General features: G+C 47.3%; 1 protein-coding gene across 1 annotated transcript; it reads right to left on the reverse strand.

The window, feature by feature from the left end:
- Nucleotides 1-22934: 22934 nt before the first annotated feature.
- On the reverse strand, nucleotides 22935-57170 carry EIF4E3 (eukaryotic translation initiation factor 4E family member 3). Its single transcript, XM_087824544.1, has 7 exons — nucleotides 57076-57170; nucleotides 44936-45008; nucleotides 35700-35794; nucleotides 34125-34185; nucleotides 31595-31661; nucleotides 28903-29058; nucleotides 22935-24874 (listed from the first exon to the last, which is right to left on the reverse strand). The coding sequence occupies exons 1-7, from the start codon at nucleotides 57168-57170 to the stop codon at nucleotides 24828-24830; spliced, it is 594 nt and encodes a 197-aa protein (XP_087680670.1). The 3' UTR covers nucleotides 22935-24827.
- Between the last annotated feature and the right edge of the window lie 14731 nt (nucleotides 57171-71901).

Below are 71901 nucleotides of genomic sequence, written 5' to 3' on the forward strand. Positions count from 1 at the left end.
GCCCCTGACCCCTGCATCCCTTCCCCGCGCCACCCGGCACGCTCTTCACCAGGCCGAAGGCCGTGGCAGAAGATCCGGGAAGACCCTCGGAGGGAGAGTCTGGTCCCAGGAAGTCGCTGGAGGCCTGGAATTTCCAGCTCTGCCTTCTCATGGGGCATCGTTCCTCCCTCTTCATCTCCAGAAAACCCAGGGCACACTCCGGGTCCTCGCCGCGACACAAGGAGACTCCATGCCACATCTAAGCCCATCATTTGCGAACATACTTCAGTCCCAGGTTGCATTCCAGGGGAAGATCCCTCGGAGCAGCCTCCTTCGGGGAGTCTGCCTGCCCAGTTCTGGAGGCTTGTTTCCTCTCTCTTCTCCAGGTTTATTTCCACCCGCAGAGTTGAAGCACATCGCGAACGGGCCTGGGTGTAATTCCCTACCCAGGACTCGGCCCGCCTGCGGCTGCTCTGCAGGCCCTCGGACGGCACAGGGCACAGGGCTTCCATTCCCGGCGTGCGGGGCAACGGCGAAGGGAGCCGAGCTCACGAGGCGGAGCTCCTGGTGGTCTGGAAGTGGCAGGGTCGCCTCAGCCCACCTGTCCCCGCCCAGGACAGCGATCTACCTGCAGCTCCCACACCTGGGAAGTCCTTGTTCGCAGCCATCTCCCTTCCAGGCTGCCCACGCTTCCCCCACCCCTCCTGCGGCATCAAGATGGAAAGTTTGAGTTCTTGGTGCAAGGCAGGGAGGGCACCATTCGTTGTCCATCTACGGATAGTTTCTCTCCATAAAGAAGATACAGAAGACACAGCGCTTCGTGAGAAAGGAAGAAAAATTAATATGCATTTGGCCAGATGCAAAATAAGAAATTTGGAACAAAGGCAATTTTTAAAAAGGCATTTGAATGTCAAATATTCCTTGGGTTCTTTCTGCCCTGTCACAACTGAACTGATTTCCTTTTTAACTGCTTCATTTTCAGTAATCGTAGGGATCACAGTGTCAACATTCATGAAATTTGGGACTTAAACGTCCCAGCTCGTCGCGATCGGTTCCGTGTGCCTGGTGTCCGCTTCCCCACTCTCTCCTCAGGCCCGTTTCCGTCCCCCCTCCCTCCCCAGGCTCGGTTGCTATAAACTTACCTTTGCTGTCCCCTCCCTCCCTCGTCCAGGGCTGTTCTTGCTTCAGCCCCTGCCCTTGGAATGTTCTCTCTTCAACTACCATCCTTGAATCCGCAGGACGAGCCCAGTGCCCACATTTCCCCATCTTTTGTTGAGTGTGTTTGTGTGTCTGTTACTGTTTTTCCCCCTCCATCAGGGCTCCAACGCGCTCGGCTCAGAGTCTGAACCGACTGTACCCATTAGGAAATCTCAAAGTGCAGACTGGCCCTACAACAGGTTCTGCAGACGGGCGGCCTCACCCCACCCACCTCCCAGCAGGAATGGTTTGTCATCGCTGCTCCAATTTAAATTTCTCAGTTTAATGTTCAAAAGAGATGATTTTTCTAATATCCATCCTGCAAACTCCATCTGCGACCCCCCAAACAAGCTGTAGTCTCTGCCTCTCGCAGGCATGAATTATAAAAAGTCCGTACTAGGAGCCGGGAGGAGGTCGGGCCTCCTTGACCCTGAACCGTGAGGGCCTGGGTGCCTGGGGACGCGCAGCACGTGGAGAGGCAGTGACACCTTCTTACAGCTGGCTGGTCCCCACCCAGCCTGCTGCTCCTCGGGGAGGCCAGGGCGCGGCCCTCAGAGCCGGGCGCGAGGAGCCGCCGCTGCACTCGAGGCCACCGGTGGCGGTGGTGGCGGCAGGGTCACTGTTCCAAGCTGGTGGCCTAGCGTTGTGTGAACAGAGAAACAGGTGGGAGTTTCGGTCGCTAAAATGGTGGCATCGGTTATTTATAGATTCGGACTAAAACTCAGGGGAACTGCCTTCTGCGGAGTCCCGTCCTCCAGGACAGGCTGGAGTCAGGGCTGTGAGTCTCAGTCTCTCATGACGCCGCAAAGGATGCTGCAGGCGGGACTGTGGAGTCCAGCCCAAGGGCTCTGGAAGCCCTTTGATAAAGAGGACGTAGCTTTCGAACAGGCTTTTGGAAGCGTCTAGAACGGGGCTGGGGCTCAGCTTCTGCGGGTGCAGCACCGCCCAGCTCGTCTTCCTGCTGCAAGGTTAGACGCGAGGCTTGCGCAGCCTGGTGTCACCGTCTCTGGAGCAGAAACTGTCCCTGGCGCCTTGCACGTGGCCGTCACTTAATCGATATTTACTGAAGGGGTGAAAGAATAAACACAGAACCTCTTTTGTTGGTACTAAGTATACAGCTATGTATTATCGGAGAAAATTCCCTTAAGTTCTTCACTTTAATTATTTCTTAATCGTCACCCAAGGACGTGTTTATAGACCTTAGAGAGGGAGAGAAACAGTGACGTGGGAGACACACTGATCAGCTGTCTCCCACACACGCCCGCCAGGGCCGGGGACCGAACCCCGAAACCTAGGTATGTGCCCTGGACTGGGAACCAAACCCACCTTTTTGCTGTGCGGGATGACACGCCAACCGAGCCACCCTGGCTCCATTTTATTTTATAATTTTGACATTTACGTAGGTTATTATTTTTCTTTTTGCGGGGAGGGGGAGATGGGAAGGGCACCATTTCTTGAAAGATCTCTTTGGGCTACGTACTGAACTAAATGCTCCGCCTGTGTTGCTTTGCTTTAAGCTCACAGGAACCTACGGCCTTTCACATCCCGCAGCGGCTGACTTGGCTGGGGCCGCGCAGCCCGTCAGGGTCGCGCCCCCAGCCACCCTCGGCGCCCAGGCCCAGCTGCGCCTGAACGCGCCTGCTCTGCTGGGCTCAGACGGAAACCTTGCTTTCTGTTCTTGGTGATAAATCTAAAAATCAAGATGGAAGAAATCTTTAGAGAATGGCCGAGCCCATTAACATTTTTTAGGAATGCTTACATTTTCATGACCAAGAAACCATTTCAGGAAACCAGTGAAAGCTTTTGCTTGTTTATTTTTTTATTTCTTTACTAAAGAGCCTCCTGGAAGACGTGCACAGGGACACGCCCAGCTCCAGACTGCTCTCTCCAGGCTCTCCTACTCATTTAGTCCACAACCTACCTAAAAATCTTAAAATGAAAGGAAAACATAGAACTGAACTTATATCTGGTGGCATCAATGCTTGAATTATGGTGTTAATTCTAAAATAAGCTATTGTATTGATTTAATTTTTATTAATATCCATTTGAACATATATAACAGCACTGAACATGTGAAAATTTAATAACTTTAATTACCATTTACTTCGAAAAGGTCCTCATTCATCCAAAAGTGAAGATTCTACCACTCTATCAAACTTGCTTGGAATCAAAACAAACTTTTCCATTTTCCTGTAATTCTCAGGGGAAGAGCATGCAGCTGGCTTCTCTATTCCGATTCATCCCGCCCCAACCCACACACAGGTGTTACCTGAGCCATAGACAGCGTCTTGAGAAATAGTATAATTTCAGGCCCTCTGTGCCACGTGGCTTAAATAATATCAGTTGGAAGAAATAAATTTTATAAAAATTTTAATAATGCATGCATTGAGCTATCGATACTCAGTTTGTATGGGAGACATTTCCAAGTCAATCACCTAAAATTAAAGAAGCCCCCGTGTTTATGATGCTTGGAAAGTTGCAAATGTGGAAATGTACCTTCCCCTCAGCTTTAAATCCCCACATTCCACAAATCGTTTTCCAGGGTCACAGACGGCTCAGGCTCTATTGCCTTGACAAGAGAGTCAGGTTATCATTAGCATGTTGAACAATGGATGGCGTCCACTGTATTTTCTTGTTTAGAAAAATAAATCATCCTGAAGACTTTTTTATGTTCTATGTAAAATGGAAGCACATCAGCACTTGTGTGTTTTCTTCCCCTGAGTCGGTCTGGCAGGGTGCCCGCGGCGGGAACAGCCAGGGGCTGCCAAGCAAGGGCTGGCCTGGGTCCGTGCCCATCCCTCCAGGGGATGTAAACATCCTGCCCTGGAAACTCACCAACCTGTAGCTAGAAGACTCCCGTGTGCACAGTGTGCAGCTGGGAGAACTGGAAACCGTGAGTCACTGCACCAGCCCCGCCCTGCTGGGTAATGAGGTCAAAGGTTGAGCTTTATCCACCCTGCCCCAGCCCCCAATACCAGGGCGGCACTGAATCTAGTGGAGAAACATACAGGAGCCAGAGGGCAAAGAAGACAGATTTCCTGAGCCCCTCCAAGCCCATGCCTGCTCCTCACCGGCACTTCCACGTGTGTCCTCTCTGGCCATAGTGAGCAGGGCCGCTCAGTGGGTAAGGCCAGGGAATCTAGAGTCAGACACCCCTGGGCTACTCACTAGCTGTGCAGTTTTGGGCAATTTGTGTAATCTCTCTAATTCTCAATGTTTTCATCAGCCAAGTGGGGACATACCAGTTAAAATACTGAAATCCTTTCCTACTTCTGGCTGAGCCAGCCCGTCCCTGGGTATCACCCCGCCCATCACGGCCCCCTTGCAATCCAGGAACCAAAGGCAAACGAGGGCACAGCCCAGCCTCCAGGACCTGTCCGGTGGCAAGAGCCGCCTTGCTCATGGCTGGTGCTCGTGGCATACCAGTGGTTAGGTAGCTTTACAGGGCTGTCCTAGGGACAGGGGGGGAGAGTCTACAAAGCCTATCACATGATAAGCCCCAAATAAAGGATGGTAGCTATGCCCATTATACAGATGGGGAAAGCTAGGCCAAACAAGGTTCAGGACCATGGTGAAAAGCATGTTATGGAGCCAGGATATGAATCTAGTTGACGTAGATTCTTGGCTCCATGTCAACCAACCATGATGTATCAGGTGAGAATTAGAAGATCCCATTTAATGATGGCAGAAAAGATGGGCCCATTGCTTCAGCTAGATTTCAGAAGGCCATGCTCATCCTGAATGTCACCCTTGAGGACTAAAAGGCAAGCATGAACCCAGTTCTAATGACAATGTTTTAATTCTGTCACCAGACTTATTACATGGAAATTGCTTTTCTCAAGACTGACTGGAACCCGCTGGTCTGAGCTGAGGAGTGAGTCTGACAGGTACAGGGTTCTGAGCGAGTGCTGGGTTGTACCTCTGTGGTCTGTGTTCTTTGGGTGGGGGAAGAATACGTGCAAAGAGATTCAATCCCTAATTTCATTTTGTCAATAAAATCACTCTTTTAAAACTTTTATCAAGGTAGGATATTGTCAGGATATATTAAAAGCAATAATGGCTCTTCAACTGGAAATGTGATTCCCTGTTCTCTAAGATGCAGTCTTCTGATTCTGTATCCTGCTCCTCTCCCAGCTCTTAGCACTTGAGTATGAAATGGTCACCTGGGGGCAGGAGGGTGCTTCTAGGGGAGTAGGACATAAGGCAGTTAAGTTTTAAGAGAAAGGGGAAGAGATAGGAGCATTATAGGGGAAGGTCAGAGTGGAGATGATCCCAGACTCAACCTAAGACTTTGCTGCTCGACTTGTGGCTCCCGGGCCAACAGCATCGGCCTCTTCTGGGAGCACAGCAGCAGTAAAAAATGAGGCCACACTGCCCAATACATCACAATCTGACTTTAATCAGATGCCCAGTTGATGCCTCTGCTCTGCTCTAGGGGGTTCCGTCTCTGCTCAGAATGGGCAGACAGAAACTGGTAAGGGGTGGCCTACAGCCGACAATGAAGCTGTGAGAGATGGGCAGATGCCCCAGTGTTCGCTCCAAGGTTATGCCGTCTGAATCGGCTGGAGGGAAGTCTGTTCTCAGCTGACGAGCAGGCCGTGGGTGCAGCTGCACACAGCGTGGTGGCCATCTGTGTATCACAGCGACGCAACACTGTGCAGGGGCGCGGAGCCGCGGCAGAGGCTAAGCCGGCCAGGTGTGTAAGCGGGAAAGGAGTCTTGAAGATCAAAGGCAAGTCGATGTAAAAGAGAACATCTTGCCCACCAAACACAGGCCCTCTGAATGGAGAGAGGGCGACATCTGAACAGACCAGATGTTAGCAGCCGAGGGATCCTGAGTCAACTCTCTGAAACAGCCGTGTGGCATCAAAACCTCAGTATCGGCCAGGCCCACCACTAAACACAAACACACGTCCTATAGAAGACGGGAAGTCCTGCAAGGCTCCCAGCTGAGGCGGTAGGAACTCTCCGCCCCTGTGGTAATGGGCAGTCATTAATTATAGGACAGATGATGAAGCCCCAAAGTGAGTTCTCTTGTGGATAACAGGGGAGTGCAGTTCTTGGAAAGAGCTGTGTGGGCACTTTGCACTCGCAATCTGAGGCCAGGACAGGTGCCCTCTCCTGCAGGCCTGAACTGGGTGGCAAGTTATTTCTGTTCACAAGAAGGGGTGGCTCTGTCCTGGAAGCACCCACCCCTTGTGGTCACGCTTCAGATCTGGTGCCAGGGCTCAGTCCCTCCACCAGCAACCCAGAAGGGTTGTGGGGGACGGGCAGGGAATGGATGTGTCGGCAACTTGTGAATTTTCCACAAGTACCAGCTGGTCTCCTTTTAATTGCCCCCACAGAGATTTTCATAAATACATTTAAATATAATAATTATTATTGTTATTTTACTTTGTACTTCTAGATGGCACCTTTCCTTCAAGCAGCTCAAAGAACTGTTCTGAAATTATCCAATTAATCTTTGCAAAATTCCTGTGAAGGTGGTTGGCAGTTTCTCTGCATTTCTGGAGGAGACGAAAGAAACAGGGAGGTCGGGCCCGGAGTGACACGGGGATGGTGGAGAAATGGAAACCAGACCCCCAGACATCCTCCCGAGTTCAGAGTCCTCCACGGTGCACAGCTGTGGAGGCAGGGCCTTGAGTACAAACACTTGTCTTCATTCCCTGGATCCACCCTTGGGAAGACATGGCTTTGGGCTGGCCACTTGGCCTCCCTGGGCTGCCGCTCCCCCAGCTTTCAAATGTCTCAGTGATACAGCTGATGGCTGGGTGTAGAAAGGTTGTTGGGCTGCTTGGGCAGGGCTCTGAGCAGCTGCAGGGACTCTGTCCTGGGCACAGCCTCGGGCGCGCAGCCCCATGGGCTCTTCAGCCGGTCCGTGCACTGCAGTGCAGGTGGCACACTTAGGCTGGAGTGGAGCAGAGGGTCCAAGATCCAGCTTGGGAGGCAGACGGCCTGACTCGGGTCTTGACTCCAATGCTCCCTAAGTCTTAGGGCTTTGGCAGGTCACCTAACCACACTGAACTTCTGCTTCCTCACCTGTAAAATGGGAGTGGTGGTGACTAAGTGACATAGTGCACGTAAAAGGTCTGGCATTGTAGACAGTCGCTAAGGACACCGAGTGGCTGTGGGACGAGGCTGCTGTCGGGCGGCCTGCACTGGAGCCCTGGCCCACCACCTCCAGCTCCGTGGCCTCGGGCAGGTCACCTCACCTCAGCGGACACGGTAGGCTCCTGAGAGGAGTAAGCAAGTTCATATACGTAGTTTGTAACAGAATCGGACAGAGTCCCTGCTTGATGAATGTAATTACTACTCATGTTATGACTGTTGCTTCATTTCTTGTTTCTGTTTTATCTGTGGAGCCATGAACACTGGCCTCCACCCCCAAGGAAAGAGACGGCTGCACAGTTTGATGGCAGTGGAGGGAAAAGAGCCCAGAATCAGGCTACTTTCCCTTCGACTGGAAGTGTCTCTTAGCTGGAAAACACGCCCCTGTAGCGAGGCTACATCTGCAGCTACATCTGCCACTCACTCGCTGAGCACACTGGGCGAGTCCTCTCACCTTTCTCTCGGTCAACACATCCGCGAAAGCGTGGCAACAAGCTAGTCACCTTGAATTGTTAGAAAGGTGACTTGAGCTAATGTATACAAATGCACTTTGTAAGCTCTAATACTATATATATTTAAATGGTTATGAGTTCAGAAACATAAAGATCTGAATTTTCATTTGAACCCAGGGAAACTAAACACTTGTATGTATGCTTCTATTTTTTGCTTCTTTCAATAAAGTAAAAAATGTAAAAGCTGTTGTCTCACGTAAGTGAAGAACAAAGATGCGTTAGTTTCTGGTGGTCCCAGCACCTTGGGTTTGCCCTTCAGCCCCAGCTGCAATAAACAAACCAAACAGTGTATCTACCCACCCGGGAAACTCACAGTAACTTGGATTCCTCTTTGCCGAGTTTCCTGTGGGGACTTCAAAGCCTGCAGACTTTGCAGATGTCTTGCTGGTGATACCCCTTTAGCTAACACATGGGAAATACTCCAATAAGAGAGACACCAGCTCCACGAGAGGAAATTTGGGGCAGAAACAGAGGGAGGACAGTGTGCAGGCCGAGCCGGATGAGCATGGCGGCCTGACAGTCATTTGCGAGATGGACAGCAGGAATCTCAGAGGGGATCTGCGACGTCAGCTCACCTCCAGCATTTACAGCAAAGAAGCACCTCGTGGGCTCTAGGTGGTAAATGGTAAAAACTGCCTTGAAAGAGTTACATTAAATGCCTCACTTGTGCCAAGAGTCTCCCTGCAGTGGTTCGCCCCCTCCGAAGATCAGGACAGTGCACCCTCCCACCTGGGCAGGAGGGGGGCAGACAGAGGGTAGGTCAGTGGCTGTGTTGTTTTCAAACTTGTGCTTCTTTTACTGTTTTGTTCTGTTGCTAACCCTCACCCGAGGATGTTTTCTCCATTGCTTTTGAGAGAGAGTGGAAGGGAGGGTGGAGAGAATCATCGATGTGAGGGAGACATGGACTGGCTGCCTCCCACACTCGCCCTGACTGGGGCCGGGCACTGAATCTGCAATCCAGGTACATACGCTTGACAGGGAATCAAGCCCGAGGCCCTCAGGTGCTCGTGGGGGAAGGGGGGGGGGGGGCTCTAGCCACTGAGCATGCCAGCCAGTGCTCTCTTCTGGTTTTGATTGTCCTTCCAAAGTAGGTTTCCATGGGACAGTTTTACCTTGAGCAGCTCTAAACTCTAACACAGAAAGTAAATCTTTACTTTCAGGAAAGTTTTTTATGGATTAAAATCTGCTTTTTGAATCAAGAAGCAACTCATCCTTTCAAAAGAATTTATTTAAAAACTACAGTATTGTCTACAAACCTAGACAAGGAGCATTAAGAATCTGTGCATCTGGCAGAACCATTGGTGGGGCTGGGCTGGGTTAGGGGTGCCCACTCCGGGCCCAGCATATTCTCCCCGGGACATCAGGAGAATGCTTTGCAAGGGAGTGGCCTAGATCTGGGGGGGGGGTGTGTGTGTGACTGCAGTCACAGATCAGAGTGGAGCCCCCCATCCACTGGGGAACCAAACCCACAGGGCCAAACAGACCTTCAGCTGGGAGATGCCCTACCTGCCTGCTGCTCAAACCTGGTTGTTTTATACCCTGAAGATCCTTTGAACACCTGCTGTGAGCCAGGCACGGTGGCCTCCTTGCTCACAGTAGCCCTAAAGCAATGGTGCGTATGGTGACCCTCTTACTGTATGCCTAATGTTGTAAGTACCTAAAATTGATTTGATGTGCTCTTAAATTCTTACATTTAAAAAGTAGTGAAATTTTCAAGCATAAAATAAACTGAGACAGAATTAATCAAATAAAGGCATGGGAGGCACTATTCAAACCATCCCAGAACCCTGGCTGCGGAGGAAACGGGAAAAGATGTGGGCAATGGGGACTCAGACACAGCCCCTGCCCCCGGGCTCACTAGCTTGTAACCTTGGGGAAGGGACCCTTCCTCTCTAAGCCTTGAGACCCTCAGCTATGGAGGAGGGAGTGTCATGAGATGCCTTGGCTCAGGCTGGGGACTGAACCACTAAAAGTTGAGTAATACAGACTTAGTAGGCCCATGAATATCCAAAGGTAAATGGAGGTTTATCTTCCTTCCAGGAAGGTCCACACCTGTTTGTCTCTGGCAGGTGCAGCTGAGAGAGGCCCTTCATTGGGCTTGTGCCCAGCGGGTGTAATCATGTAAATGACAAGCCCTCAAAGACCTAACTTGTGCTGGATCTTGGGAATCTCAAACCACAGTCCTAGGAGAGGGCCTCCAGCCTAGCTTGAGCCCTACTGTGCTCAGGAGACTAAACTCCACCACCCAGCTGACCCGGAGAGAGGCCCTGTCCAGTCCACTCCTGCAGCCACAGGATCTCTCTGTGCAAAGCCTTCCGAGCTCTTGAGGCGCAGCTGGTTCTGGTTGTCCCTCGACACCACAGTGACTTTGAAAGGCTCTGGTGGACTGAATGCCTTATTTATCTATTCTGCTAAAAATTAACCTTAGAATTTCTACAACTTCTAAAACTACATACTTTTCCCTGTATTTTGAACTTCATACCATGAGGGAAGCATCTGTAAGAACTGGAGGGAAGCCTGTCACTGTAAGACCTGACTGCAGCCTGCTTTAACCTGGGCTGTCATGTAAGCACATCTTGTTCTCAAAGAGACTCATCTATGAACAAATTTGATGGTTTGTCTGCAACATAAGAATTTAAATTTTGTTTTGTAAAAAAAGAAATATGCAAATGGACGTGTGAAATGGCTGCTGAGATTGGTTAGAACGGGCTGTGTTATAATCCGAAGTCACTGACCCTTTCACAGGCCGAGTCAGTGGTCTCGGCTCAGAGAACACCAGGCCCTGCTCGCTCTGGGCCCGGGGAGTCCTCCCAGGACTCTGCCCTCGGCCCTCTCACTGGAGTGACACTCTGGGGCTGCTGTGTCTGGGGCTCCACGTGGGCAGAGACCACTTAGCAGAACAGAAAGAACGTCTAAGTAACTGCCCTGTTTTTCCTCTTGGAATCTGACACACATTCAAATTCTAGCAGAGTGTCCCGTAGACACTATGAACATTAGGTGACATGAACACAAAAGGCAAAGCCATTCCTGAGGACAAGACACACGCTGACAGGAAAAATAATTAGATTTAAAATCATGAAATTCCTTCAGGGCCAATAACTTCTGCTTCTTAGTGTGAGAATAGTGCGTATTTGTTAATCAAGGTGAGGGTGACTCAATTACCTAAAGGAGGGTTTCTGGCCTCTAGAAAGTCAGAGGGACCCACACAAATGAAGCTTAATGGCTACAGATCCTTTAAAGAATTTCTTAAACGGGGAGGAGACACAGGTGTCGGTAACTTACCACCTGCGGCCCCGCAGTGCCTCTTTGCAGGACTCACAGCATTTCTTTGGTCCTTCCTTTTTCCTGTTTGTTTTCCTAGTTATTGTTTGCATTTGTTAAAATTAGCATGTATTACTTTTATCCTAAATGTTTTTTGGTAAGAATAAAGGTTTCTGGACTCTCAAATGCGCTTTTAAAACAACTGGTCAAGTTTCTACACACACAGGCCTCCCTGACCAGCAGGCTGCAGCGACAGGCACCGTCAGACCAGCCCCGCGAGGGCAGCCCCTGCGGCTGCTGCAGGGGCCTCGCGGGTTTTCTCCTCTGATGGCCCCGGTGGTGACGCGTTCATTCTTCCTGTTGCCCGGATGAGCAAACCGGGGCTCAGGGACGTCAGCTCATGGACGGCCATAGAGCTAGCAGGTGGGTGCAGAGAGGCAGGACTTGGTCTTCTCACTCCAGCCGGGGGCTCTTTTCAGCACACACGGGCCCAGCAGCGGAGGCTGGGTTTCTGAAGGCGGGGATCTCTGCCGGCTCCAGGCTACGTTCCTCCTCCACCCAACAAAGAGCAGAGCCTCCCGATTCTCCGATTCTCCCGGAGAGAGGGTGTGAAGAGGCCTGGGAGCTCTCAAGCTAGCGAGCCAGGGCCACAGGGGGCTACCAGGACATTCAGTGTCTCCTAGATGGCAAGAAAGGATGGCTCCTCGAAAGCTTGAAAGCTCAGAACAAACTTTGAGGTGGAGGAGGGGACCCTGCTCACCCTCGGTGCACCGGCAAGGGTGAGCCAGGAGGGACGGAGGTGGAGGGCTGGAGACACCAGGGGCTGGGTTGCCAGCAGTGTGGAGCCCACGTGTCACAGGCAGAGAGAGCCCTGGAGCCAGCTCACGGAGACATTTTGCTCATTGATGGGAGCTAAATACAGCTTTGAATTATTGAAGGTCCTGGAATGCCACAAACATTTTGAAAACTGCCTGTCAGGATGAGAAAGACTTGGGGGAAGGACTTTCCCACCAAGTGTGGGAAGTGGGGGGCCAGGTGGCTCCACTTCGCCTGCGGGTGTTGGTCAAGTATCTGCTGCCCGTGGTGGGTGTGGCCGGTGGCAGCAGAGCCCACAGACTTACAAAGTAGGAAGCCACCGTGTGGAGAGCGGTGTCGCTTACCTATTCAAGGGGACACTGTCTGGCCCTTCCTGAGACTGTGGGATAAAGGTACAAACCCTGCCTTTTTTGAAGTCTTTCTGGCAAAGGCGTGAGGCACACCCAAGGCCAGTCAGGGACCATATTTTGTGCAACAGCAATTCTTCTAAATATAGGCCGCCGAGCGATCCCAAGCAGCATGGAAGCAGTGTCCTTGGATGCTCCACAGAACAGGCGGCGGCCAAGCTGCTGGAGGCCTTCGCCGCCATCCTGGGCTCGCTCCCGGCCCGCGGGACGGTGCGGAGCAGGCGCCTTCTGCACCGGTCCTTCACCTTGTCCTCCCTGGGCCACCCTGACGGCACACAGCCCCTGCACCAGGGCCTTTCTTTTTCCACCAGGTAGAAGTAAATTTCCTCACCCACGCTGGGCTATCGCTAACGTTTGCCAGATATCACAGGCCAATTTCTTTTCTTTTTTAAGCTTCATCTTCACAGCAGAAACATAAAAGGGGGATCTATAAACATTTCAGATTCATAATATACTACTTCCTTTAGGTTCTTCTAAGCGGAAACTCTGCTTTTGAGCAAAGGTGAGCATCCACTAAAAAGTAATCTTCTCTGTCAGGAGGGCTCGCCGTGCACTCGGCCGCAGCTGAAACGTGTTTTAATAAGGCCTTTCTCCTTTACAAGCCCGGCTGGTGCTCAGCTCCATCCTTGGCCTGTGAGCAGGAGGGGAAGATGGCTCTGAGGTATCCTTTTGTTACCCTAATCAGAGCCAGAAGGGCTCTATTGACTTTTGGGCCTTGGGGAGTTGTAGTTTTTGCATCCATCTCATCCAAGAAAATCAAGTTTGATTAATTTGTCATCAAGGAAAATGTGTGACCCTCTCAGAGCCAGGCCTTTGAAGTGGAGGGTTAGCCGGGGGTGCAAAAGCTGGGGTCAGTGGGGAAACAGCAGAGCTGCCTGCTTTCATTTACAACTTAAAAAAACCCTTTTTCCACACATGTGCAGCGCTGCAGTACCCCGTCCAGGGTCTCCTTTTGTTTACTTTAATTGTGAAAATAGAGTTATCAGGGCTACAAAGCAAGACCCAGAAAACACTCAGCCACGACACCACGCACGGGGGAGGAGAGATTTGACCTCCTGCCAATCTCAGAGGACACCGGGAGCGGGAGTGGGGGGCAGAATGTGGTGTCAGCACGCGCCTCTGGAACGGATAAGAGAAGGGGTCCCCGCCTGGGTCAGAGGACAGATGCTCGTTTATGATGTTCTGGTCTTGTTAACCTGCACTTAGAGGAGTTCCCAAACTGCTGAAAAGGCATAAGGTAGTGGCCCCAAGATATTATTTAATCCTAGACTCAGTGTCATATTTCTTGTTCAGATGCTATATATACTTTATAGAGAATTACAGGGCTTTTAAAAATTACAGAGTAAGCAATCTTTAGACATTCCACAGTAAAAGAATCCCCACATTTAACATGTTGGTGCACAGGCCTTCTTATGATGGTTACCCCTCAGGTATATACACACAGACAGTGAATTACTGAGCGAAAGTCAAGGGCTCGCTTGGCTTTTAAAGATGTTTGAAAAACACCAATAAATTACAAACAGCCTTTGTGGTCACTGAGTTCAGTGTCAAAACTATTATTAGAGACGTTTATAACAATGAGATTAATGACACTCTGTTTAGAAATCTAATGCTATTTTTACTTTAAAAAAACAAACTTCTGTTTATGACAACATTTAAACATTCCTTCAGTCAAACATGCATTGAGCTCACAGTATGTGGAACTCAAAGATGTTTGATGTATACTTCCTGCCTTTTTTATGGTCTAGTAGTTAAGAAGTTTTAGTGCTATTTACGAATCTACTAAACTGTAAACTCCATGAAAAAGGATCGTGTCCTGCCTTGGTTATTTTTGTATCCCAGCACTTCACAGTTGCTCAATAAATTCTGAGTAAGTCAATGCCCAGCTTCCTCATCTCAGCTATACGAACGCCTGTCTACTTTCCCGCCAGATGCCAGGATTAAAAATATGCATGAAATACAGGGAACTTGCGGGAGGCTCTTCCAATCCTCCTCTATTGATGAGTTTGAATACTTACAGCCCACCGAGGGCAAGATGGTACTTATGCTTCAACGTGAATTTGTTCAGTTTGGAAAACATTTTCATTAAGTGAATTTCCTTCTTATATTCCTGAGTAATGATGTCAAGAATATCCTTCGAAAACAATGGAGTAGAATGTTCATTTGTGTTTTAAGCTCGCTCATGTAAGCTGGCTCAGAAGTCAGATACACAAGTGAAGAGGCAGGTTTGTTCTCCCCTATATGGTGTGATGAGGCAGAAAGACCAGGACACAAGCAGCAAAGTAGTTAAGTTTGGATAGTGTTACCACCACCAACTTGCAGGACCTCAGACAACTTAAACAAGAGGAGAGGGTCAAAGTTGGATCACCTCCTTCTCTTTACCGCATGGACGAAAGGGTATATCCACCAGTGGAAGCACATTACTAACTACGTGAGCGAAGTGCTGAGCTGGGGGCCTACAGAAGTTACCTCCTGTGAAGAGAGCTGGAGCTCAGACATGAGTAACTTACTCAAGGCACAAGCTAATGGGGTTTCAATCCAATAAAAAAAACTCCAAACTAAGCTTTTTGTATCACTGCACTTTGCTTTCCTTTTTTTTTTTTTTTTAAATATATCTTTATTGACTTCAGAGAGAGGAAAGGAGAGGGAGAGATAGAAACATCAATGATGAGTCACTGATCGGCCGCCTCCTGCACGGCCCCCACTGGAGATCAAGCCCGCAACCCGGGCATGTGCCCTGACCGGGAACTGAACCGATTGCCTGAATCCTAGGTCGACGCTCAACCGCTGAGCCACGCCCGGCCGGGCTGCTTTCCGTCTGATTGTTAACATCCAAGGCTAAGATGGGCATCACATGGGTTCAACTCAGGGAGAATCCCACAGTCTCCCATCAAAACCTCCAAACCTTTTATGTAACACTCTGCTCAAGAAATCAAATTCCATCTTCTCTGCTCTTCTCCTTTCCAATCTCTGGTAGAAGCATTTGCAAACACAAATAGTTAAAGGTCACCAGTAAGAAGCAAAAGGGATTTTGCACGATCCATCTGTGCTGGAATAATCCAGAATTGGCCGTGAATATGTTGAAGGGCCTACACTACAGCAGTAATTCTTTTTCACCTGCCATCCACACCAGTCAAATGTGTTATTTTTGTACATTCTCTAGAAGAGTGTTAGGCATGTGCATCTACAGATTGGGCACTCAATGAGTGAGACAGAAAAGCAAATTTCAAATATAAGTTTTTAAATTCCCAGTTAAAACCTTGAGGAAGTAAGCAAGTGGATGGTGTGTCCTAGTTATAAACTGATATCAAGTCAAATCTGTTTTTGTGGAACTGATACAAAGAATCAGATTAGAAAATGTGTATTTTTTCCATATAAGATATGGAAGGAAGAAAAGATGATTGATTTTAACAGCCAGAAGATTTGGGGATCTGGCTGCAACTTTGCCACCAACTGCTTAAACAAATTCTTCATACTTTCTGGGTCATTTCTTCATTTTTTTAAAATGAAAAAGGTTAAACTAGACCAGAGATTTTCCCCTTTTTTTCTTAAAGCTGTAGATCCTTTCTTTTAGAAATAAGCTCTTCTAAGACAAGTGAATCTTTCCTTTCCATTCGTCAGCCCAGCATTGGGAGAACAGGCTGGAGCTACCCTTCCTTGGAGGTATCTGTGTCTGTGACACGCTGTGTGACCTCCTCGGGCCAGTTATTTCACCTCTTTCAACTTGGGTTTCCCACATACAGAAAACGGGGGCAACAATAATAGGATCTATCCGGGGGTTTTAGGGAGAAGTATACTAATTGATCTAGAGGGTGTGGAACTCCGAGTGTCAGCTCTTACTCTGGATACGACAGCCATGAGCGAGCCCGCGCCACCCCAGAGCAGGTCGGACTCCACGACTGACTCGGCGCAGGACCTGCTGACAGTGGTTCTCCTCTCACGTTTACAGGGCTCATACGTCACTTTTGTGAACCCAACTTTCTTTAGCAGAGGAGCTTCTACATAAAGAGGTAAAAGTAATGTTTATTACTTGAGTGATAAAACCAGAAATAAGTGCAAAAAAGTGCTTGCTGGAAGTCAGGGTGCTAGTTATTCCAGTGGGAAGGTGGGGGCTGTGGCTGGGTGGGGACTCGAGCAGAGGCTCCTGGGTGGTTTGGTGAAGTTCTATTTCTTGACCTGGGTGCTGTCACAAGAATGTCCTCCTTATAACAAGTTGCTCAGTTACACATTTGTTTTAGGCACTTTTCAGCACCTTTGTTTTATTTTACAGTAAGAAGTTCTAAGAAGTGATATTTCATAAACAGAATCAATGAGCACATGAATTATGCTTACTGGCTTCCAAAGTATTAACATCTCGCCACACAATACACATCAGCATGAATATGTTATTGTTTTACTAAACTTTCAAAATATATATTTTACAATAAGAGCTTTGTTTGCAGTATCTGAAAGTATTTCTGTAGAGCCAACCACCTGGGGAAGACTCTTTGAAAGCCAAAGACTTCTGCTAAAATTTTATTTATGATTTTGTGATTTTTGTTGCAGTTGTTAATACTCACCCGAGGATATTTTTCCATTGATTTTTAGAGAGACTGGGAGGCAGGGAGGAGGGGGGAGAGGGAGAGAGAGAGAGAGAGAGAGAGAGAGAGAGAGAGAGAGAGAGAGAGAAAGATCACACCGTGTGAGAGAGACGCATCTATTTATTGCCTCCTGCACGTGCCCCCACCGGGGCTGGGGATCAAACCTGCAGCCCAGGTACGTGCCCCTGACCAGGAATCAAGCCCACAACCCTTCTGAGCAAGTGCCGATGCTCTAACCACTGAGCACACCAGCCAGGGCGTGACTCCATGCTTGTTAAAGACACATTCTGAATATCAAGTCTTCTCCCTCCTAACTTGCTGTCTTCATGAAACCCCGTTACTGCTGCCTGGAAGAGGGAACATTGCTTCAGTGTTTAATGTTCATGCCCGTCATTCTCCAGTAAGAGAGGGCACAGAACTCACAGCTCACCCGGCCGGCGTGGCGCAGCGGTTGAGCTTCCACCTAGAACCCAGGAGATGGAGGTTTGATTCCCGGTCAGGGCACATGCCGGGGTTTCAGGCTCGATCCCCAGCGGGGGGGTGTGGGAGGCAGCCGATCAATGACTCTCATCACTGATGTTTCCATTTCTCTCTCCCTCTCCCTTCCTCATAAAAAAATATTTTTTTAAAAAAACAACTCAAAACTTTCCTAAGACCTGAAACCTTCTTCTAGGTCCCTGGTTTCTAGAATTCTCTAGGTGTGAAAGCAAATGATTTAAGTTTCCTGAGTGGAAGGGGAAATTGGGGAGGAAGGGCTTGCCCACATCTTTGAGGCTGACAGGAGCACACACATAACCAGACCATCTGTACACATGGTCCAGAGGTCAGCGTGCTTGTGATTAGAAGAGCTTATGATTTACACTTGTTAGTTAATGTGCTTGTGATTTAAACTGATTTTCTCTGGCAAGAAATAAGTTAGCACCATAGCCTAGCCATATGATGGGAAATAGAGAAATATTTCCAGGATATACATTTAACTTGTTAAGCTTTGTAAACACTACTGTTTTCTTCCTATAACAAAAGACCTATCTTCCAATACGATTCCAGAGATTTTAAAAAAATATGATCATTAGTGAAAGCAGTTACAAGTTCTTTAACAGCAGTTACAACACTAGAAGAATCACTGGCGTTGGCCTTTAAAAAGCTGCATCTCGGTAAGAAGGCAGGGCCCACGCTTACAAATCCACCAAGAACAAATTCCAACACGGACATCGCTAGACCTGAGGCCCGCACGGGACACACGGCAGCAGCAACCAGACTCACACCCGAGAGGAGACACGAGGAACCTGAAGGTCTCGGAGTGGCAGGCCCCCATCAGCGTTGCCACCACATGCCCCGCGTCCAAATGAACAGAGCGCCACACACACAGCCCGGGGCTGCTTGTTTCCATGGCGAGGAACAGGAAAGCCTCCAGATGAGCGGGAGAAATCAGAGTTCGCTGGTACTTTTGTTTGTTTTTAAAGGGACATCTTAGCCAGAAAGGAAGAGCAAATTCACTTTACTTGGCTAAATGAGGACAAGTGAATCTTCTGGGCAAATTGTAGGGCAAAAGAGAAATAAGGATAATTAACTTATTCTAAATGAAACCACTCTTAGTAAAGGGTAAAGAAAAAGAATTAAAGTAAGTGAAGTGTGTTTCCTACTAGACTAAGTGAGCCCCATCACCAAGTGTGTTCAGGAGGGCGCGCGCCGGAACGCTGGGAGCCCGCACACCGGGCCTGGGCAGAGGTTTCCGTGCGTGCTGGGTGCACGGCTGTGACCTCCGCCACACGTACGCCTGGAGCCGCCCTGAGATGAGGCAATGCGCTGGGTAAAACTGCATGAAATGTTAAACTCGAGGGAGGAGAATGACATGTCTACACTACGGAACCCAGTTACAGAGAATTACGGGCAACACATTAGGAAAGATTAAATTCTACAAACTAGTGAACACTTAAACCCCACAAAGTTATAACTTGAAAAAGAAAGGAGCACAAATTCATAGCAATATAGTCCCAAATTAGAAAAGTGCAAGAACCTTTGCATGAAAAGTCTAAACATTTGCATGAAACACATAAATCACCACACTTTCAAGCAGGAAAAGTGCAGCCTAGTCTTACCTTATTGCTGCAAAAGGCTGGAATAAAACCGACTTATAGAAGCAACTTTCACATGTATTTGAACATCAAACACAACACACAATATAAAATAAAAAATAACTAGAACAGAAAAGTTTTCATTCTGACCTTAAAAATCCTGAGCAAATCACTGGATGAAGCCAGATCAAAGGAAGGGCATTCCACCAGCTTGGAGCCATATGTGAAAGGGCCCCAACCACACAGGCCACAGATGGTACACGGCTGGGGGGGCCACGAGCAGATCCCAAACATACGGCAAATAAACTCGCTTCAACTTACGCAGGTAGGACAGTTTGAAAGAATGAATAACTTTGAATACAACTGATGAGATTTTAAATTTGGGACAAATGGTGCAAACTAAAGTGTGCTCACAAGTTTAAGTGCTGAAACCCTTTGGTGTAATAATTTAAATGAAACTAAAATCTCAGTGAGGATACATGCAAAGAAGATAGTTACAACTTTTTATAAAACCATGCAGTGGTTATAAACCAAATTACCTGATTAAGGTCTGAGATATTCGGAAGGAATTTAATCTAGGCTCACAGAATTAATGGCTGTATTTGAAAACATAAACCCTGTAAGTTTATTAAAATGCTCGAAGTCCCTTAATATTCTCCGTTCATCATATAATGAAAGTGCTAAAATTAAATTTTTCACTTTCCTAAACCTTTACTGAAACTTGCCTTTTCATGCGTACAAAGGTGAGGCGGCGTTAAGTTTCCGTAGAAAACGCAGCAGCACTCACGTCTGTAACGCACAGCTGCCAGTTCAGTAATTCCCAAACAAACACTTGTTCCAAAATAAAAGTTTAAAGAAGTTCTCGGGCTTGAACATTAGAAGTCGAAAGCTTCATAATGAAATCCGGCATTTCATTAAATGCACTGATAACTTTTTTCAGGCAGCAACCGAAACAAACATTTAACACAGACGCCTTCAACCTCATGACTTTTGAAGGACACAAGAGCACAGAATATCCAAAAGGCGCTTTTATTGGATATTCTAGTCGGGGACATTCATCACACACAGACACAATGGGATTAAGTGTCAGGAGCAATGGCGAACAAGGAAACGGTGACTCACGGCGACTGCTCACCACTCTCGGTTTAGGGAATACTTCTTTGATTTTTTGACACTTCCAGTTTAGTATCAGCTGTGCTAAGCTACATCTAGGAGTGACAATTAATTTTAGTGGAAATTCACTCCCAGGCTACTTGGAGAGTCATTTGAACAGTTTTGCGTTATTTTACAGGCAATTTTATAGCTCTGTAACGTTCACTTAATCTTGTTCAATGATGCTGAACCCAGATGCCATCAGACATTATAGAAAAGCAGTTACTGCACATATGGAGTAACTACTTTTTCTGAACATTAATTTCTTTTTTCTTAACAGGCTGAAATGGTGTTTAGAAAAGAGAAAAGGCACCACTCTGTAGTAAAGGTTTTATGTTCTGGACTTGCAGAGCTGGGCTACCTGCTAGTGCTGCAGTCCTGGCACAGGCTCTGTCTATCGGTCTTAGCAACAGAGGCTCCTCTAGCCAGTCAGTCTGAGGCATCCTAATCGGGCACCTGAGAGAGCGGGGCGTGGGAGGCTTTCCTTGTCTGCGGGGTTGGGTGTAACCAGGGACGCTCAAAGTGAGGGCCGAGGACTGTCCACACGGCATCCCTGGGGAGCTGCTCAAAAGGCAGAGCCAGGCCCACCTGCTGCCGCCTCTGAGGCTAGGCCGTCTAGGGCTGGGGGGGAGCTGGCACCAATGATCCTCCCCCGCCAAGGGCTGGGCGGGTGGCACTGAGAGATGATCTCGAAGGTCCCTTCCACTCTAAAATTCTAAGTCTGCGTTTGTTTTAAAAGTGGTGTCCTGTCAGCTGGTGAGTGAACCTGTACAGCGCAGAGGGAGACTTGCAGCCTAAGTCAGAGTGTTCTAAGGCTGTCCTGCACACAGACGCAGTAAGCACTGAGGCAGGACGGTGCTGGTGCGGTCGCTGTGTCAGGAGCCTGCTTGGGGTTTTCCCCCAGGGGCAGCGGAAGAGCCCCTCGGGTCGCTACGGGCGCCGAGGTCCCCAAGGCCTTTCCTGCACAGCACCTCCTGGGGCTTCCTCTTCACCTCTGGCCTCTCTCAGTTGTTGAGAAAATTACCCAGGCTTTTCCACAATCTCGATTCACCAAACTCTTACGTAATTTTTACAATATATTCTTTTGATAAACTACTACAGGCAGTCCTCTACTTTCACTTGTAGTAAGTGAAATCTTACAGAAACAGATTTAGGAACAAACAGTAGACATACTTTAAAAGGGGAGTTCCATACTCACAAAGCTAAAAATCAAACTGCAATTTTACTTCTCCCTTTGGCACAATATTTGAAGAAATAATTCCTACATGTTACTTTATTTCATTCTCTCTCTAGAACTGCTTAAAAGCTCAATGAGAGCCTACGATTTGAGATTTTAAGCACATCTGGAGAATTCTATCTTTGACGCATTTTATTAGGTGTAGAAGAGCTAAACCTCTGTGGGTAGTATCAAATTTTTATAAAACTGTAAGAGCAAAGTGCAGCAGGCTCTCAAAATAATTACACAAACAGCTGAATAAATTATGCTGCTCAGCCAGGCCGCGGCAGGCACGCAGCGCCCCCATGCGGCGGCTTGAGGTCATCAGCTTGGCAAGTGCACAGGCAGGGCTCGCCCAGCAACGCCCCCTCCCGTCCCAATCAGGTCACTTCCAGGCACCGACCTGCCACGGTGCTGCGGTCAGAGGGAGGGACTTGTGGGGACTGTTCATGACAAGGATGTCTCATTACACAGACAGTCTCAGCAGCGGTCAGACTGGACCAGAGACAGTGCTCAGCGGGCGAGATGCTGGGGTGAGGCCGGCAGGCTTCGCACGCTCTTGCTCTAAGGAGGCCTGATGGACGTGGCCTGCAGACGCCAATGTCCAGCTGTCTCGTTAGCCCCATGCCCTTCAACAAAGGACAGGTTTGGTGGGTAGATTGTATATTGTGTCTATGGGCCCAATTTTATTCAAAACTTCTTTCAACTATAAAGCCTTGTGACTGAGTACATGAGCTAAATTCAAGAAGAAGGTTAGAGTGAGGCTAAACTCCTTTCAAGTTTATTGGAGTTGTGTTTTTCTTTTCATTTTTTTCTCCATCAACTGTACCATAAATTTAACAGCCACATTATAGTAAATATGCATGTTCCCTGTAAACGTTCCCCACGTATCAAAAGTGCGGGAAAGTAGAGGATGCGGGGAAAGACAACCTGCAATGAGAGTCAGCATGTCAGCAGTGCTCCTGAGAGACACTGAAATACAATTTATTTAAATGAGTAGTGTTCGTCCTTATTTCACAGTGACCTTCCTTGCTGTGAACAGCTGAGCCCTAAGCGCTAGCAGCCTAGGGAATACTGGGAGGTGACAAAACACGCTGGTTTCAGAGCCCCTGGCTCTGCCCCAGGCCCTGAGGAAAGACAAAGACAGAGTGAGCTCCTCGGCCTGTGTGTGTCTGTGTGGACAGTCTAGACGGCACCTGCTAGGACGTGGCCGAGAAAGGCCCAGAATTCATCTGAAAGGCCTCGCTGGCACTCCCCAGCATTGGTCGAGACGGGCATACTGTCCAACACAGAAGTCACAGGCCTCACAGGACACTTCCTTGTAGCTCAGAAGAGATACCTTCTTTAACCCGAGAAGGCAAGGAGAGGCTTTTAAATTGATTAAATCAGCTTAGCTCATACATCTCTTATGAACTAAATATTCAATTAAAACATTTTCAAAAGCAAAATCTGACAAAGTCCTCTCTTAAAGTAATTTAGATGATAGGTTCTTAACCCAGAGGAATTAAACCCTCCTCGCAGCTGGTATTTTCCAGAGCTTCAGGAATAGCTGCACGCGCCTGGACAAAGCTCTACTTGTGTGTTAAGCCGTGATTCATGGTCAATGACAATATAAACTAGAAAACACTGGTGTGAGCCTAACATTCCTATTTATTTTATTTTTTTTACTTCAAAAGCTACATACATGCAGAAGTTGAACATGTCATCACAATGCTTTCAGATAAAGTTCAAAAATAAAAATACTTCAAAACCCATTTACTCATGGAAGCTATGACAATTATAATGAAGATAACTCAATTATAGCCTTTTCTAATCTATCAGAAAAATACTTATGTTATAAAAAAAGAATTTTAACTCATGTGTATAGTAATTTTTAAAATTCTTGATGAATAATAAAACGAGCTGGATGTTAGTACAATATTTAAAGAAACAAGTTCCAGGCTTGTGAAAACGGGTCTGATATCCTTGGTACCTCATTTAAAAATTGCTGAAGAAACTCAAGTTTAGAAACAAAGCATTTTTTTAAAAACTATGATCATTGTTATTATGGTTGATGTGGTTAGTAATGCAAATGAAGGGTACAACTTTTATAAACAGATGTTGTTGAAAGTCCTTTTAAATGTTTGAATGAAGAATTTTATTTACAAACACAGGTTGGAGGCTTGAGGTACCTCTATGGCTCTCTGCTGGTCAACACTGCAAGAGGAATTAAAAATCCTGGTTACAATGAAGCTCTGAGCGCTCGGCCTTTCTCTATAATGTGTAAGCACCTGAGAGCAACCCTGACCCCAAAAAAGCCCCAGCAGGAGGCGGCGCCTTCGAAGGAGCCCACCTCTTTCAGGTAGAGCGGGGGAGCGTGCAGAGGCAAGGCGGCCAACAGGCCGCTGAGCGAGTCAGCGCCAAAGCGTGGTGTTTCCTTCCACCAACACCAGAGTTGCTTCGGTAACAGAATACAATATATATTAACAATTCCAAAAATTAATATGAACAGATACACACTCAAAGTTCAACTTTGTGAATGTTCACATTCATCCGGGAAACGAGCTCTAACTTCCTGCCCCTCAATGAAAACGCAAAGGAAAGCTGTCCGTGTGGGAGGACTGCTGATGGCTGGAAATGACACCCGATGTGGGCAGCAAAGGGGGTCACTTACCAAAAGGTGTGACACTGATGTGGAAAGCCCTAAGTGGGTACATACACCCAAAATTTGGAAGAAGCTTAATTCAAACAATTAAAATGTTCCCTCCTCTTTAAATCAGAAGTATAAGGTTTCTTATCTGGAGAAACCCCTTGTTACCATCTAAACCCTCCCATGAGAGGGCCAAACTGAAATTCTGGTCAGAAATATGTTCAGAGTCCAAACCTGGAGTTCGATTTGTATCCTGATACTCAACTGTCATTATAGTTTTCACGTTGGGCAACTGAACTATTTTTTTCCTCTCATACTAAAAAAAGTTTTAAAAAGGAAAAATAAAAGATGTGTATGCTGTCAGTGCAACATCTGATAAAGTGGTTTTTCTTTTCCCCAGGACAGAAAAAACAATGCCAGTGCCTAGTACGTACGAGTGTGTCGCAACAAATAACACTCAAGACAGGTTTCACCCCGGGTATTCCTGCCAGCGCAGCGTGGTCTGCAAAAGCAGTCCTGTCACGATTAAGCATATTCTCATCGACTAGGTGCAACATAGCTACTGGAAGGGAAACTGGTTTCTTGGGCCTCAGTGAAAGGAGAGTGTACAAAACAGTAATTAGACCAAATAAGGAATTTAAAAGGGCAAAAAAATTGAGTGAAAAGAACACAGAATTTAAAAAGGAAAAAAAAAAGCAAGCAATGTGACGGCAGAAACCCACAGTGTCCCCCACCCCACCTGCCGCTGTGAGTCCTAGGTGCCAATCTGCAAACACAGAGCCCACTCTAAATTGACCAGCATCGGACTTCGGCAAGTCTCCTCTTCACTCTCCCTCCTGTTAAGACCGTTTCCAAAACCAATCAGCAAAGGACAAAGAATTCTTTACAGAGTGCAATTAGTGTTTTCCACGTCCACCTTCAAAAGCATGATGCTCTTCATGGGCTAAAGGACAGAAAAAAACAAAAAGAAAGAAAGGAAAGAAAACTTTAAGCAAAGGATGGGGCAACCCTTCTCTAAGGCATCTGTCTCATTCCATTTCCCCAAATGCTGGCAAGAACACAAATACCTTTTTGTGCCAGTAACTGTTAGCTAAGGCGTGCATTTCCTGAGAAATGTAATAATGAAAATTAAAACAAGGAATAAACAAGCCACGGGCATGCTGCCTGCTTCTCTCGCTGTGCCGGGGAGGATGCGTAACCAACAGAGAGTATGTGGGGCTCCGAGCAGATGCTGCAGGGAAAACGCGCCCCACCAATGCACGAGCAGGGAGGGACCTCATCTTACCCAAGACAGGGCCATTCACAAGCCTATCTTTAAAAATAAAATAGAACAAAAATAAAACAAAACAAAGAACAACACCAGGGTGGTAACGATTATGTCTCCCACCCCTGACCGCCCTCTCTGGGATATGAAGTTTCATGAAATTAATGGGTCTTTTATTTTTCCTGTGCATTTCTTCTCCCCAGCTATACTGCCTGGCTTGCAAATTACTATTTACAATTTTAATACTCTAAATAATAAATTATCAAAACTATTTTTCAAAGGCTTAAAACTTTGAAAAGTGGAAGTGGGAAATGGGAGACTTGTGAAATACATAACATGTCCTCCACGGCGAAGGGCCAGGATTGACTCTACTCACTGGTTCTGGTTAACCACCATCCTGAAGCAAGGCCAGGTTCTCTTTCAGGGAAAAGTCTCTGTGGCTTGAGTCTGATAAAACCAAGGGCAACTCAGGATCCCCTGAGCTTCCTCTCCCCTCCCCACCCTCACCTCAGTGAAGCTGTCCTAGAAAGGCAATGGCGCTGGCCCATTTCCCCTCTGAAGCCCCCCCCAGTTCTCTGGTTTCAATATGCACCGAATTCTTCGGGTGAGTGGGGGTGGGGATGGGACCATCTTCCACTCAGGATCACCTATATGCTCTCCCTGTCTTCTCTTCACTTGCACAAAACACTGGGAGAAGCACACCTAGGCTTTCCCAAGGGTGGCCTGCAATCCAAACTGATTTAATTGAACATTTCTCACAAGGAGAACTACAAATATTTCATTTTGTATAGTTTTCATTCTTTTTAAGGAAGATTTTCAGGGCAGACACGGAAAAAAAAAACCTGCTCTGCCCTGCTCTGCAATAAAATATACAGTGCTGTAGGTCACATAGGGGAGCCACGACCTCACAGCAACGCTGGGCTCCAAGGATAAAACTCGAGATCGGAACTATCAAAAGGTTTCACGACTTGTGAGTGTGAGGGACACTGCAGTGCTGTGACTGGGACAGGCCATGGAGATAGCAGGATGGGCATTCAGAGCTGGGAGAGCTCTGTTCACCCAAGGCTGGCAGAGAGGGAATATGGAAATGCCTGAACCCAGGACTCAGCAAACTTCCTGGAAAGGGACACAGAATAAATATTTTGGGCTTTGCAGGCCATAGGCCTCTATGCCAATCACTGACTCTGCCACCGTAACATGATGCAGCCACAGATGAATGTGCACAAACAGGCACTGCTAGGTGCCAGCAGCCTTACACACACGTGGACACTGAGATATGCATTTCATACAGTTTTCATGCACTGTAGTTCTTCTGATTTTTTCCAACCACTTAAAAATGTGAAAACCATTCTTAGCTGCAGCCCATATGAAAACAGGTGACAAGGGGCCAGATTTGGCTTGAGGCTCATAGTTTGCCAACCTCTGCTCTAAACAATTCTCACATCAGAAAAGACACCTGTCCTTCAGCTGCTCTGAATTTGGGGAGGGGGCTTTCTGTCCACTGGGAGTTTCTCAGTCAAATAAACTATCTTTATCCAAATCATATATAACTTATCAGCAGCCCAATTCTCATCCACCCTGCAGGGAACTCTGCCGTGTCACCTGGCTCCACGCCCTGTGAATGCTCACAGCAGAGTGCTAGGAACAAGACCCAGTGAGCCCACAGGTGGCCATTCTAACTCAGCTCCCTCTCCAGCTGTCCCTCAGCAGGCTGGGCATAAGGTTTCTGCCCATGCCTTAGCTTTCCAGATCAGTTCTGCAGCACCTGATTTAGAACCCTACTGAGTAAAGGACTGCCTGCTGCATGTAAATTAAAGAGAATTGCTTCTTGTTTTCCAATTCAAATTTTTGAGTAATCTTTGAGGTTTTAAATGTTAATTTATGCCATTAAAATATGAATTTCCACTGAGACCTGTAGCCAGTTCTGTGTTACCCACAAACTTCCCTTGGCCTCTGTCTTTAGGGTGTCTATTCAGCTTGATTTAACTGGCCAAGCTGCAGCTTCCTCCCTTTGGCTCCCCGCAAGCCCCTGCCCATCACAAAGCTAAGCAGGGACTCAGTCTTGCTCAGTCTTACCTGATGGGACTGCCACTGCCCTAAAAAGCAGCCTAACCACTCTGTGGCCCAATTATCTACTGAAACCTCTCATAGCATGCTGAACCTGCTGCTAACCAACATGTTACCTGGAAATTTAATAATACAATTTTGAAGTAGAAGGGACCTTGGAGATCATTTAAGACTAACCTCCTTGCTACTTAGATGAGAAAGGGAAGGCTGAGGAGTGACTTGCTCAGGTCACAGTGTTGAAGTGGGACAGAACCCAGAGTGCCTGACAGGAGTCCCAACTGCTTTCCTTCCCTTCTGAGTGAAGTGCAGAGCTGGCTGGAGGGCAGTAAAGAGAGTTTAGCCGGTTCATAGAGGGCCGTGTGGCATCCTTCCTTCGTCTCTGCTGTGGCTGGCCTTGCAGAGTGCGAGAAGAGAGACCTCGGGGACCTTTCGGCTAACATTTGTTTGAAAATGCAATTAATGTTCCCTGAGGAATGAAAATTGTACCTACAAATGTGCTACTTCCACACGCACCACCAGTAAGCGACCCCACAGTGCCTCTTGGCCCTTCTATTTAAATTGTCATCTCAAATGAGGAGCTAAGCACCTCCTGAGGCTCTACAGCCCAGCCCAGGCTCACTGCTGAACTTCAATCACCTGGCCTGGCTGTGGGATTTCTTAGAGGAAACAAAATTTCACTTTTCCCCTCCTTTTTGCCAAGGAGCTGAGAAAAGTGAAACAATAAATGAAGTGTATTTCAGCGACTCTAAGATGCATTTTCCCCACTGGCGCCCCTGGGATCAATGCTATGTCACAATTTCACTGGGGGCCTTTTACTTTTCTTTCTTAGTGATATGAAAACAATCCTACCACCAGGGCATCTTAGAGTCAATGAAATACAGTAGTTAAAAAAGCTGGGTTACTGACTCTCGGAACAGTTTGGGAAACAAGAAATTTATCACACACATGTGTAAGGCTGCCAATGCTTCGCTCTATCTCACTGACGAAAGTGTAGCCTGAGGTCCGAGCTACCAGACATTGGTTAAATAGCACTAAGCTATTTTCATTACGACAAAAATGACTTTTTCAAAAGAGCACACAAAAGCAATGAACATGAATCATGATGGAAACAATGGGTCCACACACCTATTCATACTTTTTCATTCCATCACTGTGCGTGAAGTCTGCTCAGCTGTCAGTCATCCACACTGAGGAAGCACCAGCGCTCCAGAACATTCACTCATCCTGTGCTCAGAAGAGCTCCTCCACAAACACAGATGCTATATGTTGTAAAGTCCTGTTTGTGAGGGATGACTGAGTATCTACCTGCCAGCTCATATAGGAACAGTTTCGTTATTGTTGCTTCAAATAAAAGATAATTTTTTCTGAGAATGACAAATTTAAGATCAGGTTAAAATTTTTGAAATGATACATACAACATGTATCTCCTCTCTGATCCATGCATTTAGGCAAGAATTAAATCTCATTCTAATTTCTGAGACTAAACTTTTTTTAAAACACTTAAATTTATTTTATTGAAATATTTTCTGGATTATAGAATTTCAAGTGATTCTGCCTTCACCTCATTTGCAACGCACTTTCTATTTTTAAAAGTATGACAGAATTATCTAGAAAGTAGTAACTGGAAACAAAGCACTTACGTTTATAAAATACTGCTTTAAAAGCTATGTGGGGCAGAAGTTCATGGATCTTTTCTAAAACGGTCGCTTCGCCCACTGAAGAGGCATTTACATTCCAGACTTGGACCACGTCGTCTCGGTCCCGGACACTCACGCTGACTCCTATGACTTCGTCATCTAGGGGGAAGACAGGGAAAAAGAGATGAGTGACAATTTCAAGTCTGCCAACATTGTTTTCTAAGCACTTATTACTTTACCTGTAAGTTATAAAGTGATAAAAAGGTGACACAAGAGAACCCACAATAAATACTTGTTTCTAAGAAGAAATACTGGACAAAAAGCAAGTTATTGGGCAAAAGCTGTAGCAATCACATCACATTTAACCGGGAACTTAGATAAACAAAGCGTTCAAGCCAAACACATTTTCCAGATAAGTAATTTACTCTTTTAACATGTTACCAAAGTTTTTTGACTATTTCTTACTGTTTTGATGAGACTTTTTCTAAAATGAGTTGCATAACTCTGCCCTCTGAAAGCCAAGTGAACTCAGATGAACTCTTCCTCGATGCTTGACTGTCTTTGTTGAGAAGAGCAAGTATTTCTCCTGACTTCCTGCCAAGCGCTCAGATATCCTGGGGTGGTTAGTACTATTTGCCCCAACACTAACTGGACGTGGACTGTGCATTCCGAGTTGCTCCCTCTGCTTTCTGTGGTTTGTCTCCTTTCCTATGAACTCTTCCTGTTCCCCAGGGCTTTGCTCGAGGCATCCCTGTCCTGTGTCTGGGCTTTTTAACTGTGGGCTAGAGAATCAGTGACCATTATAGTATCGCAGTGGCTGGACATTAAAGCATTTACCCACATTAATTAATGGAGGTCTTTTTAAAAAAACTGAATTCTGGGTTTAGGGCTACCTTGTAGATACTTGAGAATGGTGGCTGGTACGTACTATACTCTCATATGCTCCCTTGCAGACCCTCTGTGGATGTTAATTTGAAGTGAAATGATAGGAGTAAAGACTCATGGCTCCTGGTTTTCACATGTTCGTGACACATTAATGAAACAGAGTTGGCTCTCTGCACCTGCACATTCAGCACCAATAGGTAAAAGAAAAAGGTAAGCATCAAAATTAGAAAATGTTGCTTTAGTAGACATGCTTTGCCCAATTTGCTGTAAACCTGTAAATCTAAACAACTTCTTCAGTACAGTGGTCATGAAGTCTTTAGGAAAATATCAGTGTTCTCCAGTCTTTTGATATTGCACATTCCTACACTTCTGGCCAGAGGGAGCTGAGGATGCTGAGCTGTCGATTCCTGCCTGGAGTGGCTTCTGGTAACGAGCGAGGCACAGCCCACAGACCTAGCACAGCACTCGCGGAAATGGCAGGTAAGAAGGCTGTGACTCTCAGGCAAAGGCACATCCATCGGCAAACGTGGAAGAGTCTTACGTAGAGTCAATCAGCAAAACCCTGATTAGTTTAGGGCACTGGCAGCATGAGCAGTCAGGACCAGGGCAGGCCGCTGATTAAAGATGGGGAGTGGGGCCCAGAGGGATGAGCCACTTCAAGTGGCAGAGCCAGTTTTTAATGGTTAATAGTTAATGGAGTTCCTGAGCCAACCACAGAACAATAGGTCTCCTTTATTCAATCCTGGCTATTTATTATTACTTAGATAATTTTCCCTGGTTCTGGAAACAGGAATAATTCACACACAAACTTTCTCTCCCAGGGATTTCTATATTTACAATTATACCTAGGGTGCATTTTGGCTACATATTGTGAAGTTGCTAACCACTCCCTATTAAAATAAAAGGAATCTTATTTTTAAGACAATTTCGTCTAACCCAGGTTTTGTCTTCAGTAAATAAAAAGAGCGGTGTAAGAAGAAAGTAAAACAAAAGCAGAATTACCCAAACTGCTGGCAATGAGTTGGAAGCTGGCCACGGGACTGGGAGGCCGCCGGCTCTGAGGATCACACTAGCCAGCACATCTGCCGGCAAATTAGTCAACACCGTTTCGTTAAAAAAATCGCAACTGAATGCTAAACAGGAAAAACGTTACTCTAAATGTTACCTCAGAAGCATCCAGAAGGAGCCAACCAAGAAAAACAAAACTTTAAGTGAACAATTCAGTTCCCCTCTTTGAGTGGTTTCATGATAAAAACAAAGAAAAATTAAAATGTACTCAGAAAATTCACTCAGTATTTGAAAGTGGTCTCCAGAGTCACGTCCTGAAGACATTATACTTTAGCTTCAATAGTGGGGGGGTCATAGCTGAAAGGCTGAGTGCATCCTGCCTACTCTTTACTGCTCCCTTTGAGCAGGAATGAAGAGAGGAGCTGGAGGAAGGGGAACGGGGCTGAGGGGGACAGAAAGAATTGTGCCTACCTAGCTATAAACTTCCAGAGCCCGACTGATACCAAATTTTCTTTTCTTTCTGCCTATTTTGAACAGATGATCACAGATACGGTTAAGATGAGTTATGAGGGAACATACATACGCATATACACAGACATATACTTAGTACACACACATGTAAATATGTATGTGTACATATACATAGAACACTAAGTGCCACAATCACGTGAAAAAAAAATCTCAGTAACTTCACAGTTACAAAATAAACAACTTCAAAACATGTAAAAAGTCAAACACATACAAACTTCTGCAAGTAACAAGCACAAGGCAAGCACAGGGAGAGGCCGCGCTCGCTCTTTACCTGCTGCGGCGCAGTCTGTGAACTGCTCCCCGATAGTCGCTAACAACAACTCTTTCCAAACTGTGGACTGGTGTGAAAAAATAAAAAAAAACAAAACCAAAAAAACACAATGTATATATATTTTTAGACAATTATACTCAGGAGCTAAACAAGTCCCATTTTCTGCAACTTCACGTGCTTTCCATGCCCATGCTTAGAGCCCACAGACGCCTCCAACTACAGGCGGGACACCCACAGGGTGTCGTTCCACAAATAACGTTACAGACAGATGCAGTGACCCAGAGGCACTAACTTCGTGTCCAAAAGCCTTGGTGTCCTAAGTCACAAGGCTAATTTCTAGTGAACCCCAGATAAAATTCAAACAAGGGGGGAAAACGCATTAAAATGATTTAATTTCTGATTTCTTTACCTCTCTCTGATTCAGAATGTATCGACTGGTTACACTTGAATACTATTAGCAAAATCCTTCTCTTCCAAACCCTTTCCTCTGTTTTCCTTGCAGTTTGTAAGGTACTTCAAAGGTTACACAGCAAAGAGCACTTAGGAAATGTCTGGGTTACTGAATACTAGACTTGCCAACGCCCACTCCCGGAGGCAGGCTGTCTGCCCTAGTGACAGCCCTGTGAGTGTCCGTGTGCACTTCCCCAGAGGAAACAGCGCGCGGTCTGCTCCACCTCCTGCCAGTGGGAACATGGAGTCCTCTCTACTCAAGATCTGCTAGAGCCACCCAGCAAACAGGCCCCTGAAGGCCTGCAGTTCTGCCGGTTATTCCCCCTTGAGAAGTTCTTGGTCCCATTTATCTTCCTTGCCCCGGTCCACAGTCTCTGAACTCTCCCAGAACTGGGTCTGAATCCTGGCAGGCTGCTTAGCATTTGTGAACCTGGCTGGGCAGGCTATCAACCTTTCTGAGCACGTTTCCAGAGGCGAACAGGGAAAAACAGTAGGGCCTGACCTCCCAGGGTTGTCGTGACCATGCCTCAGTCAGCAGTGCTTTCAAAGGGCTTAGCTCTGATGCAGCCGACTCAGCCATTCCATAAAGAGCTGTATGTCTGCTTTATGCCAGGGGCTCAGTGCATATTAACCACAATACCAGTGTTTACATTACGTTCCAACGAGCGGAAAGCAGCCTCGCTGAACCATTGTGGCCTCTTACTCTCAAGAGGGGTTTTCTTTTCTCCTCCCTAGACCCTCCCTCTGGTCTACTTGTCTCCCATCTAGAAATCACCCTGTCTACTTTCTACCTGCCCAACTGTGTTCTCTTATGGTCAGTGATGCAGCTCAGGGGGAGGGTGGAGTTAGGGGAGGGAAAGTTCCCTGTCCTGCTCTGGGTGCAGACAAGGGTGGCCACCAGACCCACTGGCTGCCAACTAAGCGTGCACTGAACTGCTCAGGATGACAACACTGTACAGACGTGAAGTGTTACTTGGGACTGAATGTGGCCGAGTGGACTAACAGGGAAAAGGCAGACATGCCTTTCAGCCTCTTCACAGAAAGTTGGCATCCTGATTGTTTCTACTAGAATTCAAAGTCTAGTGTCAGAAAATAATGTGAAAAGGAAAACTTGTTGAAATTTTTAAAAACATGCATTCTCTCCTCTTACACTATCTGCTTTTTCTCCTTTTTAAGGGGCACAGAGTGCATTCACAGGCCCTACTTACCTGGTTGTCATTTGCTCCCGACATCGTGATATACGCCAACTAACAGACAAATCTTGGAGCTACACATCCTGACAATAGCCTACATCTTTAACAAACAGATCTGGCTACATCTTAGGTGTGTGCTTATAGGGAAATGACTCCAGCTCAAGCCCATGGGTCTCTGGGGACATTTCAATTCTTTGAGCTTATCCACATGAAAGAAACCACGGAGAGGTGAGAATGGGTAGCACTTGCCCTTTCATCTATTTTCAAAGCCGCTCTCTGGTTTCCCAGGGCTTAAGAACATTTGAACGTTCACTTTCAGTCAGTGTGGTGCACTAGAGTCCACCCACCCCTGGGAAGCTGAGGTTTCTGAGGCTTGGCCACAGCAAACCAGCATCTCACCAGGCCATTCTTCCAAACCAGGTTCTCATGGGCCTCATGTGAAACCCCACAGAATGGTGAGACCCAGGCCTCCCCAGCACCCCCACTCTCCACACCATGGTCATACTCAGTACCACTTGCCCCCAGTGGAGGAGAGACAGGCTGTTGGAGGGAAGGACCCTGCTTCTTGCTTTGTAAAACTAACATCCACATGTTACTTATGGCTTGGTGAGAAAACGACCGCCTCAGAGATAATAAGCTTTCTGTAAAAGTTACAGGCATTCAGCTCTTCAGACCACATGGCACAGACCATGACACCTCTTCTAGAGACGCACAGCGGTGTAACGGAAGGGGACGGTGCAAGGCAGGAAGCCGCAGGACAGGGCAGTTTCTCAGCCCCATCCTGTCCCGAGGTGACCGGGCACGCTGTCTGAAAGCACAGGACGGCCTCGTCTGCAACCAGCGACTCAGGCCCAGGCAGTTCCAGGACAGGGTCCGAGCACACCCACCGTGCTGTCCTTGGGCACTCTCATCTTCCACGCACCGCCCTTCGCATTACTCTCTTCTTCCCTGGGTCAAACAACGTCTGAAGTTACAACAAGGACTTACTTTAACAACAGATGACAATGAGAACAAAAAACAACCAGAACTCCTCAATAAACTCCCCCAGTCCTTTTATTGGGAACAGAAGTAGATGAAAGAAAAAGGAAGGGGGTGGGATGAAGAGGGAAGAAAATGAAATTCAGTGACCACAAGGGCAGGGAAGGGGATGGGAAGCCAGGCTCTCAGCCCCAAGGAGGTGGTCCTGAGAGGTCCCCTAGGTTGCCTGGGATCGGTATATTAGCACAAGTATTTCACCTATGTAAAGGCCTTTATTGTTTGGTATCAGGGTGATGGCATTGTCTCTTAGGTCCATCAGGTGACCCAGCCCCTTTGGTGGAAATTTTCTGTGTCTCCCTCTTCTGGTAAGAGCATCCCAGTTTCCCTTTAAGGAGCCACGTGTCCCCTACTCTGTGTCAGACCCATTCAGATAGGGGTGACTGCACTCCCTAGCTTCAAAGATGGGCTTATGACTCTGGCTCGCCCATGAGATATTGCCTCTTCCCGTGCCTGTGATCGGCCAGGGCTGGGTGACCCATGTGAGCCAATGAGAGCCAGCCCTGGTATCTTCCGGGCTGGTCAGTGCTGACACAGATAACCTCGTAGGGTGCGAGCCTGGGGGCACTGTGAGCCCTTTTGCCACCACCAACGGGAGGGCCTGAAAATTAAACCAGTCCTGAGACAAGCAGAGCACATCTGTTAGAGCGCTCTGCTCCTAGAGCACCTGAGCACGCACCTGTCAGCAATCAGCGCCACCGCTGGACTTCTCAGGTACAGGGCCCCAAATTCCATTTTTTGGCTCAGATTTAGTTCCTGTCATTTGCTACCAAAGGAGATGACATACATTCCCATTTTATTAATGACTATGTAACTTATAACAGTTGAGGGACATGCTTTAACGATGTATTACTAGCTGGGACCTCAGCCCAGGCAAGCTGGCTTCCTGTCCACCTCCCTCATCACTGCACCAAGCTATTAAAGGGAGTCCCTGCCCAGACCCCAGGCCACGGGCAGTCCCACACCTTCTGTGGTCTGTGTAAGAGAGGTGTCTTTGGTGACATGATCTTGTTCAACCATACAACAGGTATGGATCCCACATCTGTCCCCCTCAGCTCCCCACAAGTCTAGAAGCTTTTCCACTCAACTGCCCAGGTCATCACTGAACAAATGAAAGAAGACACCCAGGTGATGGACACCCTGTGCAAAGGGTGGCACCACCTCAAAAGCATGAGTGATGGCCTATTGGTGGCGAGACTGAATGGGGCCCTTGGGGGGAGACCAAGAGCTCTTCCTACCATCCTGAGCCCACGGTGAGTGGGGGAGAGGGGCCGGAGGGCAGGGGCTTACTTCATAATTAATAGCTGAAACGGCTGCCAGCATCACCTGAAGAAAAGTGCTCTGCATTCCAACTCAGCATGAAGTGTTTAATGAGGTTACAATCATTCCCCTCCCACCATGACCTCAGGTTAACGCTAGACACTTACCAAAGCGGTCGCCTCTCTCCTCTCATTAAATGATAACTACATCTCAGAGGCAGGCTAGTCACCGGAGGGATGTTATTGTACACACTCCAGAATATCTTCAAAAGAAAAACACTTTGTTTAATATACCCAGTATTGATTTGTATCATGCCACTAGATTATAAAATTAATGAATTAAAGAAAAAAATCAGATCCTCATTAAGTCCTATCCATCCAAAATAGATTTTTCTCAGTGTTCTAATTTTCTGCTAGAAAACATTAGCATAACATTAAAAAATGTTCCTTGCTGAAGTAGGGCCAAGTGCTGTGCTTCACAGTGCCGTGGTCACTAAGCAAACACTCCTGTGCAATGTACCTCCACATACACCAGGAAAGGGCCTTGCTAATGGTTTTCCTGACAAGTAGATGGCACCTGATAAAGCCCTTGGTGCTGAACACACACACGACCCACGTTTCCTGTAACACAGGCTTCTCTCCAAGCCTACGAGGCTGCGCCCTGGACTGCGGGGTGGGGGGAAGGGAGACGCTGGGCAGAGTGGCCTGAGTGCTCCTCCGCCTCGCGGGGACGGTGGCAGCTCAGCTGCCCAAGGTGCGGGGCGGTCTGGGCCGCGTGCCTGTGTCCTCCTCACTCACAGTGCTGCTCGGAGGCGGCGGAGCCTGGCGCGGCGACAGGCTGTGAGGGCTTCGTCCAAGAGGACGAGAGCGGGCCCCTCTGCGGCCCGGAGGACACGAGGAGGAACCGGCCTCGCTGGAACGCGGCCACGCCGGCACCCTGCTCTTGGACGTCCAGCCTCCAGAGCTGTGAGACATCCGTTTTTGTAGCTTAAGCTGCCAGGCTACGGCATTCTGTGAGAGCAGCCAGAACTAATGAAGACAGAGCGGCTGGTAGACAGAAACATTATATAATAATAGTGTAATAGTAACAGCAATACTACCTGTAGTAATGATGCCAGGCTTTGGTCTATTAAATTTTACATGTTTGTGTAATCTGTCCCAATGACAACCTCATTAGGAGGCACTATTTTTAAGCTGTTTCATAGATAAGAAAGTTGAGGCAGACACTAACCTGCTCGAGCGCCCCTGTTCGGTGTAAACATTAGGGTTTGGATGAGAATTGTTTATGAAGAACAAAGCCTTCCCCAGTTTGTTTGGAGTGGGCTACAGGATTACTCGGCTACGAATTCATTTATGCACAGAATCACACCACCAGTGAGAACTAGGCTCCTGTGTGGGGAGGCGAGTGAGGTGACCGTCTGTGTCTCCTCACGGGTCTAAAGGGAAGAGCACAGCAGCAGAACTGGAAGGAGGAGCCCCAGAGCCTTGTGGAGAAAAGTGGTGCTGGGACGAGGCCACATCTGTGCTGAAGGAGGGCCCCTCCTGCGTGTCTGAGCCTGTCTTGTAAAAAATTAACGCTGAACTAACTTCAAGGGCAGCAACAAACTGTAAGGTAAAACTGACGGCAAAAATCTGCCTGCAGGGAGATTAATTAGGGATCCCAGGATCCCTGTACTAATGCAGTGCTAATGTGGGGAGTAGCTGAAAATGGATTTGTAGGAACTGTGGGTCCTCAAGCAGTTTCCACTTTTTCAGGGAAGTACTGAAGGAGACCAGACTTTGCCAACCCAAGATATGCCTTTTGGCATATTATTTTAAGCTGGTTATTTTTAAGAATCAAAAGACTCAGAAAGAATCTTTGACCCTTCCCTTTTCCTGCCTAGGGGAATTCAGGTAGAAAACCCTGCTTCAGGAAGGTGGCCTCTGCTCATTCCCCTCAGCAAGGCTGAGCTGTGTGTGATAGATGGAGGCTCCTGCCAAATCTGTCTGTTGAACTCCCCTCTCTGCCCCACTGTTTGGGGTCCCCCAGCGTGAATTTGTTTACCACGTTTGCTTTCCCATCTCCCTGAGAACTGCCTGCTTTCCCTTTGAAGTCCCAGAGCCCAGCTCCCCCTGCTCAGTCCAGAATGGCACATAAGCCTCAACTGCCCAATACGCCCTGGGGTCCCATATTCTTCTGGACACCCCATATGTACATACATAATAAATTAGGTTATTTTTCTCCTGTTACTCAGTCTCATATCAATTTATTTCTCCTGTTAACCAGTCTCATGTCAATTTGATTATTAGAAAGGTGGAAGGAAAATTATTTTTCCACCCCTAAAGTTCCTACCCTATAAATGGTTTGCTCTTAGTGCAAAGAATAGGGTAGCTCCAATTCTTTGGTTTCTGTCTGTCTGTGCACATGAATAGGTAGAGCCAAATTTGGTGCCAGGCAATTTGATTCCAAAACCTGTGTTCTTAACCACTAAGCTATTTCTTTTGAAAACGTTACCATGTTTTTTGGAACATCTTTCTTCCATCTCGGAAGCCACAGACCAGTCACAGAAGGAGGGAATGTTTAGAGACGTTTTCTCGCCAGTAAGCCCTTGGTGGCGTCCAGCACAGCGGTGCTGTGACTCCAGCCTGGGACTCTCACTGTGAGGTGCTGATGACCTGTGCAGAACTTATAGGCGAGACTATGCTAAATGAGAAATCCCTGCCTTAGGTGAAACCAAAAGGACTTTGGTGCAGGAAACTTCAAGTCCCCTAAAAGGCATTCCCGTACCACAGCACCTGCCCGCACTGCTCTGCCAAAGTCCTGGAGTCCTGACTTCTACCTACTGTTTGAAGCACCTTGAACAAAATGCTCTCCTGTTCCAAAGGTGAGAAAACACCCTAAGGACTGTACTAAGGTTTACAGCTTCTTCCTAAGGTTTATAGCTTGACCCTCAGGTTTACAGCTTCTCTTGAAAAAACCAGAAACACACACTCATTTTGTTAGTCTTGGCAAACCTGACAGATGACAACCTGAGGAGACAGCAACAGACTCAGCTCTGACTCAGCCTGCCGATTAGAGCACAGGGCTGTCCACCTGCGCACGAGAGCCGACGAGCGAAACACCTGGGGACGCACCGAGGGGAGCCCAGTCTAAAAGGCGGCACTGAACGGGCCTGTTCCCTGCTGCAAAGCACACGCAGTACCCGTTAGGTCTGCGTGAGGGTGAGACAGCTGAGGGAGGGGCCCGCGTCACGCAGCGCCTCAGACCCTCCCTCCTGCAAGCGAGAGGCCCCGCACGGAAGCTTTGTTATTCATGGCCGTTTCCTTGTAACGCTTTTTCTTTTTAGTTGAAACACCTACATTTCACTAGAGATAGAACCCAGCAAATAGACTACAAAGCAATTAGGCTTATAATTCTATTTGGGCCTGCAAACAATAGATTGCAGTAAAGCTAAAACCAAGCACAATGTTTACCAATGATGGTCAAATGGTTTTTTCAAAAGCCTAAAGAAAACCCAGGTCAAGGAGAAGAGCAAGAGCTGGGCGTCCTTCACTGAGCCAGCAGTGGGCACCGTGGGCAGTCCTGGGGAGCGGAGCTGGGTGCCCGCGGGCAGCCTGTGCAGAGGCCACTCCTCGGCGGGAAGTTCTTGAGCATCACTGCGGCACCTCTTCTGCTTAACAAGCAGGCCAGATGGCTGCCCAGTGCAGACTTAACTCTAACGGAGTTAGGAGCAGAGTTCCCAGGATAGTCCCCCCAGGACACACAGCCCTGGAAGCCTCCTTCCTCCCGGGCAGCAGGGCGAACGCAGCCATTTCACTGGCTAACTCAGCTCCAGGTGGCAAGTGAGTGCGTGGACGGCCTGAAATGGGGAAGCAGGTGTGGCCAGACTCAGCAGATAAAGATGACGTCTTGATAAACCCGTTTGCTAGTTCTGACTGGAGCTACTATGCCACACCTGACAGTCCTCTGCCAAAGAGAGAATCATCCATTGCCAGGGAAACTGGCAAATTTTCTTCAGGGGTGTTCTGAAGAAAAAATACGAGAATATACTTGAGAAAAAAAGATGCCACGTGGTGACAGATAGCAAAGTGTAACACAAACACCCAGCAATGCACCTCCAGAAACCCAACCCTGCCCAGTCCAGCATTTCTTGTGAGGGCTGCCGCATATGAAGCAGGAGAGTATTTTTCAAATGCTAATGAACATTTTCTTTCATCAGGTGTTTCTAGCTGTCTGGGGCTTGCTTCTCACCAACTGAATCTGAGCAGATGCCCATAACAAACGTGGACCTTAACGGGTGTTTTCAGCTCAGAGCAGACAGGATGGGAGGAAAGCAAAGTGCTCGAGGTGTGCAGGAGCTGGTCACTTGGAGAGAAATGGGTTTGCTTGGAATTCCAAAAGGGCTTGACTTAAAGTGAGAGCCCAAGTTTTGAGGACTGATGGCCAAGCAGATCAGATGGAGGCTGTCAGGGCCATTTCCCACCCCGCAGGAAGTCGACAGAGAAAAAACAAAGTCTGAGTTGGGGACCTAAGCAGGGTTTAAACTTTGAGAGAAGTTCCTGAAAAGTCTGGGGAACAGCAGAGCAGTGTGCAGCCTGCTACTAGGTGCAGCCGACTGGTAGATGATTCCTTATTGAGGTTGATATTTTTAAGTTCAGAGGGGCTCCATACAAAACCCAAGAACTTGTTCATCTCAGGAGCTTAGATACTACTGAAAAAAGGGTGATACTTTGTGAAGAGGTGACTAGACAAAAAAAATCAGGATTTGGGCCCCTAAAGGTGTAAATTGTGGGAAGGTGACTAGGAAATACAAGGTAGATTAGAATTGTTTAGTAAGGTTTGTTATGTAGACTAGGGATGAAAAAGGGGGGCACCTTCACAAAGGGAAACTTAGGCCCCAATGTGAGGCAGAGAGCAACTCCTGCGTGCTGTTTCTTAGCTGCCTTCAGCTCAAACTAATCCTTCTGTTAAGAGGCACATTCTGATCACCTTCAGAAGAGACCAAGTTTTACCTCCAAAGTGACTAAATTACTTTTACTTGGCAAGATTTAGTCTGTCCCCTGCACCCCCACCCCATCCTCGGAAGGGCCTGCAGGCCAGCTGACTGGAGGGTCTCAGGTAATTCAACTTCGGTTCTATTTCTGCACAACTAGGTTGTGACTATATGTTGATCCCATAAACACGTAATGAATAAATTCAATGATAATAAAGAATCCTGTTACACTTATTAGCCTGTGCTGGCCAGAGCTATGAAGTAGAACTTGCTTCAGGTCTCTCTCTCTCTCTCTCTCTCTCTCTGGTGTGCAGTTTCTTTTGCTCCTCCCCTTCCCCCCTGGTTCCCTCCAGGCCACTCTACTGCAGGACACCGCCTGCCCTGGGCTGCCCTTCTGCAGGGAGTACTTGGAACCAATGGTCTCATCATCTTCCATTATCAACACTGACTTATAAACCTCTCCTTCTGAAATGGCAGCCTCACTTCCAGGGGTTGGAAAGCCACCTGTTGTCCCCACTTCATGGCCTAACTTCATGTGCAGAGCTGCACGCTTCTGAGGGTGACATCTCGATGTCATGGGCACATTTTCTTCATTTTAATAGAATACATATATTTTAAGAAGCCCTTTTGTTTATGGTAAATGATTCTGGATATTCATTTACAGAAGAAATGTCATTTTCTATATAAGTAAAAATCAGTCAACTTGTGGGAAATACTGGGTAGAACCCAGTACCAGTGGGACACAATGTGGCAGAACTTGAAGTGACAACACAGACGGCTGAGGGGGTAGAGATGCTGCATGGCAATGAGCTTTTGGGTGCAGTTTTTGGTCTCGAGAAGCAAGGCTGGAAGACACTGGGAGTGAGGAGCCCTCCCTTACAACTCACACCTGGTAGGTAGCTCTTGGTTCTCCCAGGGGTGAGACCAGGCTTGTTCAGAGCTGGGTTCCATTCTGCAGAGCATCCATTTAGTACTTAAAACACAGGAGAAATGCAGAACATTTAGAAATGTTTGCAAAAGAGTAAAAGAAATCAAGCGTCTTGAAAAAATCTCCACGAAAAATGGAATTTTCCAAGAAAGGCAGGACAGTAGGAACTAAATTTAAGTCCGAACAGAGAGAATTACTGCTGGCCCCACAAGATTGTCCACAGCAGGTCTCTGGGCCATCTAGGGGCACTCAGGGAAGAGTTAAAGAGAATGCGAGTAGGAAGAAGCGGGATGAAGGCCCCATCCCAGAGACACGACATGACTGGGTCACTTACCTCTTAGCATCAGTCCCCCCACTAATAAAGGGGATATCTCCCCTCCTCATCAAGGTCTCTGATATGCTGAAGGACCTCAAAGTATAAAAGATGCATGGTCTTTATGTGAAAGTAATCACTAACAATACACGGTTCTTACAGCTCAGCCAAAAGCAAGTGGGGAAACACAGGCATGCGTAGGGATGCTGTTTTTAGTGCTAACAAAAAGTTCAAGAATCAACCTACAATCACAGGCTAAAAAGACAGTGGGACAAAAGCAAGTCCTCAACTGACTTTAAGATAGAAACCTAGGCTAGTCCTTCAACACTAAGGATTATTCACAGATATTAAGGACACTCAAGGGCTGAAATCCCAAAAGTTATTGACGGGCAGATATGTCTTCATAAGTAGGGGTGTTAGCTATGGTGTAACTGCTTGAAAAAAATAATCTAGTGATCGTAGCACACAGTTTGCTGATATAAAACATGGCTGAGAAGACAAAGAGCAGTTCCTGAAGGAGGCAGACAATGGCAGAGGAGCGATTACTATTACCATTGAGCCTCACCACTGCTCTCTACTTCCTGTGCCATCTCATTCTCACAAGCTCACGAGACACCTGGGTCCCAAGGATTCCGTCTTAAAGATGAGCAGGCAGACACAGAGCTCGAGCAACTTGCCCCAGCCGGAGTGCAGCAGGAATGGGGCATAAACCCAGGCGGTGTGACCCCCGCCACAGCCCACGTCCTCTCCAAGCAACTGGCGGAGCTGCGGGTGGGATTCAACACCACCTCAGTGAAAGCTGCTGACATCCGAGGGCTTACTAACTGTTAAACACTCCTAAGAACTAGGTGCAACCTCAACTAACGCTCAGTCAACCAGGGGAAGCAGACACTTACTCTCTCTGTTTTACAGGTGAGGGAACTGAGGGGACAGAGACACTGGAGAGACGACAGGACGTCCTGTGCACTTAGAGTACCTGCAGGAGCCCCTTTTCCTAATCACTCCCTTGTAAAAAATATTTTAATGTTTTCATTGATTTTTTTTTTCGAGAGGGGGAGAGAGAGAGAGAAACATCGATGAGAAACATCATGTATCGGCTGCCTCCTGCACGCCCCCTACTGGGGATCGAGCCCCCAACCCAGGAATGTACCCTGACCGGGAATCGGACCAATGACCTCTTGGTTCATGGGTCAATGCTCAACCACTGAGCAACACTGGCTGGGCTCCCTTATAAAATTTTAAAGCTACAGAGAGACTGTATATCTGTTTATGTACTGTATGTACATCTGTGCTTTACATATTAAAAAAGTAAGATTTTTTTCACCCACCAAGAATCAGTTTTTGCGCCCTCTGAGAATAGACGGCCTATAGCTTACTGGACCCTTCTAGGAGTAGTCTACTGAGACTCAGGAACACCACTCACTTGTTAATTTCTCATTCATTCATTCAACCCTGCAACATTTATTGAGTAAAAGGAACCAGACAAAATAAGTAGGGTGCGATCCATCATATGAGGTTCAATAAAAACAAAGTGAGTACGTGGTGGCAGGAGTGTGAGCAGCAGTGGCTGCTAGGGGAAGGACTGGCTGGACCGGGCTGAAGGAACTCTCTGACGATGGACTTTTTTTATTCTGATCTGGATAATGATTACAAGTTTGCATGCCTTTGCCAGTATTTATCAAACTGCACACTTAAGAAATCTGCATTTACTGAATATAAATTACATCCCAATGTGGCTTTCAAGGAAGTTTTAAAGAAAGTACTTCCTAGTACATACCAACCTGGGTACCTGAAGTGGTCCCTGAAGACCCGGCTAACTTGCTCTGGACACCAAAGCTCAGCCGTGCACGTGTGTGGTCACACAGGGACAGGACAGCAACTGCCCCTTCATCTGACTGTATAGGCCGGCCGGCCCGGACTCCGGGCAGAGCTCTGATGGCCAGTGTCGTAAAGGAGAGGAAAGCCCGCCGAGTCCTCACAAACCAAGGGACCTAAGGACGTCCATATGAGGACAGGCTTTGAAGTCGAATGCTCAGGGCTCCAAACGATGGGCGAGGGAAGCCTGCTCTGGACTCTGAGACCACTGACCCCCGGGCCAGCTACTCCCACACTGCCTGTGACGAGGTGCGTGCTGGCTCTGAGGCTTGTCACGCAGCACCACATGCCTATGCCATTTCCCAACTAGATAAAAAGCAGCCTACGGTCGGGACTGTGTCTTTACTCCCACTCACTGCCCTCCCTGGGACCACAGAATAAACCATATTTCCAGCCAGATATTGGGAAAGGTGTCAGAAAAAATGCTCTCCATGATGCTATGCATGTGAGAGACTGCCTAAGAGGTGCAATCTAGGTGCCCAACTCTTTGAGTTTCTAAGACATTAGAAGGTTTAGGGGTACCCCAGGGAAACTATTTAAATTGGCCTTGTAGAAAACTTAGGACTTGGTCAATGAAATTACGAAGCAGACTTAAAAGCTTCTTTCTCTCTGTAACAGTGTATTAAACCAGAAAAGGGAGAGAAACTTGATGGAATCTGCTTTTGAAGAAAATAGAAATGTGATCAACTAAATAAATCATTTTAAAGAAATGTTCCTCCTAAGAGTTGGAGACAGAGAGAACTAATAGAACTAAGCTTACCTTTGTTGAGAACCTACTATGTGCTCTGTTGTTCAATCCTCATAACCATGAAGGGGGTGCTGCCAGTGTACTAGTTTTACAGAAGGTAAAAGGGTGGAGACTTGCCCAATGGAGGGCAATGGAGTTTGCACACGAAGTAGGAAACTGATCTTAGACCTTCCACGCCCATGCTCAATGCTCCCTGCTCCCCCTGGGTGGCTGCAGCCGCAGTGCCTGGGCCTTGCCCAGGTGGGAAATAGCTCGCGCAGGGAGCTGGTGTTTGAATGGGGGACACAGGCCTGTGTCTTCCCAACCACAGCAGCCTGCTGCTCCCAAGGCTTTGTGCAAGGTTTAGGGAGTAGGTAAGTTCTGGCAGTTTACCAAGATAAGGGCGGGCCACGTGGGCGCATGCCCAGGCAGCCTCGGGTCCACGAGTCCGGGGCCGCTGCAACAGAGTGGGCTGAGAGCCCTCCGGGGGCAGAGCCATGGCGGGGCTCCAGCACAAGGGCAGTTTCAGGGGGGTGACCCAGCCCAGCACGTACCATGTCATGGGCTGTGCTCCTTTTTCAATCTTACCTGTACTGTTTGTACCGTGTAGATTTTCTTCAGATTTGAGGCACACTCAGCCGCTGTGGCTCCAGGCAGGGATCTAAGTAAACATAAGCGAAAGGGCAAAGACACAGCAGGACAGGCAGTCAGTGCCCACGGGCTCCTCCGCAGTCTGCAGGCACACATGCAGGGCAGGTACAGCCACAGGCCTGGGCATTCCTGGGACCTGTTTACAATTTAAGATGTGAAAGTCCTACTTTCTGAAGTCATGGGTTTGCTTTTCCTAAAAATAAACTTATTCTGTGGAAATATAGTAGGAAAAACAGAAATGTTTGTAAGAAAGGTCCTGGAAACCTTAAAATCACATTTTTAAAAATACTAAAATAACCTTGTAATGACCAAGCCTTTTGCCTAGGAATTTGGGTGGGAAACTGTGACTATGGCACAGGTGACAATGGAAATACAGGGTCCTGACCTGGTTATATGTTTGAAAAGCTTGTAAGCTCCCCTGTGGTAAATATTCATGAACTCCTGAGAAACAGAGTGACTTCTGCCAACGCTAGGAAAACATGACTACGAAAAGTCAACTTCAGCTTCCCTGGGCTTGCCTGCATTTACTTTCAGCTGTTTCCCTGGCTGACGTAATTAGCTCTGCTGGACTCACGGTCAGCATACATTAATTCTTAGTTTGCCTATGTTCCACTAGATGGCAACATACTACAGGTTTACACACTAGAAAAACCAGGCATGATTTCCTGGGAGGGGTAACACGACGGGGTCTCGTCCATCCTCAGGAGACCCTCAGCTGTGGACACCTCTCCTTCCTCCCTGTACTGAACAAGCAGTTCTTGCTAAAAAAACGGTGTCCGGCTACATCAGGCCTAAGATGAAAGTGCACCACTCAAAATAATGCTCCAAAACGCCACGTCTGTTTGTTAGAGACATAAGAGACTTGCTGAGAGGAGAGCGTGCTGGCTCGAGGCTGACCCACTGGGGTCTGGAACCTATAAAAGGGATGCTCTTTACAGCCGCTGACCCTCAGTCACAGTCCTGGACTTGACTTCCGGATGGTGAACTCCCTGGGTGGTCGTTAAGCTGCTGAACGCTGGAGATGTGCATAAAACCCACACAGCTCAGGCAGAGGGGATGGCAAAGCAAGGGCCCTGCCCAGCTGTGTGTGTATTTGGGGGGAGGGGGGGGCTGAACATGAGGCATAAGTGGCAGGCTCTACAGATGATATTCCTGGAACTAGGGACCCATGGATGCTCCTTGGGCATTGAACCTGAACACCAAAAACACATCTCTGAAATCAGCTCTGAGCCTGGAGGTTACTAAGAGACCCCTGTTGAGCAGATGAAGTCTGATAAATAAATCTCCCTAAAGTACTGGGTTTACAACTCCTTTCTAGTTGTTTATAAATAATCTGGACACTGGTTTTTTGAAAAGCAAATCGACAATAACCACCACGATTGCGTTTTGTTGCCCAACTTGAAGCCTCAGGTAAGTATGCTGCGGAGTGCGGGGAGGGGAGACTCATCCAGCGCCTGCTACGACTGTGCCTGCCTGAGCCTCGGCCATCAGGGTATCCCAACCGCCGGGGCTTGGCTGGAATACTGGCTGGATCAACACTGATTTGCTGTTTAATGCAGGCCTTTAAGCTGTTCTTAGCTAAAATTATGAAAATATTGGGGGGGGGGTTAAAAACCTTGAACTTTTTCTGAAGAGAGAGTCATATGAAAAATCTATTGCTTTTATATGAAAATCTGCTGCATTTATTCCAATACTGACTTTTCTTCCTTTGAAAAGCTCAGCTGACTTCCCAAATGAGTATGCCCAGCACAGACGCCCCGGCTCACCTAAAGCACAGAGGAAGATGTACACAGGGCTCCACGACAGGTGGAGGGTGGGGTGCTGGGCTCCAAAGGGAGTACATGGACTTTGTACTTTTTCATTTTAAAATATTGTATATTTCAAATTTTTACTAATTTTTGAAGTTACACTTCAATTTATGATGGTTTAGCATGAGAATAACCTGAATGCTCACCTCGCTCACACCAGCGTAAACAAACACAAGGTGAGGATCCCACCACCTAACCCAGAAGGAAGTTCACTGGGGACTTTTTAATGCCTCACATTCTTGAGCCCGAGACCAGTATACAAAGTCCTCTCAGTTTTCCATTTTTGAAGAAGTTTAGTTTCCAGAGTCCATAAAGGGCTCTCGAATAAAATAAGGACTAGGCAGTGCCTATCAGCAAGCGTTCATGACAACACCAGTAGCTCCTATGTATGGAAGTAAATTCTTGCATTTACCTTCATTACAGCGCCGAGTCCCCGCAGGCCTTCCTACGTAGCTGTCAATATTCTCTTACTACTGCACAGGTGAGCAAGCCAGAATTTAGAGAGGTCCGGTAACTTGCCCAAGGCCACAAAAGCCTGACCAGAATACAGGCGACCTGCCTGACATTCCCTGCTCTTTACCCCTGACAGCTGGACTGTCCGGTCAAGCCGTACGTACACTCTTAATGGGATTCTGCAATTGACCTTGGTTGTTCTCATCCAGGCCACAGGCTGCTGGGTCCCATTTTTAATACTAGATTGTGTCCGTATAACTCCCTTAGAACAGTCTTTCTGATGGAGCACTGCAAGGAAGGGCCTCACTAAAGCTGCCAGGCTCATGTTCAACAGCTCGACTCTGATGAACATCTCACGACGCCGATGTCCCGGTGTTTGAGAGGAAGCATCAGGTTCCACGGAAGCTCCTTCTAATTTCTCACTGGAGGAGGCGGGATTCTGTGAGCTGAAAGGCTCCTTCCAGCTGCTGCCCATTTTATAAATATCCAGGTTTCAAAGTAACAAAACAGAGTTGTCAGAACTTCTGAAGGTAGTAAATATTTGGCTTGACCCGTGCAAGGCATGGCATTACTCTGTGAGCCAAATCTGATTCTGACAGTCACTGAAAAATGCCAAGATGCTTAAATCCATTATCTGAACCTCAGATATCAACAAGCAATGCTCGTCAACGCTGAAAGGGGCAAACAAGCTGAGCTTTTTAAATGATCTGCCTTGTAAACAGACCAGCATGTGCTGGACTTCTGGTTCAGCGTAGACCCTGTTTCTTAAAGCAGCAGTGCAGGGGGCTAAGGGCCCAGCTGCAGCCCTGGCAGCCAACACCCACACCTCTTCCCAGCTCTGCTAACAGGTGCAGCCCCTGGAAGGTAAATGTCCGTAGTGGGTTTCCATGAAACAAACATTTGTACTGTGTCACTTACACTATATTCTCCTACCTTTTAAAAGTCTTTTTACTTCATTCATGTTACAAACCTAAACCTCCCAAGAGAACCCTAACTAAACCCTCTCTCCGCAGGCCACAGATGCTCCTCTCTGGGTGACGTGGCCCCCCAGGGAACATTCAGCAATAGCCGGAGGAAACATTTTTGGTTTTCACAAGGGAATGGGATGCTGTTGGCATCTAGCGGCTGGAAGCCAGGGCTGCTGCTGAGCCCCCTGCAATGCACACAACAGCCCTCAACAAAGAATTATCTAGTCCAACCACCAACGGAGTCAATGCTGAGAAACCTCGCGTGGGCAGGGCACAAATAGTTTCAGAGGTTTACAATTCACTTAATCAACAGACTCATCGCACACCTCTTCTAGCCGCTGGGAACAAAGACAAAGCCCTTGGCCCCGCGGAGCTCGGAACTGGCAGCCTGCTCTCTGAATGCCCCAGACTCCCGAGGGCAAAGAAACAATGTTTCCATCCTTGTATCTGCCTGGGAGAGAGGAAGTGCGGGAGCAGGCTGAGGGAAGGTACACACTGACCCTGAGCCCTCCCAAAAGGAGATAGAGCCGGAGCTGCGGAAAATCACAGAGCCAGGAGTGAGGACCCATTCTGACGTTCTCTGAATTCCGTGCCACCCTCCCACAGGACACGGCTGGAGCTCAGGACACAGCAATGGAACAAAAATGCCCCTGGATGGACCAGGGTAAGGAGTCTGAACTGTCCCTCTGGGAGTTTTCTCTCTGACTTAGTGACTTTACTGTAATAACGGCTTCCTTCTATTGAGCACACATATGAAAGGGTTTTACATCTATTATTTCAAACCCTTACAGTAATCCTGCCATGTTGGTATTATTAACCCCACTTTATAGATTAGGAACCCAAGGCTCAGTGAGCCTGTCTCTCAGCAGATCTGGGTTCTTTCTCTGGTCTGTCTGGCTCTGATGCCCACAACCTTCTCATGGAGAGGAAGCCTCTCAGTGAAAGCCAGCCGTCCTCTCAGCATGGGTAGTCACAGGCAGGACGTCTTATGTCAAAGACCGCTCCTGCCCACCTCAGGTTGTCTGCTTCCCCTTCCTGGGCCCACCCACTGCTCTTGCCTGTCATTCTCTCCTCTACCACCAGCCATCTAGTCACCAATGGGGCAGAAGCAGAGATGCAGGACAGGGTTAGATGCCACCAGAGTCCCTGGCAATAACGATATCCCAAAATGTGATACAAGGAATACTTTAGGAAGAAGACATCTTTAGGTCGTTTTCTGGGGCTGGATGTGAGAAGAAAATAATTGACCAAACAAAAGCCACAGACGGGCTATAGCAGAAAGACAGGGAAACAGAGGGCTGAAGAGGATGGTCGCTGGAAACAAAGATCTGAGTTCCAGTCCCATCTCTGCCACCTACAGCCGTGGGACAAGCCTGAGCGTCCTGGCCCTCGCTCCCCTCCTCCGGGCACGCCCCGCTGCTGCCTCGGCTGCGTGGCCGACTGCTACAGAAAGTACCTGGCATCGACTAAGCAACTGTTGCTGACATCACCACCATCACCACCATGGACAGGACAGGGACAGATGAGAAAGGAATCAGAACTAAGACACCAAGCACATTCTCTCATCTGTGGGGCAAAGAGTAGAAGTCCCAAGAAGTCAGAGCGGAGAACCACCTCTACCCAGCCCCGGAGAAGCCAGCCCATCAAGTGCCAGTCTCTCTGGGCGTAAGGCCGTAGCTAGGCGAGGGCTGCCCCCCGCAGATGGCGCTAATCCAGAAGCTGCGACTGTTAAGGCAGAAGCGGGAAGGGATCCTTCCAGGTCTCCAAGTAGATGATCAGTAGAAAGATATCAGCGGAGCGCTAATGTTACTTCAGACCAACTTCCAACGCCAGCTTTCTGTTACTTAGTAACGGAATAAAAGGAAATGCATCTTAAGAGTCTCCAGGGAAAACTGGTTAAAATTCCATTTTATCTGTGTAGTTAGGAGAAGGCAGGAAGTCCAGTAAGGTTGAACCAACTGTTCCACTTGAATAGTTTTGAGCCACCTAAGCACCACTTACTTGCTGAAATTCATGTGTCGTTCATAAATCACCTTTATCTACTCATTAAAGCAGGTTCCTGAGAATCTCCACAAGACAAAACTCTTAGCTCAAGTCTGAAATGCTTCAAAGCATCGGATCCTCCCTCTTTTCAAGTACTTACTGAGCCCCAATAACTGGAAGGAGTAGATAGCATGTGCTGCATGCATGCCTTGTCTCATTTCACCCTCCTTAAGCCCACTCTGCAGAGAAGCAAACTGAGGGCAGAACTTGCCTAACGATACACAGCTGGCCAGCGGCAGAGCTGGGACTTGAACAAGGGCCGCGTGGCAAGGGCGCTCCTGGTCACGAGCCTAAGCTGATCGCTTACTGCATGACCCACACTCTGCTTGGTACAATGAACACAACTCCGGACCAAACAGTCTCAACTGCCCTACAGCCTGCAGTCCTCAGCCCGGACTGCCGCAGTGCCAACGCGCCTTCCCCGCCACACCCCTCCACAGCTGTGCCGCTGCGCTGCGCCCGAGAGGAGTCACTGGGACAGAGGCCTTGGTAAACGCCTAAAGAGGTTACCCCACCCACAACCAGGCTAGCTCTTGGGGGGCCACAGCACCCCTTAACCAGTCATCTGAATATGTGGAGATGCGTCTCACAGAGAAAAACCGAAAAGGTTTCCCCAAACCCTGCCTGCACTCGTGCCGCTCACAGCGTGGTCCCTGGGCTGCAGCTTCCCCGGGGAGCAGGGGGGAGGCCAAGGCACAGCGCCCCTTGGCACCCGCCGAGCCCGGTGACGCACACACACGAGAGCCTAAGGGGTGCTGCCTGTCCTCCAGACCACAAGAGATGCCAACATCGCAGGAGGCAAAAGCTAACGAGCTGCTGACGGCGCAACAGGAGAAAGGTGAACATCACCATTTCACACACGCACGTCCCATCGCTCAGGACTACGGGGACAGTGTGGGCGCTGAAGTGCAGGGCAATTCCATACAGGCACTTGAATACGGGTTTGGGCAGGGCTCTCCTCTCTCTCTGCGAATTCCGAAGCAGGACGCCCTGGCCTGACTGATCTCGGACGACACTGGCCCTTGGTTTCCTTCTTTGTGAATTAAGCGGTAGGCCTGGATTACCTCCCAGGTCCTGTCCAGCTCGTTTCAGATACGAGACGTGTGAGAACTGTGTCCCATTCATTGCCCATATTCAAAGGAATGCAGTGTTCAGCACGGTTAGGGACCCCGAGCTGGGGGTCGCACACTTAATTCAGATCCTGTTTCTGTTCCACATGAGCTGCGTGGCTCAGAGCGGCTCCTCCGGCCTCGGCGCTCTCATTCGCGCCGCCGACACCGCCTCCTGCAGTCTCAAGGGTTGGGTGGGTCATCAGGCACAGCACCCACTGCCCACCCAAACACTGAGGCACATGGTAGTTAATATTAACTGGTTAAAGCGGAAAAAGAGGTTTGAAACTTTATATGCGGTACCGCATATCCAAATAATGGAGACCTGTCCAGCGCATGTGCGCAGAAAATGGCAGATGAAGCATGAATGGGGACAACACCCCCCCTAATCTGAGGTCCTCTCATTCCAGCGACGGGAAACGGCAAGGGGAAGCTATAAAGCCAGGGGTATGGCTCCTAAAAGCCAGTCTTCTTGTTGACTTTGCTAACGTCGGGCTCAGCTATGGAGGGAAAATCAGCTCAGGCTCAGTAACGTGATGAACACGTCCCTTCGAGATCACTCCTTTAAATCACTGTTTGACAGATTTCATTTCAATCACGTTTAGATAGATCTGTGGCTTGTGGTTACGGCTTGCTGCTTGAGAAGGAGTCACATACAAAAATGATTCAGGGACACTATTAACATTTAACAACACATCCATTAAAACTACACAGTCTGAATGCTTTATTTTTGCATTTTTATTGGATTTTGATTTTTCCCTGCTATTGTCACACCTAGCCTACAAGCTCCTTAACAGTAGCAACTGGGAGTCTTTTGATCTTGATACATAATTACTCCTTCAGCACTGGAAGATGGGTGAGAGAGAGGTATGACTGTGTTAGAGCCAACAGAACTAGCAAGGCCAGGTTTCGATCTGTCATAATGCCAGATCACTCAAATTTTGCCAGCTGTCTTAGGTTTGGAAATAAGGACATGGCATCTCTACTATTAAAAAGAGAAAAAATATTTTTGGAACAGTTAGTACTGGTAGGAACTAGGAACTTTTCTGAGAGAGGATGTTTAGAGACCACCGGCCTATCTGCAAAAGCCAACCGTTGACCCTGTTGAACAGGCTGTGAGCCCCTAATCAGAGCCTTTCTCTGCCTATCTGCCCAGAGGCCCTTTGCCCCTTACATGCTCCTGTGCCTTTAAAAGAGCCTGGAGCTTCAGGAAGGCAAGAACAGGGAAAAGAGAACAGGAGTAGCTGACATGCCAGCCACCCTCTACCTGTCAGCTGTGGCCTTCTATGCAGCCTCCTGACTGCACCTAGTCCCTATGGGTCATTCTGTGAACAAGGATAATTTGGGGATCCTCTTTGCCAAGCTGGACCCCACCTCCATGCATCACATTTGTTATTATGGAGCACACAATTGGAATGCATTTGAAAGCATTATGCCCCAAACGGTGGGTCCCTCTAGAACCCAGCACCTCACTGAACTCATCACTGGTGCTGTGGAAGCAAAGGGCATGTGAGGGAGCTCCCCCAGGAGGCCCAGGTCCAATGCTGTGGGCATCTTTACCTTCTCAGCACCTTCTCAGAACAGTGACCAGCAACAAACATGCTCAATTAACCTGGTTAATAAACAGAGCAGTAATTCTCAAGTTTTGATGCCTAAGGCATTTGTTATAAATGCACACTGCATCCCAGAGGTCTCACTGAGTAAGTCCGGGCAGGGTGGGGAGCCTGAATTTTAACAAGTATAGCTGGGTGATTTCAAAGGTAAGTGGTCAGGAGCTACACTTGAAGAAACAAGGCTGGGTGGAGCTCAACCCTGATGGGGTGGGGTTGGTGGGAGATGCCTGTAACAGGCCACCTCTATGATTAAAAACACAAAAACACAGATACTCACTAAGCACCTACTATGTGCACTGGAATGTGCACTTCCAGGAGACACACAAGAGGCAGTTAAAGCCTCACAATCAAGCAGGCGGGACAGAAGAGAAATCAGTGACCCTTAAATCAAATACTGGCCTGTAAAAAATGCTGGGGAAACAAAGGTGGTGGGCTTAATCCTGCCTGGGCCTAGGGCTATGGAAGGACAATTATAGAGTCAGCATCTTAGTAAGGTCTTGAGGGATGCATGGCAGCTTTTCAGGTAAATAAAGGGAGAAGGGCATGCCAAGCAGAAGGAACATGGTGAAACCAGTCTCAGAAGCTGGCTGTGCAGGGTCACCCTGAGACGGGCCAGGATTCTGCTGTTACCAGAGAGAACGGACAGACTGAGTGGAACTCTGGAGTTGGGAGAGATAGGCAATGAGGCTAAAAAGGAAGTGAGTTTCAAATTAAACATAGCAATACAAAAGTCTGTAGCATAGCATGTAAGTCTACAGTCTTCCCTTTTTATTTAAGCTGGGGAATGCTGCTTTCAAGTTAAAGCCGCCCATTTCTAAAAGCAAAACACAATAACAAAACCAGTCAGAGGTGCTCTGGTAAAAGCAGGGGTGGAGATCCAGGATCCCACCGGTCCGGTACACGCAACCCCACTGCAGAGACACCCTTAGGTGGTGAGCGACAGTCAAACCCGCCACTAAGGCAGAGAGGGATGGGGGAGTTTGGGGATGACAAGATCAGAGAGGATTCAAAGGACAAATGGAAACTTCAACTCTGAAAGACTTATAGGATGGTGGCATTGTTACACAGTACATGGCAGGTAGCACATGTCGAGTCCTGAACTCAGGAGAGAGCTCAGGGCTAGAGGTGCAGCTTTGCAAGTGATAATGAAAGCAGTACGAACAACACTGGAGAAGGGGAGTCAGTGAGGGCAGAATCAGTAGCGTCCTCCATGCTGAGTGCGGGCCAGCCTATGCTGGCTCCCACCTGGGAGCTGCAGACACGGCAGAGGGGAAAGAACCCTGCGGAGCTCACATTCTAACGAGAGAAGACGGGCAGAGGGCTGATCCCAGCGAGAAAAGCAAGCAGGGTGTCTGGGTGTGCGCACACCTTGTATCAGTGCTCAGGATGGTCGCCCTGACATGGTGACATTTGAGCAGAAACCAGGAAAGAAAGGGAGCACAAGCGCCCAGAGATGACGGACGGAGGGACGAGCTTCCAGGCAGAGAACCACGCCCAGGATACCGGGGAAGGAATAAGGGGCCAGTGAGCTCAAAAGGTGTGGGCAGGAGGGACAGGGACAGGGACACAGAGGGGTAAAGGGGGCCTAGGTGGGGGCAGGAAATGTTGCAGAGTCCCGCGGGCTGTTATAAGCATCTTGGCTTCTGCTCTGAGTGAAACAGCATGAAAGTAACAAGTCTTAAGTTGGGTATTAAAGGCACCACTTTGCTGCGGTGATGGGAACGGGCTCTAGGGTAGAAGCAGGGAGAGCAGTTAGGATGCTCCTGCATTCCAGGGTCTAGGATGCAGGTGGTGACAGTGAATTGGATTCTGGATACACTTTAATGGTAGAATCATAGCATTTGTTGACAATGGATGTAGAGGGGAGGGAGAAGCGCAGGAGAGAGGAGAAGGGGGAAGGTGAAGAGAGCCACAGATAACTCCAAGATTTCTGGGCTAAGCAGATGTAAGGAAGGAGTTGCTACTAACTGCTTTTACCTGAGATGGACAGATGGAAGAAGGAACGTTGGAGGGAAGGTAGGGAGATGGTCTGGCACACAGAGTCTGGATGTGTATCAGACATCCACACTGACACAGGAGGCGGCACTGGCTCTGCAGTGTCAAGTGTGGGGAATCACCAGGCATAGACGGAACTGAAAGCCCTGGGACTGGATGAGCTCACTGGTGTGGGTGGAAGCAAGAAGAGAGCTAAGGACTGTGGGTAACACTCAGAGGAAAGCGGGTAATCAGGAGATGAAAACAAAGCAGAGGCACACAACCAAGAGTGGCCTCCAAGAATCAAGACAGGGCAGGGTTCGAGAGACCAGAAAATGGAAGGAAAACTTCATGCTGTACCCTCAGCCAAAAGTACCTCCCATATGCTAAAACCTTTAGCTCAAGTCTACTTAAAAACAAACAAAAAACAAACAGGGTCATATTGGAATTTACAATTGAAAATTCAAATAACTCCACTGACGGGCTCTCCAGTTCATCCATGAGGGCAGCGAATGAGGTTGCTGGCTTCCTCACACTGAGTTCAGATAAGCCGCTCCAGGGGCTGTGGGTGAGTGGAGGAAGAGGAGGGGGGAGGGAGAGGTTTGTAATTTGGGAGCAGGAAATACCCATGTTAGAAGTTAATATTCATTAAGCATTTATGTGTTGGTGTTTTACATTCATGGCTCTCATTTAATCCTCAGAACAGCCCTATAAGATCTATTCTATTATCCCCCTTTTACAAACAATGAAAGTGAGGCTCAGGAAGGCTAGATCACTCGCTTGTCCACCTCCCACAGCAGACTGGATGGTAGGACAGGCCAGGAGACAGGTACCAAAGGAGAGTCTTAAGTAGTGGGACGCCTTTGGGTGATGTGGGGCTCAAAACCGGTATCTTTGGTGGCGGATATCAGCTGAGAACTTTACCAGTTTCTCTAGCATCTTGTTCTTCTAGGAGAAAAAGTTAGAAATGAACCTCTAGTGAAAATATTTCGGAAAAAACGAGACTTGTGGTACCCCCCCCCCCCAGCTTCTTCTTTGGGTGCTGGGAAGAAAATGGCTCCAACTGTCGATTCTCAGAGATGGGAGCTAAGTCCCATAGGAAGGAAAGAATGAGTATGTCAGTCTTGAAAAGACGAGTATCACTTTTTAAAAAGTCTTGCAAGCATTTTATACAAGGTCTTTTAAGGCCAGATTTCTGTCTAGTAAGTAAATTTCACAGAAAACTGTCAATACATTTCCTCCTAACAACTATAGTAGATACAGTGCTATCGGAATTGTGATAATCTCCCGGGGCAGCCCTGAGGTGTAAAGCTGGGCACCCTCTGTGTGAGACACTAAAAAGGGGCCTCGTGTTCATCAATTTACTCGTTTGTCAGCGATTACTTGTGCTCCTACTGTGTGCCGGGCACAGTTCTAGGTGTTGGGATACAGCAAGTGTCAAAAACAAAGCGCCTGCTTCTTGGCCCGCAGCAGAGGGAACCGCCGCGGGGCTGGCACAGACTAAAAGCGCTCACAGGGCGCACTGCGTGGTCAGCACCACGACGGGCGGCGGGCGGCGGGGCGCGGACGCACGGCGGGGGCGCAACTCCCACGCCGCTGCCAGGGACGCATTTCTGAGAAAAGGGCACTTTCGCTGCCCCTTGAGAAAGCTGGGACTGTCCCCACCCACGCAGCTGCCAAGGTGAGGTACCGTCCCTACGGAAGCCCTGGCACCTAGCAGGAGTGTGGCTGCTCGGTAAGTGCTGGAAAAAATGCCCGCGCAGCGGACGAGAAAGAACTCGGGGTGCAGGCCGCCCGGGGGCGCGGGGCCAACGCGCCCCCCCCCCCCCGACGCCGCGCCCCCAGGGCGGGGCGGGCCCACCCTCCCGGCGTCGCAGCCAAGGTCGTGTCCCGAGCTCCCGAGAGCCCGCGGGGTGGCCGGGCCCGCCGCCGCCGCCAGCCCGCGCTCGCCCGCCGCCCCCCCAAAGGGAACGGGACTGAAAGTGCGGCCGAAAGTTCGGGGCCGCGCCGCCCTCCTCCCGCCGCGCGCCCGGCCCGGCCCTCGGCGTCCCACCCGCGCTGCGCGCCCCCGCGGCGGGCGGGCGCCCAGACCAGGCGGCGCGGCCTCACCTGTCCAGCCAGAAGGTCCAGGGCGAGTGCAGCGGGACCCCGCCCGGCTCGGGCGGCGCGGGGGCGGGCGCGGGGGCGGCCCGGGGCCTCGCCATTTTCTGCGCCCCGCCTGCCAGGCCCGCGGACCGGCGGACGCGGGGCGAGCCGCGGCTGAGTCACCCGCCCGCCTCCAGCCGCCCCGCCCCCGGCCCGCGCCCCGCCCCCGCGCCCCGCCCCCGCCCAGGTCCACGGCTCGCGAGCCCACGGCCCCTCGGAAACGCGCCAAGCCCACGCCCACTCCCCGCGCCTCGGCACCCGGCCCACGGCCCCACCGCCCCGCCCGCCAAACAGAACTGGCCGGCTCAGGGCGAGGTGGGTCGGGCTCCCCACTGGCACGACCTGGGCCCCAACGGAGCGCTGGCAGCGCAGCCCGGGGCATCCTGGCGGGCGCGGGGCGGAGGAAGGGTACCCTCAGGCCCTCGAGAGGCTGCTTCTGTAGCCAGACAGGCAGTGGGCAGCTGAATGGATGGGCTGCAGGAGGATGGAGGAAGGCCTCCGGAAGGGCGGGAGGGAGTTGGCAGATGACTGGGGCAGGGCTGGAGGCACGAAAGGGCAGATGGAAGCACAGCTGGACGTGCCGGGTAGATGTGATGGGAACCTCTAGCCAAATGGATACAGAGCCTGGAATGCGCAAGAGTGCAGCTAGAAAGGGCCGCCGGCCAGAGGCCAGGCACCACGGACTCGGCCGTGAAGCTGTAATAGGCCAGCCTTACATTTCTCACGGTGACAGCACTTTCCAAACTCAGCTGATTTGAAGGGACTAGAGCCCCCAGGCCACCTTCTGTGTGGCCACCATGTGACCTTAGTGAGGGGCCCAGGCCTGGCCCAAAGTGTGGCCAACTTCAAAGGAAGGTTTCCAGAGTCAGTTGAAGTTCTCCAGGCTTGCCCCAAAGCGCCCACAAGAAAGGGGGAGGAAGCCAGGCAGTCTAACAAGGTGCCCGCTGCTTTCTGCACCTCTGTAAAGAAGCCTCCATGGCCAGAAGAGCCCTGAGGGGTCCTCCTGGCACAGCCCCTTACGGGTCTGCGTTGCCCTCTCGAAAGGCAAGGAGAGGCCTGAGAGCATGTGAACACACCTGGAACTGGCAGGGCATGGATACTCCCTTTAACCTTGAACTTCTGTATGTCCCTCTCTGACCTCCAACAGCTCCAGCTCCTCACAGATTTTCCACCTGGCCTAATACCCGTTCTCCGTGCTTGAGCCTTCCCTGGGATGGACCAGAACCGGAGCTGCAAACCCAGATGGGCTCAGGCTCACCACAGCATCGCAAAGGTCTGTTCTGAATCCGAGTAGGTGCCTTCCCTAAAAGGGATTCAAGTCCGGATAAAATGGCCATGGAAACTAGACGGCTGCCTTTTGATCCCTGCTTCAAACATAATTTATTTCCCTTAATCCTTACCCAAGGATATTTTCCCACTGATGTACTGAGAGAGTGAAAGGGGGGGACATCCATGGGAAAGAGACAGACCGACTGGTTGTCTCCTGCATGGGCCCTGACTGGGACCAGGGGTCGAGCCTGCAGCCCAGGCACATGCCCTAGACCGGGAATCGAACCCAAGACCCTTCAGTGTGCAGGCCAACGCTCTAACCCCTGAGCACAGTGGCCAGGGCCAAACATAATTTCTACGCAGCATATGATGCTGGAAGCAGTGACATATTTATAAAGTCCTTCCAGCTTTGAGATACTGGGGTCCTCCTGGTTAGACGCATTTGCCCTGAGTGAGGATTTAAAAAAATCGTTTTTCCCTTTATTTTTTCATGAAAATACATGTATGGCATTGTTTAGGCTGTTCTGAGCACTTTATACTTAACTCATTTAATCCTCACAACAATCCAATGAGGAAGGTACTATTATTGGCCCATTTTATTGATGAGAAATGCAGAAGTTAAATTAACCCCAAGGACACACAGTTAATAAGTGAAAGAGCCAGGATTTGAACACAGGTTTCAGACAACAGAATCTAGGCTTTTAACACCCAGGCTCTACTGCCCTTCCAAATGAAAAACTAACAGGTTTACATGGTAATACTATGAAAAGTCTCCCTCCATCCCAAGGCTAGCAGTCTTCCTGCTCACAGGAAACCCTGTTAACAGTTTCCTTCCAGAAAAATGCAAGTATGCACATAAAAGCATATATCTAGATATATAAATTGCATACCTACCTACCCATATCTTTCATGACAGAAATAGAAGCATTTGATACCATTGCTGCACACCCTTATCTTAACATTATATATTAGAGGATTTTTTCCATATCAAAACACATAGATCTATTTCATTTTTTAAAATCTTTATTGTTGAAAGTATTACAGATGTCCCCCTTTTTTAAAGTGCTACAAAGCAATCCATTCTAAAAAAGTAATATAATTTAATTCACTCCCCCTTGAGATTTTGGTGGTCTGTAGTGACCTGCTTTTATAAATAATGCTACCATAGCAGTTTTGTATTCGATGTCCTTCCTCATCTGTACCAGGTTACTTCAGAACAATTGGGAGAAGTGTAAATTTTGTCTGTATTTAAAAATGTGATACATTTTGCTAAATTACTGTGCAAAGTGGTTACATGAATTTATATATCATTAACTTATAAATACTAGTTGATTGTGAAAATTTCTGTTTACTAATTGACATTTATGTTTATAAAATTCTAAGGCAGTGGCAGAAAGGGAGTTTTTGCTTCCTAATGATTAAAACTAGTCAAGCTGTCAGCTGAACATCTTCCTATGTCCTTGAACAACACCCTCAGCAAGAAAGGGTTCATTTAAAAGTTTTATCTGCAGTTTCTAAAAAACAGTAGGTACCATGTGATAAGTTACTTTCAGAAGTTAGAAGAATAGTCTGGCAATTTTCCTTTATGAGTCATGATTATGTACCTCCCTCTCGTTTTCACTTTGCCTTCCAGGATGCTCAGTATTACATCTGACGCTCAATCACAACATCAGTATTAACCACTGAAGAAGCATCACTATTCTTATATTACTTTATTCCTGTTTTAATTGTAATGACCTAATTTCACACATGCATCTTATACAACCCCTCAAATTGATTTTGGAAGTAGGTGACATACAAAAAAAATTAAATGACCTCACTAAGGTAGGAGGCTAGGGGAGAGAGCAATGCGCATAACTTTCATTCCCTTCCTGTTTGACATGTACTATTGCTCTTCAGAATCGTCCTTCAAAGACAACAAATTGGGAAAATTCCCCCATCTCCCCCTTTGTAACTGGACAGCGGGAATTAGAATTTCAGGGTAGAAATGGAATTTGAAGATTATCTAAGCAAACCTATCATTTTACAAATGAGGAAACTGAGGCCCAGAGAGGTGAAGTGACTTACCTGAGGCCACCACTCTAGGAAATGACAGAGCAGGACTAAGCGTGGGCAGCTTGAGATCCAGGCCAATGTGCTTTGACTAACAGGCAACTCGGACGACTTGGGGTGGCAGGAGGAGGAAGAGAAGGTAGCCACAGCCCCTAGCAACGAAGACAACAGGAAGGACTTGAGGCACTCATAAATAATTAAGCAATTAGCTGCAGCAGCCACTCCCCTCCCCTCCAGCATGCAGTCGCCAAGGCAACTTGGACAGCATGCCCGCTGGTTGCCTAGTAACAGTGTGGTTGGCTCCACTGACATGCTCCCTAGGCATCAAAGGATTTGAGAGCAGGGAAGAGCCTTAGACAGGGATCATTTTTCTAACACCTTCATTTTCCAAATGAGGAAAGGGAGGCCCAGAGAAGCTGAGTAACCTACGCAGTGTCACACAGCTGCTCAGAGGCACAGCCAGGCTCTCTATTTCCAGCTGTTGTTCACTGCACTAGGGCTATGTTGGGGACACTGCAGATGGGAGAGGGGGGTGGAGATCTCTCCGTGGTTCCTAGGACAATAGGGAAATAAGACCCAGACAGCAAGCAAGAAAGAGACAGAGACCTTGAGCTCTCATGTGCAATTAACTAGTAATCCCATCAGCCCAACTTTCATCATCACCATGGCAACATGGGTGAGGTGGGTGCTGGTTGCCTAGTAACAAGTGGTCCTCTCTCTTCCACTCATACCCTGCTCCCTGGGAGTCACAGGAACAGTAGAATGTTGGAGCTGGAAGGGAAGGCAGAGATCCTAACTCAGTCTCTTTCTTTGACAAATGAGGAAACTGAGATTTGAGACACTGCAAGGTCATACAGCCACAGAGCCAGCTAGTGACAGGGACTCGCTGGCCAGCCATTCTTTCCTGGGTTCCCTCCATTTATTGTCTCTGTCATAGCACTGTGGGAAAAGAAACTTCACTCAAAGCAAAAACATTGGAGGAGAATGGCTGCTGGTCCCCTGGAGGTACTTCTACCACTTGTCTAAAGGTGGCTATGCCACATATGAGGCCTGGCACACAGTAGGTGTACATGGATGGACTATGCACAGTAGTTAAATCCAAGGTCTCTAAAGTCAGAAAACCTCAGTCAAAGCCAGCTCTCCCCGAACCTGGCAAGCTTCTTGTCCCTCTGTGCCTCAGTCTCCACATCTGAGAAATGGGCATCCTGACAGTGCCCACCTCTCAATGAGCATAAGTTGTCATCAAGATTAAATGAGACAATGGACACATCAAATGACTGGACGCAAGATGCAGTAAATGTCAGCTATTCACTTATTCTACATGCAGTAAGTACTTGTGGCATGTCTGCTATGCAGATACCTGTCTGAGGCTCTTGAGATTCACTAGTGAGCAACACAGAAAAAAGAAATCCCTGTCTCAGGGAACTCACTTTCCAGTGGAATGACTGTGTATGTGCGTGTGTGTGTGTGCGTGTGCATTTTTTAAAATGCTTGTTGAATGGGTGGGGGAACTTACTGGCAATATCCTATGTTTATGTTACTGGGCTCCTTCTCTAAGTCTGAGAAGCTTCCTGTTTACAGGGTGAGATGCTATAAATATGCAGGGCTGTCCTGTATGTGGGAACTTCTTTCTTTCTTTTAAAAGCTCAGGAAAAAATGAGAAGGCAGTGGCCACTAGATGGCAGACCTCAGTCTCCCTAGATACAGGGCACTGGGAGAAGGCACAGGCCTGGGGCACACTTTCAGCAATGGCAAGTGTTGCAATTGGTCAGTCCTAGGGTGATGGCTTGGAGAGGTGAGGGAGATTCGAAAATCCCCTAGGACACTGGGGTCATCGGGGGAGGCTGTAGAGTGGTTTAAGAGTGATTGCTTTATCCCCATGTACAAAAATTAATTCAAAATGGATCAAAGACCTAAAGATAAGATCTAAAACGATAAAGTACATAGAAGAAAACATAGGTTCTAAACTTATGGACCTTGGTCATAGAGGACATTTTATGAATTTCACCCCAAAAGCAAGGAAAGTAAGAGAAAAAATAAATGAATGGAACTATATGAAACTAAAAAGCTTCTGCAGACCAAAAGAAACTGACAAAACAAAAGGCAACCAAGCGAATGGGAGATGTTATTTACAAACAACAGCTCTGACAAGGGGTTAATATCCAAAATATATAAAGAACTCATACAATTCAACACCAAACAAACAATCCAATTAAAAAATGGGCAGAGGACTGAACAGATACCTCTCCCAAGAAGACATACAAGTGGGCAACACTTATATAAAAAGATGTTGAACCTCACTAGCTACTATGCAAATGCAAATCAAAACTATAATGAGATACCACCTCATGCCTGTTAGAATGACTGTTATCAACAAGACAGGTAGTAAGTGTTGGGGAGGCTGCGGAGAAAAGGGAGCCCTCATGCACTGCGGGTGGGAATGTCGACTGGGACAGCCACTATGGGACACAGTCTGGAGGCTCCTCAAAATATTAAGAATATAGTTAATCACGTGACCCAGCAACCCCTCTCCTGGGTCTCTACCTGAAAACTTGAAAACATTTATCACAAAGGTATATGCACCCCTATGTTCACTGCAGCATTATTCATGGTGGCTGAGACATGGAGACAGCCAGTGTTCTGCTCTAGAGGACTGGACAAAGAAGATGTGGGACATGGACACAATGGGATACTCTCAGCCATGAGAAAGGGTGAGATGCTGCCATTTGCAACAACATGGATGGACCTGGAGAATATTCTAAGCAAAATAAATCAGTCAGACAAAGCAAAGAACCACATGACTTCACTCACGTGTGGGATATAAAACTGAAACTCATAGACACAGGCAGTGATATGGTGGTTACCAGAGGGAAGGGGGGGAGTGTATATAGGGCCAAATATATGGTGATGGAAGATAATCTGAGTTTGGGTGGTGGGCACACAATGTACTATACAGGTGATGTATCATAGAAATGTAAATTGAAACCTCTACAATGTTAGTGTGACTTCAGGAGTTACTGACCTTGCTGAGTCCCACATTCCTCATCTGGACCACAGAGAAAATGACAAGAGCTCCCTGAAGGCATGTGCAAGAAAATACGTCTAGTGCACCTTGCAAGCTCAACAAGCATTACTTACAGAAAAAGCTCAACCAATGTTACTCATCTAAAATTGAAAAGATCCCTGAGTGTCTGGTTCCGAGTGGCAAGAGGAAAAAGGGTAAAGGGATAGTGTTTGCTAAGCATTTGCAGTGAGGAGAATGAGGTCTTGCCAGTCACCAAGCCTGGAAGCTGTGACACTGAGGTTCGGTTGTCCACCCTCCACCTCCAAATCCACCAGAGTCCCCATTTCATTCTCTCTGCACCCCTGTGCTGGTCTTCCTTCTTTTCCCAGCTGCCCCACCCACCCCCAGTCCTCATTTCCTGAGTTCCAGCCAAGCACAGCACCCTGCTCACTGGTCTCCCTGCTTCCAGCACTTGCTCCTCCAACCCACTGCCAGGCCGCAGCCTGAGCAACATCCCGAGCAGGGATTTGGTCATGCCTAGGGCACTCCGCTTGCTTCTCACTGCTCTCAGGACAAAGCCCAAACTCTTTCTGGTGGCCAACAGGGCTCAGCATCTACTGGATCTTTCCTGCCTTTAAATAAATGTATTTGTAAATACACATACACACACACATTTGGATGACTCTTCCCCTTGGTGCAGTGACATGAGCTCCCAGGGCTGGGCTGGGACCCTCTCCTCCACCACTGTCTGCCCAGCTCCTGTCGCACGCAGCAACTGGCACATGGAAATTCAACTTTACGGAACCGGTGACCCGTCTAATCCCCACTCAATAAACACACTGTGTGTGCTCATATCTCCATACTTTTTCCTGAGAGCTTTTTTTTCTTCTCTGCTCATTAAATTTCTCCAACCATTCTTCAAGGGCCAGATCAAGTTCTATCAGAGATCAGCCACCAAACACAACTGTGAAAGGACTAGGAGATCCAGAGCTCCAGGGCAATGGCTAAGAGGTGCCCAAACTGCTTTCCTTAGGAGCCTCTTGCCCTAGCAAAGGGAACACTGGAGAATAACCATGCTTTTCCTTGGTTAAGAAAAGAGTCCATTGCCCTGGACGCTGTGGCTCAGTTGGCTGAGCATCTGGTGCCCTGAAAGGTTGCTGGTTCGATTCCTGGTCAGGGCACACTGTGATCCCCAGTCGCAGGCAACTCATCAATCTTTCTCACATCAATGTTTTTCTCTCTCTCCCCTTCTCCCTTCCTCTCTCTCTAAAAAATCAATAGAAACATATTAAAATTTAAAAAAAAAAAAAAAAAAAGGGAGAGTCCCAGTGACTTCAGAAACACTGGCTGTGGCCACTCTAAGAATTCAGATGAAGGGAACTTTCTTGTGGCTGCACAGGATTGTTTACTGACCACAGGGCCAATGATTCAAATAACTGGCTCTCAGCACTGGGCATTTAGACTGTCACCAAGGTCTGTCCCCATAATAAGCAGCCCTGCAACACCAGACTCTGTAAGTCACTGCCTCCTTATCAAAGGGTAGTTACTGGTGCTCCCCCAGACCAATGGGCCAGACACCTGAGGAGTGCTCAGATCAGAAGGTGGCTGAACAGGAAAGCCAGCAGGCTTCAATTTGGTCTTCGGCAGTTTTTGGAAGAGGAAGGGATGGACAATAGAGAGGCAATGTGAGCAGAAGAAAGTCCAAAGTGTTTGAGTCCACACTTAACAGCTATGTGCTTTGGGACAAATCATTCAACCTCTGAGTCTCCTTTTTTCTCAATTGAACAATGAGTGTGCTAACAATACCTGCTTCACAGGGCTGTCGGAGGGGAGGCCCTGCCTTAACCCTAAGATGCTACACAGTGCAGGTTGCTGTTTGCTGCTGGGCTTTGTGCACTAAGACCCGGAAAACCCTTCCCCATCCTGGGCACAGTGGCATGGCTGCTCTGCCAAGCATGGCCACAGGGCATGGCTGCTCTGCCAAGCATGGCCACAGGGCATGGCTGCTCCTCCGGGTTTCTGTACCCGCTGCCCGTGGACACGTGCTTGCACAGTGGTAGTTGGCACTGCATGGGCTCCTCTTCACAGCTGAGAAGCTGCTTTAAGGGTGAGGTTTTGCTTGGAGCTTTCAGTTATCACTCAGACATTACTGAGGGGAACATTTTTTTTTAATTTTTTTTTTTTAAATATATCTTTATTGATTTCAAAGAGAGGAAAGGAGAGGGAGAGACAGTGACAGAAACATCAATGATGAGAGAGTCATTGATCGAGCCCACAACCAGGGCATGTGCCCTGACCGGGAACCGAACCCCGATCGCCTGGATCCTAGGCCGATGCTCAACCGCTGAGCCACGCCCGGCCGGGCACTGAGTGGAGCACTTTGCAAGCCAACACTCCAAGGAAGGGCACTGTGCTTTCTAGGCTTAAATAATCACCTCACATAAATAATCTCATCCATAAAATAGAGTACCATAAGCATCCTGATACAGAAAATGGCAACTTACAAAGCAAATACTAGGAGGTGGTGAGTTGTGTACAAAATGACCTCCTGCAGCCCTTTCCCACATCAGCTGCAGTTCCTGGGGGCGAGGGGCCCGCCTGGGGTCCGCTCAGGACATCACGAAGACTGCCCGTGAGCGGCCACTGAAGCAGCAGCTGAGAATGGAGCCTCTGTGCGTGAACACCCGCTCTCACGGTGTGCACTGACACCAGCCAGCTTTCCTCTTAGGAGCTGAGTGCTCTAACATCTGAGAGCCATTATCACTCGATGGGCAATGGCAAAAGGAAAATAAAGCAATTTTTAAAATGGAGACATTTGCTTTCCAAAAATATTGTAATAGCATGAAATTTTCAGAACTGTAACTACTGTGCAAAGCTCTAGATTAGTCATGAAGATGCTTTCGATTGGCATCTTAGGCCAACGAACCCTTAATGGGTCCCTGGTCTCACTCCTTTACCACCAGCAGGAACTGCACACTCCCAAACGAGCGAGGCTGTCCAGCCCCACTCCCTGTCCCCTTGCTCCTACTGGCTACGTACGATGCACACAGTGTTCACTTGCCTGTTATATGACTAACCTTTAAAGTTTCTTCGTTTCTGTGGTAAGACACTATCTTTCTCTGGAGTGAAAACAGGCACATACCGATCACACTCTGTCCTTTACAAAGCGTGGTCTCTAACATAGAGGGCAAATGCGGTTCCCACAGGCCACTCTGCACACAGATTTGTACCACAAATGTTTACTGTCATTGACAATGATCTTGGAGATAGTTAGGAACCATCTTTGTCCTTTCAAAAGCTTCCAGGTCCCCCAGAACTAAACTCTGACTTATCCTAACTTTGAGTGGATTCGCTATCATTCCCAAAATGCCCAAGGGTTATGTTTTCTTGTCTTGTTGGACTAAAATATTTTATATTACATGAAATATAATCTTGTCAATAAAATACAGTACAGTCGTTTTCGTATTTTGCAAAAGCATAGTTAACGATGCAAATAATTTCTTATATTTCCTTCTGAAGGAAAACCATCAATAAAGCTACACTGCTTGCAAGATTCAAAACTCAGGGTAAGCGGACACAAACCAGCCACTAAAGGCAAGATCAACAGCGAGGAAACAAACTGAATCATTGCAATGTACAGATGGGAACGAATGACTGAATCATTCTTTATGAAATCAAACAGCATCTTAACAAGTTGGTGCATGATCTCTGTTGATTTAATTCAACTGGAAGATACCAGAAAATGATTCCAATGGTAAAAAACAGCTTCATTTCCTCTGCTTACTAGCATTTGACCTGTGATTCCTCTCCCTTTTTGAAGATGAAGTTACCCCCAAAATGGTCTTCAGGTTTCTTTCCCTGAAAGGCAGTCATGCTAAATACAGAATTAGCCTGAAACTATAATTAAATTATTGAAATTACAAAACTGAAACCCTAGAGTTTGGTCAAATCTTTTATCATAGAAAAAATTCAAACATTTCTTTTACCAGGCAAGCTGGTAACTACAGATTGTCATGGAAACAGGATGCTTTCAAATTCTATGAGGAATGACGTTTCTCATCTACCGAGGTGTTCGTGTCCTCTAAAAAGGGAGACACTGTTGTACCTGAAATCTATGATATTTATTTCCAATCTGCATTAAAAACAATTCATTTCCTGTATTTTATATAGGAATACATAGTCACAGAGACTCGCTCTCATAAAAGGAAAAATTAAAAGTCTGCAGAAGAACTAGTGCGTAAATAAAGACATAAAATGAAAATGAATCCCATGACATAAATCTACTGATGCATAGTGAAGGGCCAGGAGAATGGGAATCAGAGAATAAAATACCTCTTGGGACATATTTTTCTTCAATGGCATTAGTGACTATTTTTACAGAATGATCTAGGCCAGAACAGTTCTCAGGAAATTGGGTGACTTGCTAACAGGTGTATTGTCACCATCATTGATTACAGCAGAGTCCCTGTTAACCCACAGACTTCTCAGGAAGAAACCAAAGAAAGGCAATGCTGTGTTAAGAGGCTTCCCCACTTAAAAAGGCAACCACTGAGAAACGCATGGCACATGCTAATTCTGTGGCTGGGATTACAGCATGCAGGGCTCTTGTACCGAGGAGGCAGCCTGAAATACTGTTGGATCAAGGTAATCCTCGAGAAACTTTTCTTTTCTTTCCTTTTCTCTCCTCTCCCTCCCCCTCTCCCCCCCCTTCTTTCCTTTCTCCCTCCCCTCCCCTCTTCCAGGTGAAGATAATGTCTCCACCTACCTCCAGAAGAATTACTTTTTTATGTTTTGAAGCCTAGAAGGCTGAGGCCGCAAAGAAGCCCTTTATCTAACACATAAGCTAATGAGTGAAGTAATACCAACAGCTCTAAAATACACAAGAAACTATTAAAATTAACATTAAAAAATTGAAAAACCTGATTTCAAAAATGGCAAAAACCCTGAACAGACACCTCACCAAAGAAAATAAACAGATGGCAAATAAGCATATGAAAAGATGTTCTACATTCTATGGCATCACAGAGTTGAAAATTAAAGCAGTGAGATACCACTACACACTAATTAGAATGGTCAAAATCCAAAACATCAACAAAGCCAAATGCTGGCGAGGAGGTGGAGCAACAGGAATGCTCACTCACTGCTGGGAGGAATGCAAAACAGTACAGCCACTTAGGAGGACAATTTGCAATTTCTTACCAAACTAAACATAATCTTACTATGGGATCCAGCAATTGTGCTCTTGGTATTTAGCCAAAGAAGTTGGAAACATGTTCACACAAAAAAACCCCACATAAATGCTTATAGAAGCTTTTTTCATAATTGACAAAACTTGGAAGCAAATAAGATGTCCTTCGACAGATGAATGATAAACTGCAGTATGTCAAGACAATATTATTAGGTGATAAAAAGAAATGAGCTATCGAGCCATGAAAAGACACAGAAGAAGCTTAAATGCATATGACTAATATGAAAGAAGCCAATCTGTAAAGGATACATTGTGGGAATGTACCCTTTATTTCAAAAACACTCTAGAAAAGGCAAAACTATGGAGACAGTAAAAGGATCAGTGGTTGCCAGAGGTTAGGGGGTAGAGAGAGATAGATAAATAAAGAGGATTTTTAGGACAACGAAACTATTCTGTATGACACTATAACTGTGGATACATATTATTATATATTTGTCCAAGCCCGCAGAATGTAGAATACCGAGAATGAACCTATTGTGAACTATGGACTTTGGGTATCACCTGACAATGATGTGTCAATGTAGGTTCATTGTGACAAATGTACCCGTCCTGTAGGGGATGATAGTACGGGGGGCTATGCATAGTATGATAGAGTGAGGACAAGGTGTATAAGGGAAATCTTTGTATCTTTAGCTCATTTTGCTGTGACCTAAAACTGTTCTAAAAAAATAAAGGCTATTAAGAAATAAATAAAACCAACACTAGTAATAGTTACTATTTCATGAGTGTTTAACTATGTTCCACATTTACTTATCTCACTACTCCACACGTCAAATTTATGAGGTAGGTATGATTATAATCTCCATTTTTGTACATTATAAGTTCAAAATAGTTACAGAACATTCCCACAATTACACAGCAAGACGTATGGAGTCCAGACCCAAGCTGGCCTGCTTCCAGCCCTGTGCTCCTAACATTGGCAAATTCTCCGCTAAGGACAAGTTTCACCTCAGGGAAGGCATTCCTATATCATCTAAAGAGTGAGATGGGCCTTTGACTTAGGGAAGTATTCAAAGTATGTCCCCAAATGTTCAAAACAGAATACTGTGGAAAAAGTGCTTGTATATCTGGTGTACAAAGCATATGTACATCTAAGTAAACAGTATGGGTGGGGCCTAGCAAACATCAGCGTTAACTACAAATTCACAACAGTTATCATTTGCCGTAAGTCTGAGTCATCTGCTTTTGGAGTGGGACTATTTAAGAGATACAAGCTCATAGATCCAAGATTCTCAATCAACTCCAAACACACACAAAAAATGAAGAAAACCACACCAAAGAAGAGCATAATAAAATTAGTCAGTAGCACCTAGCCGGGCGTGGCTCAGCAGTTGAGCATCAACCTAGGATCCAGGCGATCAGGGTTCGATTCCCTGTTAGGGCACATGCCCGGATTGCGGGCTCGATCAATGACTCTCTCATCATTGATGTTTCTATCTCTCTCTCTCCCTCTCCCTTCCTCTCTCTGAAATCAATAAAGATATATTAAAAAAAAAAATTAGTCAACAGCAAAAAAAGACACTTTATGAACAGAGAAACAAAAATAACGATTAGAGATGACTTTTCATAGGAAATAATACAAGCCAAAAGATAGTGAAGCAATCTCTTTAAAGTCCTAAAAGAAAGAAAAACTGTCAGCCTTGAATTCTATACCCACTGAAATGTGTGTTCAGAAACAATGAAGAACAATTGTGCTTCAAGAAAATGGAGTAGACATGCTTTTCCTAATTCCACACACAAAGTCTAGAACAGACATAAGATGACTGAAGGTGGCATAACAGCTAGAAACCTTGGAACCCAAGAAACGACATGGTGATGAGTTCCTGGGATTACTTTTTGTCCCATATATCCCTCACTTGGAACTGGAGAAGTTGGCAACTTGAAAATGCCAATGAGCAGAAGCAAAAAAAAAAAAAGTCCAAGAAAACATTGTTTCCTCTAGCCAAAGAATAAGAAAAGGAGCAGCCTACCAAGACAAAAAACTTCTTTACACCAGCCAAATGCCATGGACTAAACTGTGACCCTACCTCTACCCAAGCCCCCAACATCAAGAGGGGGGCTTTGGCTCCTACCTCCACTAAGCAAACTGGATTAAAAAACAAACAGTGACAAGAATGATAAACCCTATGATCCAACAATATGCTACCTTCAAAAAACTCACTTCAGATATGAAAACATGGGTAGGATGAAAGAAAGCAGATGGGAAGAGATATCATGTAAATAATAATCTAAAAAAGTAAGAGTAGCTATATTAATATCAGATAAAGTAGACTTCAGGGCAAAGTTTACTAGAGACAAAGGAAGACATTACGTAATGGTAAAAGAGCAACCCACCGGAAGACATAATGAACCCAAGTATGTGTGCATTAAACAGAGCCTCAAAATATACCAAATCAACCCCTGATAGAGTGAAAGGGAAACAGGCAATCCACAATTATAGTTAGGAACTGAGCACCCAACTCTCAGCAAGTGATAAAATTACTAGACAAAAGATCAGCAAGGGCATAGAAGAAATGAAGTATAAAGCCTGTCAATAGTATATAACTCACACATATAGCACTCTGGCAGAACATACCGCTTTTTTCAAATGCTTCTGGAATATGCACCAATACAGATTACATCTTGGACATAAACCAAACTGTTACAAATTTAAAAGAAACCAATAACAGAAAGCCAACAGGAAATTTTCCAAACACTTGAATATTGAATAGTATACATCTAAATGATCCATAGCCTCAAGAGAAGACTCAAGAAAAATTTAAATATACCTGGAAGAATGAAAATGAAAATACAACATATTAAAATATATTAGATGCAGGAAATGCACTACTGAGAAGGAAGTTTTTAGCACTAAATGCTTACATTAGAAAAGAAAGGTTTCAAATCAATAATCTAAATCCTATATTGATAAACTAGAAAGAGCAAAGGAAACAGAAAGCTAGAAAAAGGAAGAAAAAAATAAAGATAGCATAAATAAATAAAATTGAAAACAGGAAAACAATAGTGAAAATCAGTAAAACAAAACGGGACTAAATAAAGATAGTTCACACATGCAAAGCTGAACGTATCCATCACTGGCAGACCCACAGCACAAAAAATGTCACATAATGTCCTGGAGGAGGAAGGAAAATGATAGTAGGAGGGCACTGAGATCTGCAGACAGGGAAGGAATGAAGGGCACTGGAAAGGGTAACCACATGGGTAAAAATATGAGAAT

Source organism: Miniopterus natalensis, chromosome 15, assembly GCF_054644295.1.
Source record: "Miniopterus natalensis isolate mMinNat1 chromosome 15, mMinNat1.hap1, whole genome shotgun sequence".
Lineage (NCBI taxonomy): Eukaryota > Metazoa > Chordata > Mammalia > Chiroptera > Miniopteridae > Miniopterus > Miniopterus natalensis.

What these genes read in the sequence shown, in the direction of transcription:
- EIF4E3 (XM_087824544.1), bottom strand. Translation starts at nt 57,170, where the DNA reads ATGGCGAGGCCCCGGGCCGCCCCCGCGCCCGCCCCCGCGCCGCCCGAG. An exon ending in GAGTGCCCAAGGACAGCACG is followed by an intron (nt 31,662 to 34,124) that starts GTGGGTGTGCTC and finishes TTTTCACACCAG; the next exon opens with TCCACAGTTTGGAAAGAGTT. An exon ending in TAAAGCAGTATTTTATAAAC is followed by an intron (nt 24,875 to 28,902) that starts GTAAGTGCTTTG and finishes TCTGTCCTTTAG; the next exon opens with CCCATGAAGAGCATCATGCT.